The sequence below is a fragment of the Oreochromis aureus genome, linkage group 20 (genome assembly GCF_013358895.1).
Source record: "Oreochromis aureus strain Israel breed Guangdong linkage group 20, ZZ_aureus, whole genome shotgun sequence".
Classification (NCBI taxonomy): domain Eukaryota; kingdom Metazoa; phylum Chordata; class Actinopteri; order Cichliformes; family Cichlidae; genus Oreochromis; species Oreochromis aureus.
In genome coordinates, this window is record NC_052961.1 from 6,105,013 (window position 1) to 6,177,101 (window position 72,089).

General features: G+C 39.4%; 3 protein-coding genes and 1 long non-coding RNA gene across 5 annotated transcripts; 2 read left to right on the forward strand and 2 right to left on the reverse strand.

Moving 5' to 3' along the window:
- Positions 1-4,821: 4,821 nt before the first annotated feature.
- On the reverse strand, positions 4,822-11,903 carry LOC120435205. Its single transcript, XR_005609585.1, has 4 exons — positions 11,775-11,903; positions 5,350-5,491; positions 5,121-5,271; positions 4,822-5,037 (listed from the first exon to the last, which is right to left on the reverse strand). It is a non-coding gene; the product is annotated as an uncharacterized LOC120435205 (long non-coding RNA).
- Positions 11,904-15,914: 4,011 nt separating this feature from the next.
- On the forward strand, positions 15,915-35,477 carry LOC116309318. Of its 2 annotated transcripts, none has more exons than XM_039604300.1 (4): positions 15,915-16,525; positions 16,635-17,006; positions 17,434-17,467; positions 33,948-35,477. In XM_039604300.1, the coding sequence occupies exons 1-4, from the start codon at positions 16,106-16,108 to the stop codon at positions 33,986-33,988; spliced, it is 867 nt and encodes a 288-aa protein (XP_039460234.1). In that variant the 5' UTR covers positions 15,915-16,105; the 3' UTR covers positions 33,989-35,477. The 2 variants fall into 2 exon arrangements, with proteins under 2 accessions (XP_039460234.1, XP_039460233.1); XM_039604299.1 differs by lacking the exon at positions 33,948-35,477 and adding an exon at positions 20,019-20,250.
- A 4,046-nt stretch (positions 35,478-39,523) lies between these two features.
- Positions 39,524-42,752, forward strand: LOC120435204. Its single transcript, XM_039604301.1, has 3 exons — positions 39,524-40,383; positions 40,531-40,902; positions 42,623-42,752. Exons 1-3 carry the CDS (start codon positions 39,889-39,891, stop codon positions 42,656-42,658), a joined length of 903 nt encoding a protein of 300 aa, XP_039460235.1. The 5' UTR covers positions 39,524-39,888; the 3' UTR covers positions 42,659-42,752.
- On the reverse strand, positions 40,918-55,926 carry LOC120435203 (deleted in malignant brain tumors 1 protein-like). The gene is made up of 5 exons (XM_039604298.1): positions 55,795-55,926; positions 44,040-44,117; positions 42,615-43,049; positions 41,984-42,304; positions 40,918-41,145 (listed from the first exon to the last, which is right to left on the reverse strand). Exons 1-5 carry the CDS (start codon positions 55,832-55,834, stop codon positions 40,958-40,960), a joined length of 1,062 nt encoding a protein of 353 aa, XP_039460232.1. The 5' UTR covers positions 55,835-55,926; the 3' UTR covers positions 40,918-40,957.
- Between the last annotated feature and the right edge of the window lie 16,163 nt (positions 55,927-72,089).

Sequence of the window (72,089 nt, forward strand, 5' to 3'; positions counted from 1 at the left end):
TACCTGATGAGAAAATGATAGGTGATGTAGAGATGTAATGTATAAGCTTTGACGGGAGTTAAACTGGATCTTATATATATTTTTAAAGTGTATTGTACGTGGGATAGGCTCCAGCGCACAGCGCGAGCCTGAAAAAAGGATAAGCGGAAGCGAATGGATGGACGGATGGTGTATTGTACGTGTTACAAACCAATGTGATATTTTTAAATGCAAGGATTGAGAGAATGGTAAAAAGGAAAATGCAAAAATGTAGTTAGAGAGGAAGATGAACACTTACCGAGTGATATGCACATAGGGAAAGCGACGCGAGTTGTTGTTGATCCCTGGTTCTCGGTTGTTGCGAGCTCGTTTCCGCAGGCTCTTCTGCACTTCGGGCGTAGCGATGAGGCTCAAAACACCCCAATTAGACAAAGTAAAGGCGATCCGCGGTGTGAGGGGACCAAAACTTTCACCTCCTTTTAGCTGGTAGAAAAGATTTTGCTCTCTCTTAGGCTGAAGGCATAGCCCCAAAATCGGAATCTCTCTTGCATAGGGTTTTTTTTTTTTTCCGGTAGAAAAGAAGAGTTACATTTAGGCCTAAATGTTAAATTATTTAACCTGAGTGAGAGCCAGCTGTCCATGCTTCCGAAGTCAGATGGCTTGTGAGAGACCGAAGAAAGTCTTAACCTGAGCGGGGTCGTGAAAATCCAAGCTGAGCGCGATTGGGTGAGCGGGTGCGAATGGAGCCGCCCTTTTGTTATGTGATTGGCAGCGGGGCACCTGGGAGGCGGAGTGGATCTCCGGCGCAAATTTCAAACGAAAACCAGAATCATTAAGCAGTAGATGGTGGAGCGAACAAGAAGGAAAAGACACTGCTCTGGTTGCGGGCCGGTGCGGCTCGGAGCGAAGGGAGAACTTAGACTCTGAGCGGAATTTGAGAAAAAAAAAAGACTAAGGATTTGGTTTCAGGATTTGCCCTGTTATCGAGTATAAGGTTTTGGGTATACGGGGTTCCCTACAGGTTATTTCTAGGGTTTTTGTTTTGCGTATTTTGGAGAGAAACCGCGGAGGTTTTTTTTTGTTTTGTTTTGTTTTCAGGAGGATTCGCCGGTTATGTGCCTAAGGATCGCGAGTAAGAACTTAGACACGGAGCTAGTGATAGGGCTGTTTTTGAGAAAAAGACTAAGGATTTGGTTTCAGGATTGGGGATAGGAGGGTGCCTACAGGTTATTTCTAGGGGTTTTGGAGAAAAACGCGGAGGGTTTTGAGGAGTTTGTCCCTGCTTATTTGTCTAAGGATCGGGTGGGACCCGCGGAGATCGCGAGTGTTTTTGTGACTCTGAGTTTGATTTTAAATTTCTTTGTTTGGATTAAACAAATGCATATAAATTGAAATAAACTTTTCCCACAAGGCATGCACCCTGTATGTCTGGCCATACTGAACGTTACAAAAGCACAAGTTTAACTAAGCACATTTATACTGGTTTAACACATTTTCACCCATAAACACGGAGCCCCCACAGAAGCACGGTCCCGAGTCAGGCGCGCGCACGAGCGCGCCTGACACACAGGCGCGCTCGTGCGCGCCCTGTGCACTCATGCGCTGTCATGCGCTGACCCACCACCAGATGGCGTTTCTTTAGGGGAAAAGGAAAAAGTTTTATTGGATTAAAAAATAAAAGAGTGCTATTTGATATAAAAACTTTTCTAAAATAAGCAATTAGTTCTTATTTTGGGGGGAAGAAAAGCAATGAACTAGCATATTTTGGATGAATATCATAATTTTATGAAAATCATAATTTTTATGAATATCATAATTTAATTATTATCATAATTTAATTATTATCATAATTTAATTACTTCCTGAGCTCATGAATAATTCATAGAACCTAACACTCAAAAAGCTCATGAATATTTTGACAGAAGGGGTCTAATATCCCTCCTTCTGTTAATTCAAAACAGTCCAACAAGTTTGACTGCAGCTTAAACTCGGTCACATAGTGGCATGTAACAGACATGTAACTTGTTGATGTGCTGGAGGTCCAGCAGTCAGTTGTTAAGCACACAGCAGGTGCTGTCTTGATTTTTTCCTGAACATCAGCTCTTATCTTCTGAAACAAATCGGGCATCAGCTGTCTGGATACTGTACTTCTACTGGGAAGAACATATGAAGGATCAAGTGCCTTGGTGAATTCCCTAAATCCTCTGTCATCAACGATTGAAAAGGGCTGAAAATCTTGGGCAATCATTTTAACCAGAGCCTGGTCAACCTTGCTCTGCTGAAGTGGCATCATGGGCCTTGACACAAATGCTCCCATGTAAGACTGCCTCTGTCTCCTTTTTGCTGATTGTTGTCCTTGCCCTGCTGTGTGTGTGCTTGTATTTTCTTGCTGAGTACTTGTTGAGCTGCTGGAATAAACAGGTGATGTGACTGCTGTTGATAATGCTGCTGTTGAAGATTGTTGCTCCTGCTGCTGGCCGCTAGGTTGTCCAATGGTAGTAGCTGGGTTTTGACTGTGCTGTTGTTGTAGCATGACTGTGGGGTGCTTGCTACTGAGATGTCTTCTCATATTTGATGTGCTTCCCCCTCGAAAAGACAAAACTGCCTTGCAAATGTTGCATTGTGCATGTGTTGCACTTTTCATTTCAAAATGCATCCAAATATCACTTCTTCGACGACTATCCATTTTTCCTCGTATCATTAAGTCGCACTGCCTGCAAACAACACCGTAGTACCGCCCCCTTGCCCCATACACGTGGAAAAAAAACACAAACACCTTTAGAATTTTCTGTTTTTTTATCATTAGTATTTTCCTCAAATGTGTCACATATATATTTTCTTATCTAAATAATTTAGTGAAATAGTGAATTTCTAATTTTTTAACTTACATTATTGCAGCAGCAGAATGCGAGTCTGAGTATTTTTTTTTTTTAATAGCGGTGGAACTGAGTTTATATATTTTTTCCTTTAGTTTGCTTATAATCTTTGCAAAAAAACAATGTGTAGAATGAATGTTATACTGCGTCAGTCAGACTATCGGACTTCATCTTAGGTGAAGGAGCGACTCTTCCACGGTAACACGCTCTGAGTTTCAACAGCTGAGAACCGGGAGGGAGGGGTGAGTATGTCGTATGAAGCACGAGGATCCACTGAGCTGTGTGCCAGGGGGCGCTAATGCACCTTAACGTTGGTTGCTAACCAAGAAGAAGAAGAAGAAGCTGTGAATCGGGAGGGAGGGGGTGAGTGAGTGAGTGATTCCTCTATGCTACGATTCAGCACAGGAAGGGAGGGGGTGAGTGAGTCAGTGATTCGTTCAACTCGTTTGAGCTCTGAGCCAGGAGGGAGGGGGTGAGTGAGTCAGTGAGTGATTCACGTACTCTACGATTCAGCACAGCAAGGGAGGGGGTTAGCGAGTCCTGAGTGATTCACGTACTCTACGATTCAGCACAGGAAGGGAGGGGGTGAGTAACTCAAATGTGCTGTTAGCATGTTAGCTGAGCGATGCTACAGTGAACCGAGGAGCTATTTTCTTGATGTGAGGTTTCTACTCAGGGTTTTTTCTTCCAGTTCAGAGCAGAAATGTTTTTGTTAAGAAACTGGCTGTTGTTTTTTCCCCCCATAATTTTAATTATAAGCTAGATATATTTCTACTAATGGAATTAGTTTGCTAACAGCAACAGGGATGAGTCAGTGAGACAGTTGGGCTTGTGAATCATGATTCACGAGTCAGTAAAGTGATTCTCGAGTATTGAACGATTCGTTCACGAATCGAACATCACTAACTGGTACTTCTGTTGTAAGATTGACAAGAAAAACATCACGCTACCCTGCAAACCTGAGGGAAATCTCACTTATGCAGAAAAAGAACAATTCCACCATCACGCCGGGGTCTTTCTTTGTGGAGTTTGCATGTTCTACCCGGGTTTGTGTGGGTTCTCTCCGGTACTCTGGCTTCCTCCCACAGTCCAAAGACATGCAGTTAGTGGGGTTAGGTTAACTGGTAACTCTAAATTGCCCATAGGTGTGAATCTGAGTGCACGTGGTTGTCTGTCTCTCTGTGTCAGCCATGCGACAGACTGGCAACCTGTCAAGGATGTACGCAGCCTCTCGCTGGGAGACAGCTGGCATAGGCTCCAGCCCCGGCAACCCTGAAAAGGATAAGAGAAGAGAATGGATGGATGATCCATATAAGAGTGTTGAAGATTAAAGATCACCCTTCCACCATGTTTTTAGAATTAGGACACATCGCCCCCTGCAGGTAGCATATATGTATGTATTCACCCTTTAGTAGTACTATGCTTACAGCTTTGAGCAATCCACCCACATCAATACTTGCTCGTTTTGATAACATTTCCACACGGTGTTTCAAATAAGTTTACATTCATAGCAGTGAATGTCACATCTGTATTTGAGAGACTGACTTTTTTTTCTGAGGTAACTATGCTCCAAATTGCAAAATGGTAAATGGTCACAAACCAGCAATCTAAGGAGAGCTCCTCAGACCATCATTTCCTTGGTCACGTTTTCTAGCCACTCCAGTTCCTAAACCTTTTCCAGTTCTACCACTGAGGCATTCCCAAAGCAGTGAAAGATGTAGTCTAGCTTTATATCCACTTTGGTCAAAACTGTGTAACATGTTTCTATTAAGCTTCATATTCTCTGTAGCCTAATGACATTTTGCTTCCATGTTTTGTTAAAAGAGGCGGGACAGAGTCTCCCATGTTTCCACTTGCATCACATCTGAGTCGGGGTAAATGGTCTTGACATTCAACCTTACGTTTTGAGAATAATACAGAGTACTAAAGCAGAGTTGTGAGTATGGTTTTTTTGCTAATAGTAAATTTTTTTATTCTTAATCAAACACATAATGTCATGAAGCGCAGTTCATACACTAAAGCGGGACCCAAAAGCAAACTCAATACCCTTAATGTGAGCAAGTACAGATTTTATTGATTTAACAAAAGGTGACCCAGAACAACCAAGGAAGCAAAATCACGCAACTGAAGGAAACCTGGAAGACAAAATACACAGCGAAGCTGTATTCGGGACCATGGGAGGCTGCAACAGAAAGGGAAGAAAATTACTGGTGAGCAGGGAAATGAAGAGACACAACGAGGCAGGGCTATAGTAATCTGGCTTACGATGAGAGCCGGACCGTGGGACTCGGAGGGGGGGAAGCGTGTCCGTGGGAGGCAAATACGAGGAGGCAGGGATGAGGATAGATGGTGCACTCAGAGATCCGAGCAGGCATGAGGATAGGCCGGTGGCAGGCACAAAACGCCAGATAGTAACCTGGGCACACAGAGGCAGAATTAACACAGTTCATGCAACACTTGGATATACACAAAGCTTTGCAGGGAGCCTAGTTACCACTGATGGGTGACTAACGGACTGGCGTGGAGCATCCGTCAGCGCAGGGTTAAATAGTCCTCCTGGTAATCACCTGGAATGGGACGCAGGTGTGATGGTGATGGCCCAGTCCGGGGGTGTGGCCACCAGGGCATCCCACACACTGCCCAGACACAGAGCCACGGACCATAACACATAAATCAAACTACAAGTCTGATTAATATGTTAAATGATAAATGAGCTTGAGTAGTGAAAATGAATCTTCTAATGTCTGAATTCTGTGTGTGGACTTTTGTGTTTCTGCAGGAATGTGAACAGATAAGAAATGTATCACCAAGCCATCAATATAGATGATACCCTCGTTTGGCTCTTGACCAAGGCGGTCGCACTTTTCTCCCTCTCCCTTGTCTTTCCTGCTTGGCTTCTCATGTCCTTGTCTAGTCTCGTCTACTTGGAAAATGGTGAGAGCGACACGCAGGAGTCACTAGGGAATTTCTGACTTTAAAAATCTATGATTTAGTAAAATATATTGGATAGAGTACAGTGATGTGAAAAAAGTGTTTGCCCTCTTCCTGATTTCCTTTTTTTTGGGGGGGGGGGTGTTTGTCACGCTTAAATTTTTTCAATCATAAATATTGGCCAAAGACAACACAAGTAAACACTAAATACATTTTCTAAATGAAAATGTTTATTATTATTAAAGGCAGAAAAAAATCAAACACTAAATGGCACAATGTTAAAAAGTGATTGCCTCCTAAACCTAATAACTGGTTGGGCCTCCCTGAGCGGCAACAACTGCAATCAAGTGTTTGCAATAACTGGCAATGAGTGTTTTACAGCACTGTGGAGGTATTTTGGCCCACTCATCTTTGCCGAATCGTTACAATTTAGACACATTGGAGAGTTTTCCAGCATGAACCACGTTTTCAGGTTTCATCACAGCATATCAATCGGATTCAAGTCTGGACTTGGACTTCATTTTGTTTTTATGAAGCCATTCAGAGGTGGACTTGCTGGTGTGTTTTGCTCATTGTCCAGAATCCGAGTGTGCTTCAGCTTGAGGTCATGAACAGATGGGTGGACATTCTCCTTTAGGATGTTTTAGTTGACGGCAGAATTCATGGTTCCATTCACCAAAGCAAGTCCTCCAGTTCCTGGGGCAGCAAAACAGACACTCACACTATCACCCATTCATAAAATATGCATCTTGAGAATATATCTACTATCTAATACAATCAAACATACACTGCTTCAAGACTATTCATGTTTCCACTGTTAGTTTGAGTCTTTTGAGTTATTATTGTATGGGGGCCATTCATCAGAGGGAGAAGATTTACAAAAATCAGTACAGATATTCAATAAAAACACATTGCCCAATTTGCACTTCGTGCGTCCGCCCTCCATCACTAACCCAGGTATGGGTTACACGGCAGTAGTCCAGATAGACATCTCCAGATCTGACTCTCAATCCAGCGTTCCGACGCCAGCCACGACATGTAATCTCGTCATTCTGTCCTGGGTTTTCTCAGAGCATCCCCCACAGTGAGAAATGCCCCGAACCCTTCATGTAATCTATTTTTTACATTCTATTTAAGTATTTTTTCTTTATTCATTTTTAAAGAGGTCTGACATTAATAAGGCCTAAGGGTGGTTAGTGACAGTGTTGCCAACTCCTCAGTAAGGAAAATCGCTATTGGCTGTCCTAAAAGTCGCTAGAAGTCGCTGAATGAAGTCATTGCGTAATTTGCATAACTGGTCATGCTAATGTGATTGTAACCTACCTACGTTGTTGAAGAGAGAAATAACAACGTGGAACAAGACATAAAGTGAGTAAAGCACGTCTTAAATGCATTTAGAATTTATTTAGAACTACAAATTAAATTTCTTTTAGCAATTATTGTTTTTTAATGTCACAATTCTAACCCTGCTCCTTTATCCGGGTTTGGACCGGCAAAAGTGACACTCTGGTGGAGTTACTTTGTGTGTGTGTGTGTGTGTGTGAGTGTGTGTGTTTATAAGTAGTTTTAAACCTTGTGATCCACAAAACAGCATAACAGTAAAAGAAGAATTGACTGCGTTACAGTCAGTGCGGGGAGCGGCCGCTTTGCTCGTCGGCGCGATTCATTTGCCGTTTGAACGCATAGATGTGAACATCTCCTGCCCTGATAGCAGCTGGGGGAGGACTATCGTCCGCCTGTGAGCGCTTTGGCACGAGTGAGGTGCACCCGCTGCTTGTTGAGAGTAAGAGCGATACGCGCTTTCACCTCAAAAAGTCGTCATAAATAAGGCTCCAATAACACCAGAAAAAGTCGCCAGATTTGTCGCTAGTCGCTTTATAGAAAAAAAGTCCCTAAGGGGGTCTGAAAACTCACTAAATATAGCGACAAAGTCGCTAAGTTGGCAACACTGGTTAGTGAAATAGAACTTAGTTTTGTTTGTTTCTTTTAATTGGTTAATCAAACATTATTTTAACAGGGGAGGGGGATTAGTTTTTCACAGGTCCAGGTAAGCTTGGCTAGCTTTTTCCTTTAATAAATTAAACAGACATACAAATATAATTTGTTTGATCCCACACTGAGGAGATTAACTTGTTACAGCAGCAGAAGGGGCAGGAAGAAAAGAGAATTAGCGATATACTGGGCAAAAAAGCCCAAATCAATGCTTTATAAAGATGGTTGTTATATACAATAGCATACACCCATGTTATTATTATTATTATTATTATTTGCTTATGTTCATAAAGTGCAGTGAGAGTGACAATAATACACATGTATTTTTTAACCCATATTTCACTAACTGGGCCCACGTCCTCATTTTAGGTTTGACAATGTTTTAGTAGGTAAAGCTGAATGCTTGGACATGAATTGAGCTGAGGTTTGGGGAAGGCCTCGAAGGGGACTGGCGATGGCTCCCGGGCCTGCCTGGCAGATCCCCATGTACTAAAGAGAAGTGAAGAAGTTAAAGAATTGAAAAGGGGAGGGAGGGAGGCTGGGGCATGTAAACGAGAATGAACCTATATAGGTGAGAACCGGAAGGAGCGTGTTAGGAGGCATGGTCCCACTCCTGAAATTCCGATACTTAATCTCCAATTATCCTGTGTGCCTATTGTACAGCCTGACAATAGGACTCAGTTTTACACTATGGCTGTAACAGACACTGCTGAAAGAGCTGCTCAGGGCCTCCACAGTCTCATGCAGGTGGAGAGAGGTGTTGTCCATAATGCACATTAGCTTGGCTAACATCCTCCTCTCACTCAACTCCTCTATGGAGCCTAGGGGACTGTCCAGGAGTCTTTATAGTGCAACAGCACATGTAAGATATTATAATAATGCGTAAAGAATTAATAATATAGAGCTGGACAGAACTGAGAAAGCAACATTAGCAGTGGACATGCTGCTTTGTAAAACCGTTACCCCACCCCAAAGTGGCCTGGTATCCCATACTCTCAGAGCACTCTACACAGGATACCCCAAGGGAAACAGTCAAACGAGCTCTCAAAGTCCACTTCCTTCACAGAGGGTTACCGTAGGTGGTACGTGTGTGTCCACTTCCTTCACAGAGGGTTACTGTAGGTGGTACGTGTGTGTCCACTTCCTTCACAGAGGGTTACCGTAGGTGGTATGTGTGTGTCTACTATTTGTTTCACCATTTGTTTCACCATCCTCTAAAATGGATTCTCGATATTGAGACACAATATCTGTCAGTGCCCCCCAGGGTGGCTGTGGCTACAATGTAGCTTGCTATCACCAGTGTGTGAATGTGTGTGTGAATGGGTGGATGACTGAATGTGTAAAGCGCTATACAAATACAGGCCATTTATCATTTACCATTCCATAGTTTTTTGATGTGTTACTTAACAATACATCTGTTTTCTGTTCCCACAGGAATCTCTTCTTCCTCTTTACTTGTTCCTCTTCACGGTTATTACGGTTATTTCAGCACAACTTGTATGAACCCATTTGTACTCAATTTGAACTATAACCCTAACCTCCAGTATTAGAAATGCTTACAGCATGAGTATCCTGGAAACCTTCAGATACATGTAGAGAATTAAAGTGGTAGGTTTAATCTTTAACTAAAATATCTAACATGACTGTTTTGTATGAATGGGTTAAACTTTGCACTGTCCACCTGCACGGTGCAGATGTAGAACTGAATATCTGGACCAGATCCATTTGATCATGACCAAGGGGAGCATCACTTGATTATCCGGAGAGATAAGCTTGAGTCAGCATGAATCTGAAAATAATGTATGCAGAACACATCAGCTAATATATTTCATTTAGATAAGTGCTCAGTGCCTGCATTTAACATGTTTGCAGGAGTTTTGGGATTGGGCAGTTTAACGAGATCGGTTTTGCTGCTTTTGCAATGTTAATGTTACTGTCAATCAAGAAAGAAGAAGCAGCTGCCGTGGTTTAACCTCCTAGGACCTGCCGTCCACATATGTGGACATCACATTTTTGGTTATTTTGACCAAAATACTCAATTTTGCTCTACATGGGCCTGATATCCACTTACGAGGACATTATACTGCTACTGTTCTATCAAAATTTTAAATGAATATCCTCATTTGTGGCTCTCATTTTTCTTAAAAACAAAAATAAGGTAAAAAAAAAAAAAAATTTCTGGAAATTCTTTGTTTTTACATTCATCTGGCCCCAATATGCCCAAATATCAAAGAGAAATTAAAAATGCATGCCGTGGAAGAGTTCGGGTCTTAGTAGGTTAATGTAGGTGTAACATAATAAAACTCTTAACCAGTCACTTCACCCTCTTTAAATAAGCTTTCTTTAGTCCATACCTCCTACTCTGGACTACAGTATCCCATTTGAGTAGCATTGCACATGGATTTGATTTAAATTAAAAATAAAAAACGTATGTGAAGTAGATTTTGACTCCGTGGGGCAGGAAGTAAGGAGGACCCAAATGCAGGTGCTTAGAGCCGTTTATTTGGCTGAATATCCAGGTACAAGAATGGATCAGGCAATACAAAGGAAACTAAAATGTCAAATTACAGAAACTGAACTGAGCTAAACTAATCACAGACACACAAAAAACTCCAGGGAAGAGCAGACAATCCGACCAATAGAGATGGTAAGCTCGAAATAGATGTTTCAACACTGTCTTGAGCGTCTGAAGTGCAGATTCAAAACACTGCTCCAAAGTGCATTTCAAAACACCCAGATCATGTGAACATGACTAAACGAGGTTTTGGAGCGCGTCACCCCAGTTTCGACAGGTGGCATACCGAGTGCTTCTAGGTGCCGCCAGATACCATACTATTCTCTGTTTTTTTTCTACTTTCACCAGAAAACTTTATTTGGTGTATCAAGTTCAATTCAATTCAATTCAATTTTATTTATATAGTGCCAAATCACAACTTTTCAGGTGATGTCATCCTCACTATGACCCATTACTCACATACTGTGCTGCCATAAGGAATATATTTATACTGTTAAAACATATTAGGAAAACAAATCCATTAATTACAGGTGATCTCTTAACATTTTTAGTGGGAAATCACTTTTCCTTTTTTTTTTAAATTCTCACTTACACTTCTGGTTTGAAGAAAACAGAAACAGGAGGCCTCATGTTCACTTTAACCAAAACGCCAGACTCACAGTAAAACATCATGCCAGTGTTACAGGATGCAGCATTCATTGCACCATAAACTTCAGGAAGGTTCTTCATGGTTCAGAATATTATCAAGCTAGAACAACTATGCCAGGTTCTAGCTTGATAGCATGAAGAACAGACTTGGTGACATGAACATGATCAGCCAAACACATCCAAAGTTGAGGGCTGTGCACAAAAGGTCAACTGACCCCACAAACAGCTGTAAACCTGTGTGGTTACTACAGTAAACACAGCAGTCTTTTCCTAATGTGTTTTTCTTTATAAATTGACTTTTTGTAAGCAACATGAATGTTAACATTATTTTTCTTCAAAATAGGTATTGATCACAATTGCTGGCTGTCTGGTATAATAAGTAGCTTTAATTGGAATTGTGCAGCGCTTTTCTATGTCATTGTTTTACAGATCAGCATCATCAAACCCAGCTGGGTTTCATATTGTTTGGAAGCGTAACCTAGCCTTTATAATGTCTGAATTGGTTAAATTCAATCCAATTCAATTTTATTTGTACAGCACCAAATCACAGCAACAACATTCTCCCCAACTTTCTGTGTAGCAACCCCCCCCCAATGAAGGATGACACTTTAATGATGAAGTTTTGAAGGTTTAATGGCAGTAAACCATCAATCTGACCGTAAGAGCTGGAGATGTATACATAGAAACAGTGTGTAAGCAAAAAAAAAAAAAAAATCCACACTCTTACAATCGTAAACCTTATAACATAAAGTAAGCTTCAACATAAAATTTAACAAATATAGCCTCTGTCACACAAACATCTAAACATGTCCTTATTTATGTTGTAAACATACCTTGTGCCTCTATCAAGGGGGCTGCTAATGACGAAAGAAATCTCCATGGGCTCCGTTAAACCATCACATTTCAAACTCCCGCGACTGCCGCTGAAAAACTGCGCCAAAAACAGTTTTACAGGAAATCGTCCCACCAAAATAAAAGCGTCTACACCCAAACAGGAAGTTGGTAGTAGAAGACAGCGATGAGTGTCAAAATAAGGTGCAAGGAAGTAAATAAAGGCATTTAGGGTTATTTACATTCTGGGAATGGTACTCATGGCCGTTGATCAGTGGTCTTTGGTCAGTAGTTGTTGATCAATGATCATGAGAATTTTCACATTAATGATTAAGGAACTGACCTCCCAGCCCATTGTTCATTTAGTGGGCTGGTTTCAGTCTTTGTGCAAATGTACTGTTTATAAGGTTTGGGAAACCTGCAGTCAGCTGAGACTGAAGAAATCACTTGGATGAGTGACTAAATGTTTCTCCCACTGAAAATGCTACGTCCAGATGAACAGAATAAACTGTTGGGATTTACTTACGTGGATGATTGAGCATGCATCAAATCAAATCACTTTTATTGTCACGTCACATGTGCAGGTACACTGGTACAGTACATGCGAGTGAAATTCTTGTGTGCGAGCTTCACAAGCAACAGAGTTGTGCAAAAATACAATAACGTAAAACAAGCAAAATATAAGAATGGCTAAATCTGAAAGTAATAAATATATGTACAATATATAAGAGTATATGCATTACTGGATGTGTATACTAAATATGTTTTTCTACGTGTGTGTGTGTGTGTGTGTGTGTATACATATTTTACAAATTAAATAGAGTAAGCAATAAAATAAAATATATAAAATATAGAGGTTGGTAGTTGGACGTGCAAAACAGTGGCATTAATGTACAGTGTGGAGTGCATAATGTTGAAGTTCAAGACGCCCTTTGTGGTCACATGGCTTGTGGGCGACACCGACTATGAAGTGGCACAGTCAGACATGGGAGGAGCCACTCAGATTTATCACCTCAACCTCTTAAAAACATGGAGAGATGCTGAAACCGCTTCTCTGGTAGAGACCTCAGACCCCAACAGCTACTGAAATAGGGGGAAAGCATAATTAGTGTGACAGGAGTCAGCTGTTTCTGCTAGCCTCCTCTGGCGCTGCCCCATGAACATTCCGTTGCTCCACCCCTCCCCTGCAGACACACACCCCGGGACATACCACTATCGCCTGACTTAGGCTGATAACAAATGAAACTGTTTTTTTTTTTTTTTTTTAGGGTGGATGAATTACACTATGAAATAAGACATTATCGTTAAGTTTTTAATTAAATTGGCTACGCAGATAAGCTACATCAAAACATCCCCGGGCTGTAGGAAAAGGAAGTTATACTCTACTGCAGAGAGAGCCAATACCAAGTGAGAGCCAATCTAAGTACGTAAATAGTTTTTACAGGTTACTCCATTCTCTCAAAATAAACACCTATCGTCATATTCTTCTTGTTTTGTACAATAAAAATACAAGTAATGTCCATATGCACACTGTAGACTGTGCCACTATTTTACTCCTCCTTGTAACATCCTCAGCAATGAAGTTGTGGCGTAGGCTAAAAGATCTCAAAAAGCAAAACACATCCCACAATCTAAAGAAACAACTAAGAAACAAATTCTTTGCTATCTATAAGTCTGTAAAGGGTTTAAAAACAATTTCTAAGGCTCTGGGATTCCAGTGAACCACAGGGAGCCATTATCCACAGAGAAAATAGGAGCAGTGTTGAAACTTCCCAGTAAAGGCTGTACGACCAAAAATACTCAAAGAGCGCATTGTTGACTCATCAAGGAGGTCACTCAGAACCCAGAACAATATTTAAAGAACTGCAGGCCTCATTTGTCTCATTTATGGTCAGTGTGCAAAAATAGAATCTGTGGGGGAGTTTCAGAATGAAAAGCCACAAAAACAATAGACTTGTTTCACATTTGCTAACACCTAAAACGGGATGGTCATGCTCAAACTCTCCAATGTGGTTAAAATAAAACACTTCTGCAAAGGAGAGTGGGAAGGAAATTCTCCACAGCACCATGAAAGTCTCACTGCAGTTCTTGCTGCCATTGCAGTTATTAGGTTAGGGGTGATTTACTTGTTCACACAGGGACAGGAAGCTTTAGATAACTTTTGTCCCCTTAACAAAAAAAAAACAAAACAAAACAAAAAAACATCATTTAAAAACAAAATTTTATTGTAATCCTTTATAAATCTTCTGCATCTATAAAGCTCAGTAAGTCTATAAAACTTGCAAAGATGTAGCCTAAAAATGTAAACCTGAAAAACAGATGACACAAAAAATTACACTTCTCTGCTTTTCTATACAATTTCCAGGACTTTCTTTAAAAGTTGTTTGTGTAGAAAAATTAGCAAATTCAGATGGTCTCAAAGGATTTTACTGGGCCCTGAGAAACTGCAGCTACTGAAAACTACAGGCATGTTTGTGAGTTAAAATCACATAAGAAAGTATTCATAATGTCCCAAGAGTGTTTGAAAATGTATTTTCCATCCCCTTTCTTAATCTGAACCACTGAACTCGATGATGCATTCCAAAGATGCAGAAAAGAAATTGGCATAGTATGAAGAAAAACACTGGCCTGCAGATTTCTCTCCAGTGGTATCATGTCTTGTAGTTTTGCACTCATAAAACCGTTTAGGAGATATTTTAATAATGCTGTTTAAAGAAACAGAAATGTATTCAAGCCTTTTCAGTAAAGAATAGAGTAAATACATAACTGTAGGGTTTATGCTACTGTTTGGTAAAGGTACTGATAAACTATGGGTAGGGAACCATACTATCATTGTTAGGTGGGACTATACTCACATATGACAGTATTGGACAAATAAGAATGCTATAAATTTTCATAATGTGGAATAAAATTAAGTCATTTTCAGACAGGACAATTTTTCTGTTCATCTGACATGAACATGTCAGAGAAAAGAGAGACAAAGGGAGAAAAGAAGTCTGATGTGAGATACCTGCTTTTGGCCTGTATCTCACTGTTTCACTTGGCTCAAACTAATTTTACAGAAGCCAATCCTTTTTGAAAAAAAAGGGTTGTGAGTGAAGAAGAAATGCTCAGTGCACCATGGGTAGGTCCCCCCAGCCTAGACCTATGAGCATATCTAAGGTTCAGGGTTACCTGATCCAGGCCTAACTATAAGCTTTATCAAAAGGTAAAGTTTTAAAACTAATCTTTAAAAAAAGTGTTAAAAGACAGGCCTTAAAGATGAAGGTTCTCTCTCTCCACTCCACTCTCCCTTGAAATTCTGTTTCATTCTGTCTTATTTTAGCATTATTGTACAGATTAAATGTTTTTTAATCTTGTTTTTTTTTTTAAAAAACTACTTTTTCGGTAAATGCAAGAAAGCACTTTTATATAATTGTTTAATAGGCACACTGAAGAACACATCCTGGTCATAAGTTATTCCGAGTATCATCATAGTGTTACTGGAGGCCAAAGTAAGTATCTAGTTAGAGACCATGTTTCTGTCCTACACCATTAGGGTCTTTATCTTTTAATATAAAGGGCCTGAAGGCAACTGTTGACCTGAAAGATTTTTAGGACAATAACTTCAGTCTTTCCTAATAAGAAGCAGGAAATTAGAGATCATCCGGTGATAGCTGGTATGAAAGACAGGAAACATTTGTCTTCCTGTGGTGTTGGGGTTACAAAACGCTGACAAACCAAACAGCACCTATAGATCGACTTGCTGCTGTTCTTAGCCAAATGTCCAAGCATTTCAAATGAATGAAGTCTTTCTTGCATATGTACTTAAAGTCAGTGCAAACATTACACTGCAGCTCTGCCTCCTGCCCTAAACCATGCATCATAACATGTCTCTCTTCCATCTGTTAACTCTGTCACACTTCTGTCTTCTGGGATTTTTCGTTATTAATAAAAAGTTCGCTGTGACACGTGATTTCTTCACAGTATAAAATTTACGTGGTTTAAATCACCTTAGATGCTAAACGAAAAGCGTGACATTCGTTGACACGACAGTTTAAATGGTTTTGAACTGAATGCTGTTTAAACGCCTTCTCATGACGTCACGTTGCCTTAGCGTCCTGCTGCCAGTGGGAGCACCATTCATGTGAGGGTGGGAGAAGAGGGCTCTTATCGTCAGTTGGACTGAAGGACTTTCTCATTTCACATTTCACAGCTGCTATAGGACTGAGATATTAAGTTGAATTTCAAAGAATTTCAAAGTGATACTTGGTGTGAAAAACAGGAAATATTTCCGTGGCTGTAATTTTACAGGACAGAAGCTGCAGCCTCTGCAGGCTCCTAACTGCTCAAGATGTTTAAAAAAATCCTGCAATATGTTCGTACTGAAAAAATCGGTACCCCTGCGACAGTCATCGGGATGGTCAGCATGACTTTATTTATGCGGAGTATGATGTGCGCTTGCAAAGGGCGCACTTTTGAATGCAATGAAATTATCATCGTGCCTGTTTTTTTAATATTTTTCCTGATGCTCCTGATGGACCAGACATTTCGGAGCACAGCAAAACATGCATCCACGTTTTTATGCCTTGTAGTCAAGCGCGTAATCAGAGCGTTTCTAATCAGTCTGCTGTGGATTGTAGCATTGTTGATTTTCACAGACTGGTATGGTTGCTGTAACACTGATGAAAACACGAACAAGCTGTTCTGCAAACCTTGGGGCGTCACAACTGAAGAAGAAGCTCAAAAAACTGAAGTGCAAATCAAGTCCAAGGTGAGGATTTCTTGTTGTATATATGTGCTCTTATTCTACTTTTCTAATGAAATTATGGTAAACACACATTAATGCTGGTAATGTTGTATGTTTGTTGCTTCCTTTTCAGCTTACTGGTTACTCTCTGCTCCTGGGCATGACTGTTGTCGCTTTCTTCATGACTTGGAGTGGGTGGAGAAAATGGTTTGTAAAAAAATTCAGTTGTTGCAACAAGAAAACGTTTTACTACAAACTGATTTTGGAAGAAGAGAAAAAAGTTCTGGAGGAGCTTTTGAGGAAAGAAGCAAATGAGACTTTGACTAAAGAAATCATGAGCAACATAAAAAGGAAAGACTGGGACGGCTGTTTTAATGTTGCTCAACAAATGATCAATAAAGCAAAACATCAAAAACCAGAAGCAACCAACCAGCAGGTCAACTGGATCAGTGAGGGGAGCTCCAACAGAGGGGGACAGCATCATCAAGCAGCAGCACATCAGCAGGTAAAGTGCTGTGTTATTTACATACCAGATGTTACAGCTGCAAGACTCTGTCAGTCTAAATAAATGGAACTATTTTTTGTTGCATTCAGAACTGCACAGTCATCCAGGTCACCATCATATGAATGCAACTCATGATTAATAATGTTAACATATGTTGTTGTTGTTTAGTTAACTATGAAACCAAAAAGACACAGATTGCTATGCTGAATGTTCTTCCTGATGTAACGCTCTGATTTATCTGGGCTTGAGACCATCATTAGGGCTCTCTGTGTTTCCCCTCGGTTGCAAATATGATCTATGTTACCTCTAACTACTAACACTGTGAAGAAATGCAATGAAAAGTGAATAATTAGTGCATATAGATTCTGTCTTTTTCTTTTTTCTATCAGAGTTAACTTTTTTAGTAATTGATAAAAATCTTTTGCAGGCACAAAACTATGAACTTGATGCTGTGGCACAAGGTAAACGCACCAACACTCCTTAATTCACTGTACAGCTCTCTTAACAACAGCTAACTTCACTTTTACTGTGATAATACTAAAAACTGTCACTGGTGTGACAGTAGCGGTTTTTGATATGGGCGACATGGGCGGTTGCCCAGGGCGGCATCGTGGTGGGGGCGGCAAAAAAAAAAAGTTGCTCGTCACGCTGCCCCGACATCAGTCAGCGCATAGTGGGAATGGCATAGGCACCGATCGGTTTTCTATCGCCCATTTGCTGGGAGTAAGGGCGCCCTCCGTTTGCGAGGTGCGCCTGCTTCTTGCGGCACAGGGAGGAGAGGGCGGGGCGGCAGGGGATTCTCTGGCTGGTTGGAGCAGCATCTAATAACCAACTCGCAAAATAAAATAAAATAAAAACAAATCAACAAAAAAAAACAAAAAAAAACAAACACCAGACATCATGATACAGACTTATAATTTGCGCCGATGTTTTTTCGAAATTCTGTACGCGAAAAGTGAGCGTGAGAGCCCTCGGTGCGCCTGCTCGCTGCGGAAGTCAAAGTAACCTTTATTGTCATCTCCGCTACATACAGTCCAGTATATAGAGAGACGAGACGACGAGGCTCCAGTTACAGCAGTGCAACTAAACAAACAATAAATATAAGAAGAGTAAGAAAATAAATATACACTTTAGGTCTCGGGGTAAAGGGATCAATAACAATTTAAAATTTATAGTTTACAGTTTGATGATTTAAAGTCTCACACACAACCCGTCGAAAGGGGAGAGCACATTTCATTCATAATGATGTAAATCCAAGCCCATTATGTATTCATGATTTGAATCCTGGGTTGTGCGAAATCCCAGAAATAAACCCTAGACGAAGCATATCTGTGAACTAAGGTGTAGGTCTATTAGGTTATGTTGTGGTGATCCTCGGGTTGGGGGATTTGTGTTCATACTGGAGTGCAAAATTTAAACCAGTGAAAGATGGACAATAAAAGTTCACAACCATCAGGTGCTCAGTTTAGAAAAAAGAAAAGAAGACGAGGAGAAACGAGCAAAAGATACAGGTAAGTAGATGACTCATTGGATAATGGCAGGTCATCCTGAAACAATCAGAATCAGAATACTTTATTAATCCCTAAGGAAATAATGTGGGTTACAGTTGCTCCAAGAAGAAATTGTAAAAATAGTAACAGTAACAGACTAAACTCCAAACAATACATTATGATACAGATTTTACACATTTAAGAAATAGCACTAATATATACAGATCATTCAGTTCTAAATATCAAGGATTAACAGAGGGGATTATAAATAAATATCAAGAAAATTGACAAGAACATTCCAGAGTAGCAAAGAGTGTGTGTAAAAAGGATGTAACTATTGTAGTGTTTACAGTGTGTTAGCTGGAGGAGTTGTACAGGGAGATGGCCACAGGCAGGAATGATTTCCTGTGTCATTCAGTGATGCTTTTTAGTAATCTCAGTCTCTCACTGAACGTGCTTCTGTGACTAGCCAGCATGTCATGGAGAGGGTGGGAGGTATTATCCATGATTGTCCTTATCTTAGACAACATCTGCCTCTCAGACGCCAACCTAACAGAGTCCAGCTCCATCCCCACAACATTGCCGGCCTTGTGGATCAGTTTATTTAGTCCGTTGGCATCTGTGACCCTGCCACAGCATGCAAGAGTATAGAGGATAGCACTGGCCACAACAGAGATACAACAAGATAACATTAATTAGTAGGGATAGTGTTTGCCCAAGGCACCAAACAGGCTAGGACATAGTTACCACTAGAGGTCTCTGAGTTTTCTTGTTTGCAATGAGACAGTCTCACATTGAGGGCTTGCTTTGGCCCAGCTCCATGCAAAGCCTCTTTTGCATCTACAAAGCGAGCATAAAGACACGACAGACTCTAAACGTCTAAATTTTATCAGCAGCTGTAACTCAGTTTAGACATTTACTTTAAAAACTAAGTCACTCAGAAAACAGCAGACAGTGACAGAGGACAGTTACAGTTACTTACAGTTTACTCAATTAAAGTAATAAAGATAATTGTAATAACAACAATAATAATCTCTTTCACAGGGTTGAAATATCTTATACGTCATAGCTCATAATGAGATTTTTAATATTGCACTGTTGAGGGTTGGAGTTAATTTTAATCACTTTAGAGATTGGCCACAATGTGTTACTGTATAAAATTTTCCCACATGTTGTTTGTCTCCTGCTCTCCTGGTGCACCAGAACAGCAGTTTTATTTCCTCATTTATAAAGTTATCAAAGCTCAAAGTGTAGCAAACTAAGCAGGTTAATTTTCAGCACCTCCCAGTCCTCTTATTTCCCCTTTTGTTTTACTTATGACGACTGATGTTATGATCAGTCTGTTGGAATCAGAATAAAATTTATAAAATAAAATCTATGGTCTCCATCTTTTTAACTCTGTGACTCTGTGGACAGTAATGCAGCCGTCAGACTGTGAGGCAGTTTCACTGCACTGAAAACATTTACTGTTTATCACTGCAGCAGTCTCTGTTTTACCCTTCCTTACTCTTCATACTTACAGGATTCAGGACAGCTTGGACCCAGGCAAAGAATTCCCTCATAATGAGTGTCTACAATAGTGATGTGTCAGTCGCCAATGAAACGGCTCCTAGAGCCGGATCATTGACGTGGACGACGGGAGCCGGCTCCTTATAGGGCTTTGGAGTTGACGTCACGCCGCAATGCATTGTGGGAGCGCGGCACCATTTTCGGGGTCTACGAATCAAAACAAACACACTGGCCGTTTATCAGTGCCCAAGTACGCGAGTACGTACTCGCGTTCTCGGTGAGTACGTACCCGCCGAGAACGCGAGCACGGACTCGCGATATGTGTACAATTGGAACACCTGCGTGCGTGATGATGTCACAGGTCCGGAGTTTTACTGCCGTCCCCTCCTAATTTAACTGTGAGTAACATGTTATGAAGCTTAACTGTAATCACAGCCAAACCGGTTTACTCAGGAACAAATAAAACACTGAAATAAACCAAACATTAACATTTAGAAGTGATCTAAGTGACTTATATATATCATTTTTAACCTCAGTAGTGAAACCTCTATTAATAAAAATAGTGTACATGTACATACGTGTACATACCTTAATAAAACAAGCAGGCGAGATGTTAGAACGCTTTTATTTCTATTTTAGTGGACACTCAATACTATAGACAGCTGCTGGGGTTTCTTTAACCTGAGTAGTGAGAAGTCCGCGAGCGGGGGGGTTGAAAACGATGTGCCGGGAGTCCGCTGTTGAGTTTTGGACGAAATGCATTCTGGGATATATAGCTGTCCCAAGTCCACACCGACGGGCGGATCGAGAACACATCCGGGACTTTTTCGCGTTCTCGGCTTGATGCGTACTTCGAATTGGAACAGTACTTGGTCTCCGACTGATGACGTATCACGAGTACACAAGAACGCAAGTACGCACAAGTACGCATATTGAGAAACGCCCACTGTGTTGGAACGACGATTACAAGATGCTTAAAAGCAGCTCAAAAGAGAATGGACTGTATAGAGACCGATTGCGTCCAGAGGCGAAGCAGCGGTACTTGCAGAAAATAGCGTGCATTGGAAATGTGGACCCGTATGAGGCTGTGGAGTAGAAACCCTGAAGACCAACCGCTATTGACGTAGCCTGACGTAGACCTTATCTGTGGAGTCAGCGCTACAAGTCGTCATTCAAACAAAGGTAAGTCAGCTCGAGTACTGCGAGTGAAATGCGTTTGATTTCCCTGCGAACATTCAGATTAGTGCAGCATAAATTCATTCATGAGGGTGAAATTACAGTGAGAACATGTGGAGGCTCTGTTAGGTGGATAAAATAGTGAGTTCAGTGCATTGATGTCATATTGTCCTGAAGGATTTAGTTATTCTTTATGGTTAAAGAAATTGCACTGATTTATTCATATTTATTATAAATAATTCTAATTATACATCTTGCTTCAATATTTGTATCTTGTGTCACTAAAAATACATTTTATTTTAATTTTATACATTGATTAATGACCTGCAGAATCTCCTTATCATATTAAGTGATTCATAATTGTCACTTTATGCTTTCTCCATCTCTAAAGGGATTACATCCTTGCATTACATACTTTAGGTTCATTTTCTGCAGGCAGGTTTCAGACAGAGAACAGGCAGATTTAGAATATAACATGCAGTGTTCTATAGATGGATGCATAAAAAAATGAAAAATTACATGTATGTGCTAACTTTCTAAACACTTTGTTACATTTATGATAAAGTAGATAAAACACATTAATGTCGGCCTTGGCTCATAGTTCTTGTCTTTAAATGAACTTTGTCTGTGTGTGTTTCAGGTACTGCACTCTCAAAGACTGAATGAACCAGCATTGCAGCCATGGGTCACTGTGAGCATCACAGGGAAGGTTGAAGCCGCCCACTGCACCTGTGTGGCCGGAGTCGTGGAGACCTGCAGCCATGTCGCTGCTCTTCTGTTTAATGTAGAAGCAACAGTGCGGATCTGTGGCACAAGGACTGTTACAGATGAACCTGCATACTGGGTTTTGCCTGGTAATGTGACCAAGATACAGCCAGAGGTTGGCAATAAGATAGACTTCTCCTCTTCAGCTGCCCAAAAAAAGGCTCTTGATCAAAACATAAATAGACCATCCGTATTGAAAGGTAAAAGGAGCCGTCCTCAAAAAAGAAAAATCCCACCTGCTACTGTGGAGGAGTTGTCACTGCTATAATGCCATAATGTTTTATCTAGGGGTCTAGATTTATGCCTGTAGTGCACTGCCATGTAAATAATTTGCATTTACTGAATATGTACTGACTGAGTACCACTGTTCAAAAATTGAATAAAGAAACAAACTAATTTTTGCCTCTTTTTTTTTTTTAAATTAAAAACACTTTATAGAAAATCACATCAGTTACAATGTAGAATCCATGTCATTTATAGTTTACAAATGACAAAATGTTTACATAAAATCATGACAGTGTTTACATGATATCACCCACCACTAACATTACTTTATTTACTGTATCTTTTGAAAAAAAAAAAAAACACCACTATTTATACAGCAAAAGACTTAAGAATATTTAACAGGAGCGAGTTTTATTTTCCCTGGTTTTACTACAACACTGTTCAACAAACGCAGCAAACCTTCACCATCTTATCCAGAAGGGTCACCTCTTCACCCTCACATGGAAGAAGTAATCTGATTGGCATGGTGATATGTTTGAAGCAGGTCCCTTATGTAGCGCTGGAACCCAGTCATGATGTGTTTCATCCATTTCATAGGCTGGTTTGCTGCAATAATGCCAAATAACTAGCAACTCTATAGAAGGTAGTTCTGCAAAATCACTCAGTAGGATGTTTGTTCTAATTTGCTATGACCTCAGAGCGCATCGAAAACAAAACCAATAGGCTATAAAGAGTGATATGAACATATTTAGAATTTACCGGAATGAAACTGTCTGGAGCACCAACAGATATTTGGAGATGGAAGAGAGCTGGATATCAGCTCGTCTCACAGCTGCTATCCAGGCTAGACGCCTTCGTTTGGTAACATCGATACACGAGCTGCCTCATGTTGCTTCTAGGTTGGGAAAGAATGAAAACATAAACCATTTTAAAGCTTATTCTCTTGCCGGTCGTGCGATCGAACATTGCAGCGGACCACACAGCAAGTACGAACCATGGCTGTTGTGTGTGCCTTCGCTCCCTTTTCACTTGCGCTAGACCCCCAAAATGGCGGATCGGGCCAAAATCCTTTCCACGCCCACCCCCGTGACATCACGCTCCAAAGCTCTTTTTTTTTTCGCTTCACGCTGGACGTGAGCCTTATGTTTGCCGAGCAGAAGCGGGAGGGGCGCTAATTACACTTACAGTAGCGCAGGAAGGAGAGGGAGAAAGAGAGCCAGGGGCAACAACAAGAGAAAACATCATCACACTAGAAAGGTATAGTAATGAAAATGAGTGACACCAAGAAAAGAAGTTAAATCCGGAATCATTTCAATTTTATTGACAATACATAGGCAGAGTGTAGAGTCTGCGAGAAAAGGATATCATATAGAGCCGGCTCCACAAACAACCTGCACAGGCACCTGAGAACTGTCCCATCAGAGAACGTGCATCTCCTTTTTGTTTTGCATATTAATTTATATTTTATTGTGTTGTGGTTTGCAGTGTATTGTGTTGTTTCACTTTAAATTTGTTTAAAAGGAAAAAAGCTGAAAATTTAAATAGTTAAAAGTAGAATTGTAAATAGTTGGTTTTTGTATTTTATAATTTATTTTTTAAATTTTATGTGGAGTGAATAAATAAAAGAATATTTATATAATAAATATATATAAATAAAAAACACATTTTTTACATTAGTAATTCATTTTGTGCATAATTTTATATTGTTGTTGATAATAAATTAATTAAAGCAACAAAACAACCTGAAGAGCCGGATGGAAGCCGAAAGAGACGGTTCTCTAAAAAGAGCCGGAATTCCCATCACTACATCACTACTAATCTACAGATCAATTTAGAATGCATTAATAGCCTCTCTGACGTTATAATAAATTAATGATTCATCCTAAATGAATCTTTCAGAGAGCAGAGAGAATTCTGTGGCCTTTGCAACACTTGATTTTGGAGAATTGACAGCATAACAACCATACTAATTTAAATATATAAAAGGTTAAATGGCAAGAACATTTTGGAACTGTTGGGTTTTTTTTTAACTGTGTAAAAAATTTCCAGTTGTTAACACTGACCTCACTTCTATGTCATAAAAATAATAATAATTAAAATATTTTTAATTCATGCTTATAAAAAGTGCACAAAACTCTTTTACTGCAAACTAGGCTGTGCATTGAAAACAGTGGTAAGAAACCTTATATGTGCAGGAGTTGCTCATGTGACATTCCCTGAAATGGCAGCTCAGGTGCTCTTACATTCCAGGTCAGAGTCCACTTGCACCGCAGGATGGATCCAAAATTGATAAAAATCTCAGATTCAGACAAAATGTCTCATCCTTCTAAAATTATACTGAAATATCTCAGATTGAGCTGACTGACATGTAGATAGTTCTATAAAAGCTCAGACACCTCTCATCACATGTGCGCTCTAACTCATTAAACTTTACATCCTTTAAAAACTTTTTGCATTTTTCTTCAGCTACACCCGAAACAGTTACTACAGTTGAAGTCTGACCATTAACAGTAACTCAGTAAAACATCTCTATAGCAGAGATGTTGTAAGACAGTGTGGAATTATAGGGATTATTCTACATAACCATCATCTTATCATTGCAGTAATTATCATTTCATCAAAGTGTTTATTGAAGTTGCTGGCATTATGTTATAATTTGTATTACAGGAATCAAATATTAACATGTTTATTATAGGTGCAGTTAGAACCACTTAAATCGTTGAGTTAAATCTATAATCTTAAAAGCTTATATGCTGAGTATATTGTTACAGCTGAGCAAAGGCCTGAATGTATTCAGCTTCTTGTGGTATTTGAGTTTGCTTAGTTACAGGTGACGGAAAGATGTCCAGTTCATGGTGACCTCAAAGGCCTTAGATCATCACCATATTCGGAAAAGGATGCCAGAAAGAGGAACCTCTGTGTTTGCATTTAATTCTTAAAATACATGAATGTTCTGTACATGCAAATTATGTGCTTGTAAACGCAAGAAGGGGCGTTACAATACCCTGATGTTATAAAAGCAATCTGAAGTGTATTTTTGGGTGGGGATTTACAACTGATGGTTTGCAGTTTACATCTCCCCACGCTGCGTGTATTCATTAAAATCAATTGTTTGATTGATCTCTTGTGGACCATGATTGTTTTACTCTCGTCCTCAATTTCGAACCCTTAACATTTGGTGCATTGGCCTGGGTTGAGGGGAGAGACTTGGAGATTGAGACCGAGAGGGTCCGAGGCGCTCGAACAAGCAGACACGAGTCAGTGGTCGAAGTGAGTGGACATAAGCCGGCTTATTCAAAGGTAAGGCACTACCTGTTGAATTATTTCCAAAATGTGCCAGATTGGACATGAGAAATTAAAGTCTACTCACTGAAATTACTGGTAAAGGTCTGCTGTGATTTTGGTGAAAATCTCATGAGAATTGAAGTTGAAGTAATGGTAATGTAAGGTTAAGTGACAGTACTGATTAAAGGAAAAGCAGTTGGACTGCTAAACAAAGAATAAAGAGGATTTAGAATAAAGAGAATTTAGAATAATAGATTGGTGAAGTTTGTGACATTAAAGTCTCAATTGATTATAAAGCCGGGCTTGGACACCGATATGGTGGGTTTGTGATTTTCGGGGTGTCTTCAAAATAATTAAATTGTATAGAACGGGACTCTGGGAGTCTAACAAGTGCATTTCTCGGAGGTGACGCTCCAAATTTCCTGGGGACGCTTAGGATTTTCCGTTGGACGGGATAGTTCGATTGGCAATCGTGGAAAACTTGGGAATCTCCAAAATAGCTAGTGGTTGGACCACTTTACCGTCCGGGATGGTGGTTTGCACTTTTTTGGCCAGTAGAAACCGGGTTTCGGGCGTGTGACTTTAACTTAAAATTTCGGGGAAGCCTGGGATGTGAAATGTCCCAAGGTAGAGCTTTCCGGCAGGGATTTAGTTAGTTGACGCTTTTAAATTGTGTAGGGTCTTAGATATGTGACCACGGCCCGGGGCCGAGACTGGTTAATTGATGACAAAAAACTCAGGGAGTTTATCGGTTGGACCGTTAATTTAAATTTGTCGAAATTGTGTAGGTTTTAAAATGTCAGGCCTAATACTGCAGTTGTAATTATAAAGACGTCTGTGTAAATATATTAAGAGACTTGTCTGAGTCTGTGAGTCAGGCGGGTATTATTTTTAGACTGTGTGTGTGTGTGTGAAGATGCAAATAAGGAAGCTGAGAGGTGCATAGAGTATGAGGAAGTTTATAGAGACTGCTAGACATTGCTGAGGGCTGTATTTAAGACACTGGTTTTGTTTATTACAATATTGTAAGTAAAGTTTTTATTTCTTGCCATGACTGTATGACTGTTTGCTGGGTTTTAAGATGGGATATATAAACTGTTGATACTTATGACCGTTATTTGGGGTCTGAAAACTGAAATTGACTTTGAAATAATTTCATTAATAAATATGTCTGTAAGTGATGTCCCTTTTGGTGTGTTCAAGTAAGATGTTTTAGGATTTTTAGATGGGTTTCGTTTCAGTTTGAGATAATATACACAGTTACATTTGGGGTTCCTAATGCATTGTTGAGTTTGAGTGATACATATAGGTGTAAGTCGTTTGATGTTTGTTGGGCAAAGGAGGACTTTAGAAGATTGTAAGTGGTTTTTCTTTTAGTCCGATAATATATAAGGAGTTAGATTTGACAGACTTATTTACACTTTGGGTTTATGTTAATATAGGTTGCAACGGGCACAGAGGAAACACAGTACAACATCTTAAGGGTTTAAAATAATAATAAATAAATGAATGAAGTTTCTTAAGGGTTCTTGTGTGTGTTTTTAGGGATAGTTTTTTGTGGGTTTTTAGGGGGAGTGTGTGTTGGTGGTGTTTGTGTGTGTCAAACAGAGATAACATGAAAAGAGAGGAAATAGAGACTAGAATGTCCTAGAAGGCAATAAAATGCAAATTAAGAAGCTGTGAACTGCTTAAACCACAGTTGGTTTCACAAGTACTGCTGCAAACATTGTTGTATGCGTGTGTTTAAGACGCCATTTATGTTTATTAGAGGGTTATAAATAAAGTTCTGAGTTGCTGTAGTGGATGTATAGTAAGTGACTGAATTTTGATAGATGTATATATTTTGAGCCATAAAGGCTGGTGTGTTTTATTTTTCAGTTATGTGTGTCTGGTGAGAAGTTGTGTGTGAGACGATGAGAGGTTTCAGTTTTTCTTTTTCTTTTTTTCTTTTTGACTTGCTCTTTCTGATTATGGAAGGCATGTCCAAGATACTCGTATGAAAGCGTATTTTGAGTGATTTTAATTGCGTGAATGCTGTCAGTATTTGATTTGAGTGACTGTGTGATTTGTCTGAGTAAGTGAAAAGGGGGAGTTTGAAAGAAAAGGCAGTGTGTGAGACGATTACTGAATGACTAAAGAGGTTAGAACCTTTAAACGTGTGTATGGAATAAAGGAGTGTGAAATATATTTCTTGTGTGATGAAAAGTAGGATGTGCTAAAGTTTGAAAGTGTTTTTAATTCAAGAAAACAAAAAACAAAGGAGTTAGATTAGTTTGAGGAACAGGAAATATTGCTCTGTGTACCGGGGCTGCAGCGACAGGAAATAGTGAACAGGAACTGTGCATGCCCATATATGGGAACTGGGTGTGTACAGAAAGAACACAGAGAGACAGACGAGGCCCATGGAGCAAATGAAGCCTTTAAGAAAAATGAATATATTACTAATTGTATGCTTTAAGTGTGTCAATACAGGTGGACTCTCTCAACATTGGAACCTTGAGTTCAGCAGCAGAAAAGTAGATTAAAAGAATTGGGAGAATAAGCCAGTCTTTGGCTCGAAATTGTGCGGCTGGATCTCTCACTTTGTCCCTGAAGCGGAGAAGAAGTTCAAAGGACAGTCAATCGCCTGATGAAGACCGACAGAACATCGTGGACTTGAATACAGCAGGCAAACGGCAGTGCCACTGATCCATTAACACTGATGACGACTGATGACCAGCAGCAGCATGTAAGAGTACTGCAACATGTACTGTGAAAATACAGGCTGGGCAGTTGAACAGTGGGATAAAGAATTGTGGAAGAGCACTGGACATTGAGTGATATTTTGCCATGCTGGGACTTAACCTAAAAGAAAGACTGTAAAGAAACAGAGAAGAAGACAACAGCTGAGTTGAGACTGTGTTTGCTGGAGCTTTGAAGCCCGAACAGGACACTGTGAATGAAAAAGGACCAGTGAGAGGTGAAGCTGGACGAGTTTGACTGCGAGAATATAGGATATAATTGGATTGAAAATTGAAGCCTGAACTCATGAATTGTTTAGGGATGTCCACTACAGCATAACAAAGAGGTAAACATTAGAAAAGGTAAGAATAATGAACGAAAATAATTGTCATTACCTTAATGAGTAGAAAACACACATACAAATTGTTACAAGTGAGATTATTTTTGAAATGAATCAGAAGTGAGATAGTTTGAATCTAAGGCTCAGTGGTGAAATGCATAAATTAAATATGAATATATAGGATGCAATGAAGAAACAGCTGACACGTAGAGTACATTAACATGAATACATAGAAATGCAATGAGAAACTCAATGAATTAATTCAATGAAGAAGCAGTTTACACTCAATTAACATAAAATGCAAGGAAGAACACGCTTACATGCATGGCATAATTGGTATTTCTGACTAGAGACAGAGAAATGGGTCATTTAAGCACTTGTGGTAATAATGAAAATGTCTTAGTTTTGTTATTTTCAGGGGTAAAGCAGAACTGTACCAACTCTCCACAGCAGCAGTCGGAAGAAAGTTAGAAGTTAACATCACTGGATAAGTTAAGGCAAGTTTCTGGTTGAATTGTTCACAGAATCATGTGTCCATGAACCTGGAAAACAGGCCCTAGCTCCTGGCTGAAGACTAGGAGTGCTTTATTTAAGGTGGGAAATCAAAACAGAGGGTTAGTAATTCGGGGAAAAGAAAACTGACTGCTTAACTGGAGAATTGGGAAGGAGTCTGGGAGACTGTGAAGCCATAGATGCAAAATAACACATACCCATACACACACAAACAGAAAATGCATTAACCTTATAAAGACAAGCTCCTGAAGCTTAATGCATAGAGACATTGATTAAAACCTGGCTAAGAACATAAGCATATGCAATGAAGATCGGCTTGCTACTTGTATGAGTGATAGAATGGTGTGAATGTTGAATAAACTGATTAAACTAGTTTAAAAGGGTGACTTAGCAGTGCTTTTGCACTGAGTGATCAAAACAAGTGATTAGTATAGAAAGAAAATGAAAATAATTCAATAATGTGATAAAGTTTAAACATGTATTTCTTTTGCCAAGTTAAATTGTTGAGATATGGCTGAGTATGGAAAAAGTTTGAGAGCTTGTGTGAAGGTGGACAGAGGAGCTTGCTGTGTGTGTGTGATTGAGGCCTTAAAGGAGGGGTAGATTGTTCAGAGGTGCAAATTTGATTAGGAGGTTTATAAATTAGGGTTGACACATTGTTGTAAGGTGTTAGGCTGAATCTGAGTATGGTAAAGTGCTTAACCGGGGTTATTGTTGTGTACGAAATGGTGTAGCTTTTGGCGAGGTTTTCGGTGTGTTGAACGGGTGAAATTTAAGATGGTTTAAGATTTTTGGGGCTGTTGTTTTCATTTTAATAGAGGAGTTTTGATAAACATGGACATGTCTAAAAGGGCCCATAGTTTTTATAACAGTGCACTTAGAAAAAACCTGTCAGGTGATTTTGTTTTGTACTTTGATGAGCTAACAATCAGCTCTCTTTTTTCTTATTTTTGCTCTAAGCAGGCCTGGAAGAGAGTGAACTGACGGTGCGGACAAATTACCAAGTAAGGATTGCAGTGAGTCAATCCAGTCAAAAGTATAGAGAACTATTTTCCTAAAAAGGAAAACGAAATAAAACAAATGATTGAGCTCATTTTGCTGATGTGGAGCATCTGATGACGTGCGCGGAAGGCTGCAGATCAGCAAAAAATATCATGTGTGAATGCATGTGAGTGAATGTGAATGACTGGACTAAGGTGGGAACGAGTAAATGTGGACAGACAATTTACCATGTGGGGAAAAGAAAGGGGATGCTTTGTTTTGCTTTTGCCATGAGCAGGACAAGTGGAAGACTTAATTCTGGGGATGCTGATGTTTGCTTGGAGGGAATTTTTGTTTTATTTACTGGGGTTGGATTATGTTATTACATTATAAAATGCTAAATGCTAAAAGGGAAACATTGTTTGATATAACTCATGCTACCATTAACTGAAGAAACACATGATTGATAACTGTTCTGTTTTAAGTTTTTTGTTATGACACAAATTGGATCATAAATGGGGAGAGTTGAGTATAAAATGTAAAGTACAGGTTTTGTTTCCAGGAAGTTCCAAGGATCCAGACTCTTGCATGGAGCAAGGAGTTTGAGAAGATTTGACATGATGATTAAATTGATTTTATTCCTTAAGCACAGGTTTTCAGGGCCGGAGCAGAAAGGAGGATTGCTGAGCTGTTCGGAGAGATGATATGACTAACCTTTTTCCTTTAATTTCTTAAGCCCGGGTGATGCATTTTGAGTTTTTTGAGTTTTTATTTATTTGGACACATCTGGTGTGTCCAAATATAAAGGGGGAATTTAAGAGGTAATTTGAGATGGGTTCTAGGATCATTTTATGACTTTTGGGGTTGTTGATAATTTAGATATGGTAAAACTGAGGCAGAAATTGTTATTTTTAAATAGAGTTACTTTTAAAGTAAAATGAAACTCCCCTGCTTGATTTAAAATAGGCGAGGCCAAAGGCCTGTAGCTTTTAACTGTATAGCTCTTAACTTGCAGGGATGGCGTGGAGTGTAATGAATGAATGCAAAACATGCTTACAGACACAAACATGACATAGATTTATTTTATAGGACAAAGGTGGAACACATGGTGCTTTGTTTCTGCTTAGCAACTAGTGAGGCAGACGGTGTTAAAGATAAGTATGTAATAAGTGAACAGGAAACATGTGAGGGTGAGACGGGTGAAACAAAATGTTGTAAATAATGGAAACTTGTGTAACTGGCATTAACAGTAACTTTTGCATGTTAGGTATATGCTTGAAGCAAAAAGAGGTGTAAATCCTGATAGAAATTTTGAAGCGTGCTTTCTAGAGGAGAGGTAGGCTGACATGGGGATGGTGTATATTTTACCCGGGGTGTGTTTAATAAAACTAAAAGCGTTGCTCACACATATAAAGAGTATTGAGATTAAGTAAAGTTAATAAAAAGGATAAAGCCCAGAACATGATATGGTGAAACAACTTTGAATAATTAAAGGAACATTGGATGAACACAGTAGATTAGTGAGGTGTAGCAGAGAGAGGTTTTTGTTTTCTATCTTTTACAGGAGAAGATTTCAGGACCACAGCGAGAATCCTGGAAGCCCCAGACCGAACGGAACCAACCAGAGAAAGGAGAAAAACAGAGCACAAATACACCTAGTTGTTTATGTTACAAAGAAGATCAAAAGCTTGTTAGACACAGGTTATAATGGAAGCATAAAAGGGATGAGAGGAAATTTACATAACATAGAAATCCTGCAACAATTCGTAAATTGCCCAAACACAGTGTTCAGACCGGATATGCGCTACCCGTTAAAGGGGGCGAAGAAATCAGGCCTAAGTTTGAAAAATGAAACGGGTTAACTCGATAGAGGAGGTTTCCAAAGGTTGAGAAAATAATGTGGGACCTTTTACCAGGAGAAAGCTAATTGTATCTTCTACACTTTACAGTGGGCACTGAGGGAATGTGGGGATTCAGAAATTCTTTTATCCCTACTATATAATCTGCATTATTATGATTGCATTAAGAACATGTTTTACAGCATTGTTTATCAGTAATATTGTTTACAGGGTTCATATTGCATTGAATATGTTTGGCATCACATTCATTCTATTCACAGGTTTAGTTCATTGTATACACATTGCATATCTGTGCTTGTTTAGAGTTGATGTTCTATCCAAGAGGGTTTTAAGCTTCACTGGTGAGAGTGTCCAGGTGATACATGTTGAGGGAAGATGAGAACATAGCAGGTTAATTGCATGCATGCTTACAATACACATAAATCTAGTAGCAGGCCTGAGCGAAGGCCCAAGTGTCTTCTACTTCTTATTTGAGACCTGCGCCAATTCAGTTTACTTAGTGATTGATGACGAGGGTCCATTCCACTAGATTTCCACTAGAGAGGGACCCAGGAAAGGAGCAGAGATCACTTAAGCATGAAGTGTTTTCAAGTGGGAGCTGGCGTTTTTTATTATTGGACCACCTAGATGACGTGAGGTTATTGTCTGGTTTGCTGAGTCAGGGGACGGCTAGAGAGGGTCAGAGCGAAGGTAGTGGACCTGGGAATGGTGTAGTGACGTCTTTGGAAGACGTCAAGAGAGGGAATTGTGGAATTATAGGGATTATTCTACATAACCATCATCTTATCATTGCAGTAATTATCATTTCATCAAAGTGTTTATTGAAGTTGCTGGCATTATGTTATAATTTGTATTACAGGAATCAAATATTAACATGTTTATTATAGGTGCAGTTAGAACCACTTAAATCGTTGAGTTAAATCTATAATCTTAAAAGCTTATATGCTGAGTATATTGTTACAGCTGAGCAAAGGCCTGAATGTATTCAGCTTCTTGTGGTATTTGAGTTTGCTTAGTTACAGGTGACGGAAAGATGTCCAGTTCATGGTGACCTCAAAGGCCTTAGATCATCACCATATTCGGAAAAGGATGCCAGAAAGAGGAACCTCTGTGTTTGCATTTAATTCTTAAAATACATGAATGTTCTGTACATGCAAATTATGTGCTTGTAAACGCATGAGGGGGCGTCATAATACCCTGATGTTATAAAAGCAATCTGAAGTGTATTTTTGGGTGGGGATTTACAACTGATGGTTTGCAGTTTACATCTCCCCACGCTGCGTGTATTCATTAAAATCAATTGTTTGATTGATCTCTTGTGGACCATGATTGTTTTACTCTCGTCCTCAATTTCGAACCCTTAACAACAGCCGTCATATATCAGTGAGGCAGAGATGAGATCAAATTATAAATGGACGAAGCATTTTAATCCAGTAATGACAGAAATATTAAAATGCTCTTAAAAAAAAGGAGGTGTTATGTTTAAGTTTTTACTGAATAATTATTACAAAAATGAAATCAATAGTTTTTTATTTAATAAAAAAATCACTTGAGGTTGGATATTGATAACTCATGACTATGATGATGACACTGTGCAAAATGATTAAAAAGACTCTTTTGTTCCCTCTAAATGACACACAGTGTCACATGTTCACATTCCTCAGTCTATTAAAATGGAGGCTCTGTTCTTTTTTACATGTTGCCATGGTGAATCATGATATCAGAGCTCCTCTGATGAATCTTTTCCTTTTCTAGTCATCCATGTACTTAACTCAGCATGCTTCCTGTAACAGGGTCCAGAAGCACACAGTTCACAGTACAACTTTAGAAGATCACAAAACACCCACTGTCCTGTAGACAGCTCAGTAAATGGCTCCTCAGGCTTAAGTTAAACAGTCAAACCATTTCCAGTATATCTTTGTTTTATGTTCATTTCTTGGATTTTCATTTTTCAAGTCTCATTTTTTATTCAGTTAAACAGTTCATTTTAGTTTTCACTCCAGTTTAAATATAATAATTTTGCTCTGTACAGACACAATTCTTTGTTTTCTGACAAAAATATTTTTCTGCCCTGTAGAAAACAAAGACACCATGCCGTTATTTGACGAATCCGCCTAAAAGAACATCAAGTGATGCAGCTCCAGAAACAACGCAAGTGACCACAGACAAGTTATATACCTTGTCAGGCGACGTGAGGTCTAGAGAGAGAGAGGTCGGATAAAAGGTCTTACAGATTCATCCATATCCATTTGTAATCACATAAGGCTGGATATTAAGAGTTTTTGGAAAGGGAAGCAGGAGACTGTTGTTGTAGAGTGGATTGAGGAGAAAGGAGACTGAAGCTGTTCAGTTGCAAACAGAGAGTTCAGTTCCTTGCAAAACAAACAAGTTTAAAACAAGACAAAAAAAAGAAGAAAAAAGTTTAAATGTTCTGTTCTAAATCTGTTGTGTTCTACAAATTAATTTGAGAATTGTAGGAAAAGACACGGTGAACTCTTTTTTTTGTTTTGTTTTTTTGTTTTTTTTAAATCCTATGCCAACTCTATTTAGCTTTGTAAATATTGGCTATATTGTATGGAGACGTCTTACTTTACTATTACTTTATTTTGCAAATCTATTTGAATTAGGCTATCCAATTAAGATTAATTTTATGTTGTTTGTTGTAAAGATCTGGATGGATGTTTTACTTTATTCTTCATTTTAATTGTTTTTATTCTGTTTTTCAGTTTTATTTTTCAAGACTTGGTGAATTGACTTTTATTTATATAGCTTGGCCTACACTTTTTAGTATGTTGGCAACAATCAGAAGTGTTATTGTTAGGATCGAATATAGGCCATCTAATTTAGGTAAATAAATTTTTTTTAGTTGTTATAATCTAATGAGGAATATTTTATTTTATTTTTTGTTGTGTTGTTTTTCAGTTTCCCCCCTGAGGGATTGCCCCCTTGACATGGTCAGGGGAGTTTGCGTGCCTCAGTGACCCTAAGAGCTAGACCAGCAGAAGCTTAGTCTTCAGGTGGGACACCAACGTTGATCAGGTCTTAGGGTAGAGGCCTGACAAAGTGCAATCCAATTACATGACAAAAACAGTTATCCTGTGTGTGTGTGTGTGTGTGTGTGTGTGTGTGTGTGTGTGTGTGTGTGTGTGTGTGTGTGATTTGAGTGTATATGATTTTACTCAGTCAGTATCCAGTTCAGTCAGCTCCTGGGCATTTTTGTGAGGGTAATTTCATGTCATTATTAAAATGTGAAGTAAAGGAAAAGCATCAGGAAAGTTATTTAAATAACACATTAAAAAGCATCAGCTGCTGACCAAAGAGTTGTATTTATAAAATCATGAAAACAGAACAAAGTAAAATTACCATATGTGACAGGATTGTGATGCAGCAGCGACCTCGAGTGGCCTCTGTCTGAAAACAGGTTCCCCAAGTTCCTCCTTCCTCACTTACAGCAGCTTTTAAAGTGCACTAACAACCTTTCACTTTTTCTTAACACATTTGATTGTATTGAAGGTTTAAATGCCATGAATAAGAATTTTCCTAAACATTTTATTTTTGCCACAATATTTTTTCCATTTGATATCACAAAATGCTAAATGCAAAAAAGGGAAGCAAAACATCAAAATAAGCTACAAATTTGTACAAAAAAGAAAACGGATGCAGATGGAAAAATTCCACTGTGCAAATTAAAAAATATATATATTGTTCAAGAAAAATAAAATTTTGAAAAATGTGCACAACAAAGAAAAATAAATGAATAAAAATGAAAGTGATGGCGATGGCTTTGCATGTGCACATCAAGAAAAATAAACTGAAGGCAAACATCCTGGTAATTGTGCTTAAGGTCCCTAAAAAAATCAGGCAAGCAGTAGGACACATATGTACCTGTAATAAATGAGCAAAATCTGAACTGTTTCTTTTTCAATTTATTTTCACAGCATTATTTACAATACTTCTGCTTAACAAGATGACCGACGGTAGAAGTGACAGTTTTGGATGGGAGGGTGGAATACTAAGTTAGCTAGGTTAGCAAAGTGAATCCACAGACTGTGGTTGTTTCACAGAAAGGACAGATACCTGCTAAATATTAGATAGTGTTGTTGTTTGTAGCAAGAACCCAAACCAAAATCCAAAAGGGTGTCTCAGGGAGGAGAGCTACGCCACAGCTGAGATCTGAGGGGTTTTATAGAGCACTGCATACTGGGCCCAGTGTCACTGACTGGAAAACAAACCACACCAGCCTGCAAATGCCTGCAAATACCATCTGCTACACAAACAGGCCAAAAAGAAGTCAATTGGAGTGGGTTGTCACAGTATAAAGAATGTCACGAAGTGGGTGAGTGCCTGGTGTTTTTCCACTGCCTGCTTGTGTTTACCTGTGTCCTGCTTCTGGGCGGAGCCTTGGTTCCCCACCTGTTGCTAATCACCTGGCATCCATCAACGGCAGTCCAAGAGGCTGTATATAAAGACCCGCGCTGCCATCATTTCTCTGCCATTTGTCAGCTACCTCGTGTTTCTCTGCCATGACACCACCTCACTCACCTGCAGCTCAAGTTTCTGAACAAGTTCTGGAAAGAAAAGGTTGGAACCTCACTCGATCTCTCACCACTTGATGCTCACCGGGCTACCCTCCCCAGGCCACAGATTCAGTATTCACCTTTCCCCAGTATAGCCCCTTCCCCACTTCACATCTAATCTCACTCTCCCTCCATTTCGGTGATTTCCTGGCACAGAGTATGTTCTGCTATCTCCAATCCCTGTGCACTCAGTACAGCTTGTTAAAACATATCGCTGTCTCGATTGTCTCTGCTTTTGGGTCCACTCACACGTACTGGCCCTCAGGCCCTTTGACAAAACACATGGATTGATAGCTGTTCTTTAAACATGTCTGTGGTATAGTGCTTTCTACTTCTACTCCACATTTTTGGGGTGATGATATTGTATTCCATACCTTTGTATTTGAATACTTTCTTTTTATTATGTAGATACATACAGTATATGAATAATTAAGCAATCAACTCCATCTTTAAAGTGAATTAATTAATAATTACTTATCATGAATGATAATGAGTCTGGGTATGTTATATTTTGATAAAGATTTTGCACTATTATAGAAGAATTCTAACATGTACTTAGAGTTAAAGAGGTTAAATATTTTTTTGCCACTTTGCGAAACACATTTAATGTACTGTTTTGAAAATATTGTGCAACCACTTTCAGATTATGAAGCATGTTGCACAATATGTTAAGTATCAGTATCTGTATGAAGATTGAGGGATGCAGATTAGAGGAAAAAAATATTTGGGGCTCTACTAGTGTACTACTTTTGCTGTACTATTGTAATTTCTTATTATCAAGCTGGTTCTTTTTATGTAAACGCTACCTGAAAAGCCTGGATCAGTTGATTTGAAATGCTGCAGTGAGAGTGCTAACATGGAATACAAAGATACATCATATTCATCCCATATTAGCTTTGCTTCATTTGCTCCTTGATTAATCCAGAATTGAATTTAAAACCTTTCTCCTTACATAAGTTCCGAATGATTGGGCCCCATCATATCTGAACTCTTTTCTCCTTGGATGCTGATTAGAGTTCTTGTCTGTTGTCTTTATGGGTGAAACACTCCTCCCCCAGACTGCAGACCTACTTGTTGTTCCTAGAGTAATTAAAAGTAGAATGGGAGGAAGAGCATTCAGCTTTCAGGCCCTCTTCTGTGGAACCAGCTTCCAGTTTGGATTCAGGAGACAGACGCCCTTTTTTTTTTTTTTTTTTTTTTTTCCGCCTGTCCCGTTTGGCTCTTTTGCCATCAGAATTATTGTCTAAAGGCAAAGAAAGATGCCCAACGGATTTACTTTACCAAATGGACCATCCCGGCCTTGTCGTATTGGTCCATTTGATTCACCTTTTATTGTTTATTTTATTTTATTTTCGCTTGCTACACACGGGACAGACATGACTGGGGGAAAGAAAAGGGAGAAAGAAAGACAGGTAGTGAAAGAAAGTCAGCGGGGAAGAGGAACGGTGATAAAGGGCAAAAAACAAAAACAAACAAAACAAACAGACAAAAAATACATATATCAATCACCTGGATCACCTGTTCAGAAAGAAAAAAGAGAAAACAAGCAAAAAAAGAGAGCAATATAATAAACAACATCATCGCGATAATCTATGTGAATATAACAGTAAATACTAAATATTGAATATTATTGTGCAGCACGTAAGATTTACAGCACACAGTGTGCTTTGAGGTAGGAGCCAAAAAGGGTGTAGTTTGTGTCTGTGAGCACCTGTTTGTACACCTGTGAGCATGAGCGCGCTTGTATTTAAAAGGTTCCTTCATGTAATGATCTGCTAGAGGGTGTGGGGGGCCACAGCCCCGTCCTCCAGGGCATGAAGCAGGTATGGAGGAGATCCAGGCTCCGGACATCCAGAGACCCCCGGAGCACAAGAGACCAAGGAAGACCAACAGAGGGGCAACCGTGCCACTATCCCGGAAAGAGCTGAGGAGAGCCCCAGATGAGGGGACACTCAGCAGCCGCGGAGCAGAAGCCAGGGAGGGTTGCAGTGACGTGCCCGTGAGCTCCGCCGGCAGCCAGCTGTGCCAGAGTGACCGAGCCCCAGGCCAAGAGGCCGAGGGCACCCCACCACCCGAAGGGGCCTGAGCGAGCTCCAGGCTCCAGGCCCCGACAAGCAGCCACCAGGAGTGAGCCGGTGCGTACCTGGACGCCCATCCCCGGACACAAAGAACCACCAATGCACCGATGTCTGAGGGCGTCTGCCACTGGCAGGGGGAGTGGTGGGGGGAGATAGGCCTCCATACCTTGGAGGGCCTGAGATGTCCCTAGAGAGGTGACAGACAGATGCCCTTTTTAAGATTGAGGTTCATACTTTCCTTTTTTAAAAAGTTTATAGTTAGGACTGGATCAGGTGATCCTGAACCAGCCCTCAGTTACGCTGCTATAGGGACTCACTCACCACTTTTCACTCTCCATTTGTTTCATGGAGGACTGCATGGAAGCACATTGGTATAGGCTGTATACTCATAATACTTTTCTTTGTGTAATCAAATACCTGAGCAAATGGCCACAAACGCAATACAGTGAATTCCAATATAGTAAGGAGAGTTATATGCTGTCACACCCATTATCGCAACCATTTTGATTGCGATAATTTCTACATTCGATTTTCATTTCCTGACACAAATGGTAACTGTTCCTTATCTGGAGGTTTGTGAGGCAACAAGTTCTTATCTGTAGATACATTTTTTTCCTGCGATTGTTGCTTCCTGTTTATATATCTGTCTTGTGCAATAAGTTTTAAAATGGCTCAAACAAATCAATAAATAAAATGTTTCAGTTATTGCTACCTCTGACATGTAGTGAAGAGTAGAAGGGAACTTGTTTCATTTACTGGATCAAACACACTGTGTTACTGTAAAGCCATAACTTTAAAAAAAAAAAAAGAAGAACTAAACTTAATCTTTAGAATTAATAATAAATCATCTCTCCACTCTGTGACAGTAACGTGACAAATTGCAGTGAAGCTTGCAAAGTAAATGTAAATGACTCAGCATTTAATTGTAATTAATATTTATATTAAAATAACTTTTGCTAACATGAGCAGGATCTGTCTCAGCGGTAAATGCATTATAAATGTTAATGAGCCACATTCAAAAACACCAATAAGATACAAGAACTCAAATTTGGTGCGCAGACTCACACACTCAATACAGGAAACCTTAAATCACACACGGGATCCTGAAGAATGAAATCAAGTTGAAAATCTTTCTGCACATATGTTGTGTAATTTCTTAAGAACAAAATTAGGTTAGTGGAAACGAAAATCATCGAACCTTTGAGTGCTGGATTCAGATTCAAAGACAAAATTAAACAAAGTTAAAATTGTTCAAGTGTGAACTTTTTTTTTAAGCAGTGTTTATATAGAGAGAGAGATACAGAAGCTGAATTTAAAAAATATAACCACCTCAACAGAAGTTGTCCTACAAAAAACAGGAAATATGTGTTTTCCTGTGTGGTATCATTTTAAAGGACAGAGGCTGCAGCTCTCAGCAGATGACACCAAAACACTCGAGATGGATCTCCTGAGTCATTTTCGTTGTCAAGAACTTGGCACTTATGCCACAGTGATCGGGATTTTTACTTACATTGTTTTGCTTCATAGGGACATGCCATGCACTTGCAAAGACCAAACGAAACAATGCAATGAATACATGGCTCTGCCATTTGTTTTAGTGTTTTTTATTATGCTCTTCATCGACAAGACATTTCGGAGAACAACAAAAAACGGTGCTACTTTTTTATGCATTGTAATCAAGCGCACTATCAAAGCTTCTTTAATTGGTCTGCTGTGGGTTGTAACTGTGTTCATTGATGGAGACTGGTATGTTTGCTGTAAGATTGATGAAGTAAAGAAAATGTTACCCTGCAAAACAGAAGAAAACCTCACATCTGAAGAAGTTGCTGAAATCACTGATCTAAAAAACACGTCACAGGTGAGTTTTTTGGTTCTTGCACAGTAGGTCCGATTGCACTAACCCTTTAAATTACTATGATCTTTACAGTAAATGCACATCAATACTACAACATTACTGTGTATGTACTGGATACATATTACCATATTTGCTGCTTCTTTTTTTCAGATTATTGGTTACTCTTTGCTCCTGGCTGTAATTGTTGCAGCTTTTTTAACGTCATGCGGATGTGGATGGAGAAAATGCTGTGAAAAAAAGTTCAGCTGTTGCAGCAGGAAAACATTATATTACAGATTAATTTTGGAAGAAGAGAAAAAAGCTCTGGATGTGCTTTTGAGGAAAGCAGCAAAAGAGAATTTAACTAAACAAATAATGACCAAAATAAAAAAGAACGACTGGGACGGCTGTTTTAACGTTGCTCAGGAAATGATCAATAAAGCAAAACAACAAAAGATGGCAGCAAGAAACGAGGACATCAGCAAGGAGAGCACAAAAACAGGGGAACCTGCTCAACAAGGGACGAGATCAGCACATCACGAGGTAAAGAGCTTTGTGTTATTTACATGCAGAATGTTACTGCTGTCTGTCTGAGTTATTAGCTTCTTCTGGCAGGGTGGAAGATCTCCACCCTGCCAGAGCAGGAACCGTAACTGTTGTTTACCAGGCGGACCTCCCCCTCAACTCCTGTGCTGTTGTCCACTGCTGTTGAACCAGTGACATTAACCTGAAAAGCTGGAGAGGTCTGTGTTCTTGAAGCAGGTGTGGAATAAGGAAATCCAGGGTCTGTTTACAATTAACAAAGAAAATGATAATAGTGCAGTTGTGCTAATGGAATTTTGCGATAAAGAATTTGATAACAAGATTTAAAAAATTAATTTGTTAGCTTGTCTTCATATTTGAAATTTAACAATATTGAGACAAATTTGACATCACACATTTGAGTTTTAACAGCTTTATGTGCTATTGACACACAAAGACATTTGACGTACTGCCACAGAGAAACTCTACCAGCAAATCTCAAATAAAAAGTCTGTAGATGAAATGAATGAAAGATTATCTTATCTTATTTAATGTTTAGCAGGAATTTGTTATTGCAATGGGCAATAATGGAAACATCAGTATATTATCAACTTGGAGTGCTACTTGACTGTAACTAAAATGCAGAGATTGGGTTGTTTTAATGAAATATTTCAACAGAATCATGGAAGTTTCAACCAAGTTTTAAGAATATTAAAGTTTTCCTCCTCCCTTAACAATTACTTCATGTTTCGTGGTGACTTGTCGGCCACCAGAGGGCATCATTATATGAAAACCGACAATTTTTGCATTCAGAGGAAATCAAGGTCATTTTTCTGACCATATTTGAGATGGATGTAGTCAGCTTCTGAGCAGGAGTATGCTAAAGTATATAACATAATATGTTCTCTTACATCTAATTGGCGCTCTAACAATTGATAAATATTGATGTTTAATGAGAAAAAATATTTAATATAACAACACATGTGGGCAGACTTTAATGTAAATAAAACATATAATATTTCTATTATTGTATATTAAACTTTGCAGCATAGACACAGAGTAAAAAAATGGGACCTCAGTGTCTCCACCTTCTCAAATTTACCTTCACATATGACACCAGCATCTTCACTGTGGCTGCAGTCGTGAGATCCAAACCCTGAGTGGCGACACTCAAACAGGTTGGATTCCCAGCCTGTGCATGTCACCTGGTCCATCCAGATGGATCCTCTGCCCGCTCCAAATTTTGCATTAGTTGGTGCAGAGAGGACCCTACCACAGCCCAGTTGCCTACATACCACCTGAGCATCCTCCAGGCCCCAAGAATCATCACACACTGTCCCCCACTGGCCTCTGTGGAAGATCTCCACCCTGCCAGAGCAGGAGCCATGTCCTCCATTAACCAAGCGGACATTCCCTTGAGATTCTGTGATAAAGGGGAATACATACAAAAAACTAAAGAAATGCAAGAAAACAATAATAATTTTGGAATTAGCCCCTATAAACAGGTAGATTAACATTGCAAATTACCCAATTCAAACTCCACTTTCCTTCAACTTTAAATATTTAACAAAACTGAAGCATTCAATGTCAAAGAGCCTGTAGGTAAAATATTTTAGTGTAAAGTGAATATAAATGTGTGATAGTTGGTCACTGAAAACCTCTCACTAAAAATGTTATCAGGGACAAAAGTCAAATAGGTAGAAACTTGAGTCCACCCACCTTCTCAAATTTACCTTCACAGATGACAGCAGCATCTTCACTGTGGCCGCAGTTGTGAGATCCAAACCCTGAGTGGCGACACTCGAACAGGTTGGATTCCCAGCCTGTGCATGCCACATCATCCATCCAGATGGGCCCTCTGCCTGCACCAAATTGTGTATTAGTTGGTATGGAGAGGACCCTACCACAGCCCAGTTGCCTACATACCACCTGAGCATCCTCCAGGCCCCAAGAATCATCACACACTGTCCCCCACTGGCCTCTGTGGAAGATCTCCACCCTGCCAGAGCAGGAGCCGTAACTGTTGTTTACCAGGCGGACCTCCCCCTCAACTCCTGTGCTGTTGTCCACTGCTGTTGTACCAGTGACATTAACCGGAACGGATGGAGAGGTCTGCGGTCTTGAAGTAGGTGTGGATAAGCCAAAGCCCAGATCTGTTGAGTTCACTTCTGTTTGACATTGAAAAAGAAATACAAATAAATAATAGTAGTGCAGCAATGATGCTTAAACCATATTTTTTTATAGACAGTTTATTTTAAGAACAACATAACAAAAATAAGTGATTTGCTTCAGTGCACCCACATGAAAAGTGTTGCAGTTCCAACACAGTATGCATGCTTTCATATGACAGGCTACATAAGGTTGTAGATGCAATAGTTTCCGTAGCAGGTTTGACCAGTATTCCTCAGTAATAGACACGCTGGTCCACAGTGTTTATGTCATGCTTTGCCTCTTGCAAGCATGATATTGGTTGTATGGATTATCAAATTACACACTGAATATCACCAAAATAGCAATTGCAGCAATTGCCTTTCCAAGGACTGCACATTTTGCAAGTTACTGGAGCATGGGATCCACACCTGTATGAGTTTATACATCTCACTTTTATTCTTTGCTTTAAGCACATTTCTGACTATCACGCACTTTCACATTATGATGGTGCATTGGTGGCAATTTAGAGTACAAGACTGTGAGTGTGTGAAGCCTGGGACAGATTTAACAACATAGATTCCAAGGTTTTCTGGCAAAAAAAAATCATAAGATGAACAATTTAAAATTTCCAAGGTGTTGAACTGACCACAGATCATTTTGAGCTTATAAAATCTCAAGTAGAAATCTGTAAAAGTAAAGTACCACAAAATGGCTAAAATTCAGCCAAAATATAATACTAATAATAATAATAATAATAATAATAATAATAAAACAAGAAGAAGTGAATTTTCCTCATTCTCCCCTTATAAATTAAATGTGATATATGAACCGTTCAATACTGGCTACCTGAATGACTGCTACAGTTTGTTGTGTACAGTTGTCAGCTCAATTATTTGTTTCCAAAATAACAAAAAAACAGAAGAAAGATATCAATAAAGAAAGGAATGGGCACTCAGAGAATGCTTGTATATAGGGCCCTGAGTTCTGTGCTACAGCCCAACATCCACCTGTGGTGTTTCGTCCTTCCATTTCTGTATAGTTGGGAGTTTCTGGATTGGCAAGACAAGTGATTCCATTCTGAAGATCTGTTAAAAAGATAAGCAATCAGTAGTTACTATTGTCCTGTTAAATACTACAGTAAAATATAATATTTATAATTTAATTGAACACAGATTATTTACTTTATTTTATTGTGATAAAGTTTTAAAATTAGTAGTTAAACTTGCTATATTTTCACTTAATTATTTGAATTTGCAAAAATCAAAACTTTGTTATCCTTCCCTACACAAACGATCTACTGATAAAGATTATGTTAAAAGGCTGTGAAGAAGAAATTAGAATTTGAGCTTGTTTGTGATGACATCTTCAGCTTTTTGTACTTTTGTTAAATCAGGCTTTTAAAATTGTTTCAGCATGTGAACTTGGATAATTATTTATTTATTTTTGTTGTGTTGCAGTTTTGGAATGGGAGTCATGGGTTACTGTATCCAGTATGCGTTCTTAGGCCTGACACCTGATCACCCCAGGGAAGGGGCTACATGAATAGGATAAGGAGCCAATTGGAATCTTCGATATCCAGTATCAGGATTGACGGCGAAACAACTAGTAGCTCTGTGTTCCAAAATTTGGAAGCAGGAACTGCTGTCACGGCTAGAGATTGATGAGGTACAACACAAATGCTACGGCAAGGGGGCGCCAGGATGGCAGGTCAGAGAGGTGATATCATCATCAACCCCACCAAGATTGGATACGAAACGCCCAAGTGCAATGGAAGATGGAGCGTTGAGTGAGAGAATAACTGACCTGAAAGATGGCATCATGACGAAGCTTAAAACCTGCAACCTCCGTAGCCAATTAATAAGATTATGTAAAGTGCCCTCTGAGGATCTACTAGATGATGTGAATGCAGCACTGCGATGATTACCAAGACTAACCAGCTGACCATAGCAGCAGTGATCAGTGAGTGATCAGCCACAAGGAGCAGTACCCTATATGGAGAATGAGACTAGACTACAGAAAGGTGCAATGAAGAAGGTGCCTAAGAAGTACAAGAAGCTGTGAAACTGCCGAGCAAAGAGGTATACCAGAAAAATAGAAGGCAGGAGAATAAACCAGTTGTTCTCCACAGAACATCCAAGGTGTAGTCGTAGTGGCATGGGAATATGAGAACAACACCACCAAGGCTGGAGACATAGCAATACTGGAAGAGCGTATGTGATAAGTGCTCAACACATAACTGCAATGCTCATGAGCACTGCTGTTACTGGACCCGAGCATGGTCCAGTACACTGTAAAATGTAATTCTAGATGTTTGTTATTTCAACATATTATTCTATATCAGTTTGACGATAGATGACTGAAGTTGTTGTTATAACATAGAATTACAAGTTAAAAACGTCCCAATTACACCAAAAAAAGCTAACTTGAAAACTCATGTCCAGCTAAATCAGCAACTTATGTGAACTTGACAATGTGGGTAAGTTGAACACAGCAGGATTCAAAACTGCCTCACGTGACTGCTACCGAGGTGCATCATGGGGAATTGGCGGTTAACGACATGCTCACTTTACTTGGACGTTTTCTAATCGTCTTCTTTGGAATATGCTTTCAAGGTGAGTAACATTGGTTATAACTATAAGGAAAGAGAGCTACAAAAGTTGGAACATGTTTTGAATTTATGGCATGATGTGTGTTTTGCTTTAGCTAATGTAACTTTAGCCGACAAGGTCCAGCTTGTGTGTCATGAACAAACTTGACCTAATAAACTGACATATGGCCTTTTTTATGGGTTTAATGTGGCACTGACCAAATCACAAGTATTGTGCCGCTAGCTTTAAGGTTGTGCACTCAACCACTGTTGCGATATTAGCAAGCTAACTCAGCTAATTAATAAAGCTTATTTCATATTGTCTCTGTACTTGTAAATTTCTTTCAAGTTCACAGGCTGTTGTATTTTGGTGGAAGTTCATTTTGGCAATATTTCCAATAACTGACTGGGTTCAAAAGAACTTTTGGCAGGACTCCGATGCTTGTTGTCATCTGTTTACCCCTATGTAATCACTTAAGTTGTTATTAACTGCTGCATGCTAAGCTGCAAGAGTGCACTGAGGACTGAGACAAAATATGGTCTTCAAACCAGCATTATATTAGTTTTATCAGATAGTCCTCCAGTGTGTTTATTTTTTGCTTTAATTCTATTGTGCAGTTATTTGTTACCCTGAAATGCTTTATGCTTAACAACAGCTCACTATTTTGACTTTTTTGAACTCTTGTGATCAGTATGACTAGATTGTGTGAGTTTCCATACTAAAAGAGCTGTAGTGATAAAATAATTGGCATCAGAGACACTGATTTTTGGCATGGTATACTGCAGGAGTTTTTTTTTTTGTGCATAATTTACCTTTTAATTAAACTGCATTCTCTGTATTGTAACAAAACTAACATTGTTTATATGTCAGAAAATTAGCAAACATGAATAAATGGCGAAAACAATATAATTATAACATATATTTTTATTTTACTTATTTTAGGTCTGTGAAGCCAAACTTGATGCTGGGGATTTATTTTTGTCAGTGGAGTCAAATGGTAAGTTACAATTTGTGCATTTTGTCATACTGGAAACACCACAGATTATATTGTAATTTAATAGCTCTGTAGAACAAATGATATAAAGATTGTAGTGTCAGGGTACTTCTTAAGAAGTAATATGGCACTATTGATGATCACATGCAGGTGCATAAACTAAATATTCAGACGTGTTACCAACAAGTGATTCATTAACAAAAGCAATGGAGCAGACTGTTTAGGTTCTTGTGGTTGTAATAACATCCATAACTGCAAGTTTGTCATTAATTTATTTTCACAGGTCTAGATGATCACATCTGTCTTTGTCATTTAAATGAGGTGGACTTGCAAACTTTGCGCTCTTTTGGGTAAATTGCTGTCCACTACATATACACAGAATGTGCACAGTATTTCAGATCTAAAAGGGAGTATGTAATGGACTTGCTGGCTTTAATGTAAAAAGCCTGTTGTGTAACTTTAATGAGGCAGTTGGACTAAAACAGTATTGCTCATCAAGGTAAACATCTGAGGAATAAGGAAACTGTTACTTGTCCTTATACTCAGTGTTCTTTTAATCGCACGTTTACTAAAGTTTTACATCACATAAGTCATTTTCACAATCATTCTACTTTAAAAGATTTCAAGACAGAGCTTATTGTTCTCTGAACTTCCTTGTTTGCTGAACGGCAGGTAAAGTGCATCTTTTTGTTTGTTTGCTTTTGTGTGTTTGTTTTCTCTAATGGGCCTCAGATGACTGTTTGCTTAAATTTGGGTCTCAAAGAATCTTTTTTTTTATTCTGCCTGTACTCTCCACCCCTCTTCCTCTGTTGCTCAGGTTAAAGCAGAATTTGCCCGTCTTACATCTGTTGACCTGAAAGGGTTCCTTTTTGCTGTGCTTGACCATTATGGAGAGGTTCGTGGAGCTGTACAAAATCAAGAGCGGCATAGGAGGGCTAACTAGGCTCATAAGATGCTTCGGTGATGATGTAAGTGTTCAACTGCGAAATCTAATCCTTTGTTTAAGTTTTAGGTTATCCAGTTCAACTGATGAACTCATTGAAAGAAAGCTGATAAGTAAAGTCTGTCATCATATTTCACAACTGGACATTTAGTGTGGTAACTTTTACAGAATCTGTGTATATTGGTGGTAGGTTGGATATCATATTCTACTTGAATGTCCTGATAAGCCTGATTCAAAATCTCCAATGATAATCATATATTGATGGAATTATGTATCAAAAAGCTGTGAATTTGGAGCTGTCTACATGCTTCATAAACACTGTTTAAAAAGTGTTTTTGTTTTCTTTTTGACTTCTTTGACCAGAGCCCTACACAAAGGAAGAGCACAGAGGACCTCATTTTCTAAAGGAAGATCCCTCACACACTTTCAAGACTGTGAAGGTTAGCATTGTTTCTTTTAGTAAATTTAATAATGACAGCACCACAATGGATTTTAAATGAAACATGTGGCATCTATGAAACAACAGATGCCACATGATAACATGTGTACTTTTTCCTCACCAAATGTATTATTACAAGATCTTTGACACTGGATTTGGTCTGGGTTTCAGAGAAACTAACTGGCAAGCTAGCATTGATATTATTAGTGTCTTGTGTTTATTCATGTCTTCACCAGGGTCTTTGACATTTCGCTGCTGTACTGTTCACTTCAGCTTTATGTTTGATTTCTCACATTGTATATTGTAATGGCAGAGATATTAGGATATTTAAGGGGCTGCAGTGGCTGCTACAGCTGTGGGGGCAATACTTTGGTGAAATGTCCTGGACCCTGGAAAAGAGACTGTGTAGACTGGGTAAGCAATTAAAGGTTACTGGCCGAGAGTCATTGGGCAGCTGGGTAAAGGTGGATGTTGATATTCAGTGCCAATTATGCAACCTGTTCAGCCATGTCTATATGCTCTTTTTCATGCTGTTAATATAGGGGAAAAATAAACTTTAATCAATAAACTGATTAAAGAAGCATTGTCTATGGAGCCACAATCTGATCCTGTAGTGTAGCTTCAGTTTGCACATTTCATGTATTCTCAGCCAGATTTGGTTTAGAGCACAGCCAATATTTAGCATAACTAGATTTAAATTCACACACTGGTGATGGCAAGCTACATTGTAGCCACAGCCGCCCTGGGGCTCACTGACAGAGGCGAGGCTGCCGGACACTGGCACCACCGGGCCCTCTGGCCACCACCAGTAGGCAACAGGTGAAGTGTCTTGCCCAAGGACACAACGACTGAAACTGTCGGAGCTGGGGCTCGAACCGCAACCTTCCAATTATAAGACGAACTGTCAACTCTTGAGTCACGATTCAGTCATCCACCCATGTGTGTGAATGACTGAATGTGTAAAGCACTTTGGAGTCCTTAGAGGACTAGTAAAGCGCTATACAAATACAGGCCATTTACCATTTAAATTGAAAATTTTGTTTGAATTCTGCAATTGAAGACATGCTCAGTTATTTATGAACATGGTCTTTGTTTAAAGCAAGAAATGGATTTGTAACATGGGGTGCATATCTCATTCTGAAAAAACTTTAACAACTAATAAGTGTTACCCAAAGCCAATCACCATCATCCAAAGCATCAGTATGGCTCTTCTTTGGAAAGACATGAATTCTTAAGCACAAGGGATATTGTGTAATTGTAATTGTGTAATTTTTTTTTTTTTTTTTTTGTCTTTGAACCCTTTTATAGCCAACAGGTGTTGAAGACACATTTTCTAAGAGGATGAAAGTTGGCATTGCGATGGTGAAAGAAGAAGACATCATCGATGTGTTGGTTGTCCTTGAGGCGGCAGTAATCCTGTCTAATCTGAGGGATGTCTCAAGTGCCATTTCCATGCTGATGGGCCTTCTTTTGCCCTCAACATAGACTATCCAAAGGAACTTAAGGACATCTTTGAAGTCATTCAGAACATCCTAATGAACATTGGTGGAAGGCAGTGCATCTCACTAGTGCATGGTTTAAGAAACAGACTCTTGCAGAAAGCCATGCAGAACTGTAATTGTATGCTCACAGCATATAATTGCTTTAGTGTTAAGGACAGTTTTATTTTTACTGTTTGCTTTTTATTCTTGCAAGTTCTCATTCTCACTTTTGTATGTCACTAAATGACTACACTTTACATTCCAGATTAGACAATTACTCATTTGTTCATGGTTTAAGAAACTTATGTGAACAACAATATAATGGTGGACTCTGCAGATGCTTATCTCATGCAAGTCAGTAGTTTTTCCTTTGTTTTGCAATTGAGCAGACTCAAACTGATGTTTCTGAAATATTCATATTATCAAATGTTTCAGAAGCATGCACTCATTTTCAGAGATATTGGTTCTGTGGAATTTGTTGCAATTGTAAACGAAGACAAATACAAGAGTTTGATGTCTTAGTTGTTATAAACTGATCTTTACTGTCACTTATCAAAGGTTTTGTACTATTTTAATATTTCAAGTTTTATGCTAACAGGTGTGACTGAGCACAATGAAGTTTGAACATTTTGTAAATGTAAAGAATAACTTTTCTAAAATAGCAAGTGTGTGTTACATTACATTAATGCAGACTTTATGTTGTTACTTCACAAGAATCACTACTGCTCCTAGAGTATTGGTCAGAATTTAATCTTCACCCAAACTGGGCTCAAGACCAAGTTCAAATTTATTGTTTCACAGGGAGCAGCCTTTGAGTTTTGATGGATTGTGAGCCTGATGAGCTACGTCACTGATTTTTCTGTTTCTCAGATGACTAAGATGGCACAATAAATGGTGAATGTTGGGTGCTCATGAGTAAATGTCTTGTCATGTTCTTAAAACAAACTTTCTGTATGAAATGATCAGATAGACTTTAATGGAATCTGTGGGTTTTATTTTTTTTCTGTAAACAACAGAAAATTAATTTAAAGGAATGTAGATATTTAAACCTGAGATCTAAGATAAACCTAACAGGTAGTTTTGCTGAAATGGATGTTAGAAAGCTAAAAAAAAAAACAAAACTTAAGATGTTTAATACACATTTTTCTTTACATCCAGTCAATCAACTCTGATAATTAAAATGAAACTGATTTACAAGTTCACTCAGCTACCTTAAGGAGCTCAGTTAATTAATAAACTTAAATCAACTTAGCTAACAGATTATGTTAGTTAAGCTAAAATAGATTCCTAAGTTAAAAGAACTACTAAAGTATTTGAATTGACTAAAAAACCCAAGTCAACTGAACTAGGACAAGAGTTTAAACAATAGATTATTTTAATTTAGCTGAAAGGGTTTTCCCAAGTAAAGATGACAATTAAAGGAGTTGAACTGACTAACAAATCTCAGTCAACTAAACTAAGATGAAAGTTTAGACAACATGTGATTTTTCATTAAGATAACAATTGGTTGTGTTATAAGAACAAACTCTATTTCTTGACTTAACTTAAAATTTTAAGGCAGCCCTTTACCTCATATTTTTAAGTTGAAACAACAAGTTATATTTTACAGTGTAACCATCACATTGGTAGACATCCAAGAAAGGTTCTGCAGCATAAAGAACTGGACATCACCAGGCCCCAACATGATTCACAATTACTGGCTGAAGAATCTGCTTGCACTCCATGAGCGTCTGGCAGTACAAATGAACCAGCTGCTAGTCAATGAGAGCCGACAAGAATGGCTAACTGAAGGCCTGACAGTCTTGATCCCCAAGGGTTCTCCAGAACCTGCCTCAGAACCACATGGAAGCTCCTGTCACGCATCACAGCGGCTAAGATGAACAGGCACATTCCTCAAAAAGACACATAAAGGAATTGGGAAGAATACCAGAGGAGCAAAGCACCACCAGCTACTGGTAGACAGAGCACCACCAGGATACACAGCAACAACATTGGAATGCAATTCGGATTGGAGAAGTGTAGTTGTAAGGTAGTCAGAACTGAGGGGATTGTACTACTAGATGGTAACATTGGCAACAAGTATCTAGGAATCTCCACAGGAAAATGGGAACCACAAAGAGGCCGCAGGTAAGCTGCAACCACCAAATACCTGCAGAGGGTCAGGCAAGTCCTGAGAAGTCAGCTGTAATAGAAAGAACAAGATTCGGGCAATCAATACCTATGTCCTGCCCGTGATCACATACCCTGCTAGGATAATAAGCTGGCCAAAGGAGGAGATAGAAGCCACTGACATCAAGATAAGAAAGGTTCTAGATCATGGATGAAGGGTTTCACCCCAAGACGGAAGGAAGGAGGCCAAGGACTGGTGAGTGTCAGAACCGCTGTTCAGGATAAGACAAATATCCATGAGTATATCAGGAAGATGGCCATAACCAACCTTGTGCTTAATGAATACCTCAGCAGTGTTGGGAAGGTTACTTTTAAAATGTATTCCACTACAGATTACAGATTACATGCCCCAAAATGTATTTTGTAACGTATTCCATTACGTTACTCAATGAGAGTAACGTATTCTGAATACTTTGGATTACTTCATATATTATCATGCTTTTTACAATTACACAAATGTACTACTGCAGTGTGATTTATTACTATTACTTAAGGTTATTCGCCATATCAATACCAACTAATGTCACGGTACTGGGTCATGTGACCCAGTATGTGGGTTGTTAATGTGTCATTTTGTATTCATTTGTGTTCTAGTTTCAGCTTAGCTCATCCAGTCAATTTCTAGGTTGCTGTTAGTCCTTTGCTTCTTAATTTCTTTGTGTCATCTTCTCCTGTGTTAAAGTTCCCCTTGCTGTTTATTAGGTGTTATTGGTTATGTTTCTTGCCTGCCTGGTTAATGTTGTCAAATTTGTGTAAGCCTGCATCTTGTCATGTTTTCCTGTTTATTTTGAAAGTCCAGTTTTCATGTCTTTGTGTTTTGGTTTACATTTCCTGTGGATTATTATGTTCATCCTAGTCAGCTGTTTCCTCAATGTCTCCACTTTCCCTGATCATCTCATGTGTATATTTAAGTCCTTTGTCTCTAACTGTTCTTTGTCAGGTCGTCTGTTATCCTTGCCACAGACTTCATAGTTTTCCCTCGTTGTTTCACTGTGTTTCATAGCATTCCTAGTTACTCTGTGCTCATAGTTTTTCATAGTTCTTTCACAGAGTGTCATAGTCTTTTAGTTTACACAGTGTTCTTGGTCTCCTTAGTTTTCCCAGTTTCAGTGTGTCTCTAGTGTTGTTCTCATGCCATCAGCCACAATAAAGGCTCGCTTTATATTTGGAAACTTAGTGATGCTGAAAAACTAGTTCACGCATTTATTACTTCCAGGCTGGACTACTTTAATTTATTATTATCAGGATGTCCTAAAAACTCCCTGAAAAGCCTCCAGTTAATCCAACATGCTGCAGCAAGAGTCCTGACAGGGACTAGAAAGAGAGAGCAGATCTCTCCTGTTTTGGCTTCCCTTCATTGGCTTCCTGTTAAATCCAGAATTGAATTCAAAATCCTGCTCCTCACATACAAGGTCTTAAATAATCAGGCCCCATCTTATCTTAATGACCTTGTAGTACCATATCACCCTATTAGAGCACTTCGCTCTCGCTCTGCAGGCCTACTTGTTGTTCCAAGAGTATTTAAAAGTAGAATGGGAGGGAGAGCCTTCAGTTTTCAGGCCCCTCTTCTGTGGAACCATCTTCCAGTTTGGATTTGGGAGACAGACACTATCTCTACTTTCAAGATTAGGCTTCAAACTTTCCTTTTTGCGAAAGCATATAGTTAGGGCTGGACCAGGTGACCCTGAATCCTCCCTTAGTTATGCTGCAATAGACGTAGGCTGCCGGGGGATTGAGTATTTCCTTTCCAGTCACCTTTCTCACTCACTATGTGTTAATAGACCTCTCTGCATTGAATCATATCTGTTATTAATCTCTCTCTCTCCTCCACAGCATGTCTTTATCCTGTTTCCTTCTCTCACCCCAACCGGTCGCAGCAGATGGCCGCCCCTCCCTGAGCCTGGTTCTGCCGGAGGTTTCTTCCTGTTAAAAGGGAGTTTTTCCTTCCCACTGTCGCCAAAGTGCTTGCTCATAGGGGTCATCTGATTGTTGGGTTTTTCTCTGTATCTATTATTGTACAATCTACTGTACAATATAAAGCGCCTTGAGGTGACTGTTGTTGTGATTTGGCGCTATATAAATAAAATTGAATTGAATTGAATACTTCTGTCTCCACCGTGTCTGCTTTTGAGTCTACCTCATCTTCACACTGGCGCACCCCGCCGTGACAACTAAATTTTTAAATCTTAATATAAAATGAGTAACAGTAGGGTGGACATTAGGCAAGTGTGATCCACACAGATATGTGGTCACAATTGTGAGTTAAGTGTCGTGATATATGGAGATTATTATGCATGTTTTATTTTGCTGGTTTATTGGTGTAATTTAAATCCACAATGTCATGTAAGTTCCCTGTTGCCAGGAGAGTGTATAACACTTTGGACAGTAGGGGGCAGCAGCGTGCTTTGGGAACTGAGTCGGGTGCATAGCTGCCTTAAGTTTTCCATTCTGGCAAGACTGACCAGGCGAACAGCAGCGTGTCTCCTGTGTTCACTTTCTCTCCTGTTTTACAGGTCAGTAATGTGGTCAAAAACATAAAGAAATACACAGCTGGACACTGTGATATTTAGACTTTCATGACATAAGACGGGTCTGTGATATGTGATGTATTATACTGTCGCTATGTGAGCTACTTTGGCTCTGTAGGATGTTATAGCTAGGCTGTATGCCTGGGTAACGCTAGCAAGCTGTTGCAACTGCGTATAATACTCCATATAATAATAAGAAGCACCAACCCGGTTGGGTTTACAGTTCCTGATAAACTTGTAGCTTTGTGTTCATGGCAAATGTTTTGTATAACGTGTCTGTAAAGTGTTCTGAGCCCACCTGAAGTCATGTGTAAACTTGCTGTTTCAGTGTTAGAATCTAACTGGTCTGAAAAAGACATATGAAGCGAGAGAGAGCTAATAAGAGTACGGCCAACAAAAATGCTGGCAAGGACAATAGTGCAGTAATGTTGAAAGTAGAGATTCCTTTCTATGATAAGACACTACCATGATCATGTGAATTATTTTGTTTATCTGTTTTATGGGAAAAGAGGTGTAGTTTTCATTTGTTTCATTCATTTAAACCCTTTGTTGTTTTATGCCAGTGGTGTGGATTAATTGAAATGTACACAGCAAAATCTCCAGTGTTAAATTAACACTACAGAGTGTTTATATGTGTCCACACTGTTGAGTGTTAAATATAACACTGTTGAGTGTTAAATGAACACTTTTGACAGTGTTGTATTTTTAAAAGTAACCTAGTCAGTTTTCAAAATTTACAATGACTAACACAGAGCAGTGCTGATTTTCTAACACTGGAATATTTCTAACATTTTGAGTTATTTTCCAGTGTTCAGAAAATCAGCACTGCTCAGTTTTGGAATTACCAAAAATAGAGAGGGCATAGCCTAATATATGAAACAGGAAAAGACCGCCGTGTAATCCATTTATTACAACAAAGTAACTGTATTCTGAATACCACCTTTCTAAATGGTAACTGTAACGGAATACAGTTACTCATATTTTGTATTTTAAATACGTAATTGCGGTACATGTATTCCGTTACTCCCCAACACTGTACCTCAGGCAGCAGAAACACAAGAAAGAAGAGGAGCAAGGAGAAGAACCATCATGAAAGGACAGACCCCTGCATGGTATGTAACGCCAGCAGATAGGAGAAGTCAAAGCAGCTTAAACTGATTAATATACCCCACTGCTTCTTAACTAACCAGATTAATAAGCCAGAGGTTTAATTAACTTGATGCTATACTCTAATTAAAAGTTTTTTGAGCAGTGTAGGTTATTCTGAGTTTATCTTTTTGAACTGGAGGAAAAACAACAGCAATCCGAAAAATAATTTCTGGGGATGAAACAGGGATGAAATGAATACACCATAACTAGCACATAACAGTTGTGAAACTCATTTCTGACAGGTTTATATTTATTTATATTATGTTATCTTGTACTTTCAATGCACTGCATGCTCATTGGAAGTGGTGTATGCCGTGGTTCACTGTTGACCTATTTTCAACCTTGAACAAATAAAATGAAGAAAGACTGAAGCAGTTAGTGTTTAAAAATGAACAAAGCTTAAGGATTAATTCCTAAGAAAAGAAAAGAAAGACAAGTAACACTAAATATTAGAGATGAGAATTTACTCACTCAGGAGGATGAAGCAGATCAAAAGGTGATAGACCTTCATCTTGAGCCACTGATGGGTTAATGTTGCTTCTTTTCTTTTTTACTTGCAAACCAGGAACTTCTCACTTCTCGTTCTTATGTCCCCTCCTCCTGACTCCTCCCTCTCCTTAGGGTTTTATCAACTGCACAGTCAAAGAATAACTGTGTATGAATTCATGGTTTTCTATTCAAGTTAGTTATCAAAACTTAAATATTCTTTGGTTTTCTTCATTTAGTCTCTACTGAAAACAGGCTGTTTGGGTTTTTATTACATTACAAAATATTAATTTATCATCTGGCAGTACTGTAGATTCAACATATCAAACAGTGAAAACACTTCTTGTACATTTTCTGGCAAAAACAGCAGTGATTAAAAGATATAAGCTGTAGACAGGCACAAAAAGAAATATGAAAATGAAAATGATATGAAAAGTGGCAGGTTAGCTTTCTTAGACTGTGAGATTTCCATCAGTAATGGAGGACATCTAAAAGATGATGTGTACCGTAAACCTACGCATACGGATCAGTATGTAAGGTTTGACTCTCATCAACCACTAAAGCATTAACTGAGTGTTATCAGGAGGCTACAACATAGAGCGAACACCATCCCCACAGACACAGTGCCCAGGGAAGCAGAAGAATATCACATCAAGAAGGCCCTGAGTAAATGTGGTTATCCCAGCTGGACATTTGTCAAAGCTGGGAAGGCCCCAAAAGAAAGCTCCAGCCGATACAGGAGAGAAGGACAACCGCTGCCTAAGCGAAAACCTGTAGTGATCCCATATGTGTAAGGAGTATCGGAAAAGTTGAGACACATTTTTTCGAAACATTGCGTGTCTGTGGCTTTTAAACCCCAAAACACGCTGCGCCAAAAATTGGTCCCCCCCAAGGATCGGGTCTCCCGACACAAACAGAGTAACATAGTGTACGCTGTTAAGTGCCAGGAGGGTTGCCAGGATTTATACATCGGGGAAACCAACCAACCTCTGGCAAAGTGGATGGCACAACACAGAAAAGCAACCTCGGCAGGCTAGGACGCTGCAGTCTATTTACACCTACAGGCCAGTGGACACTCTTTCAAGGATGAGGATGTACACATCCTGGACAGGGAGGAACGCTGGTTTGAGCGCGGAGTCAAGGAGGCCATTTACATGAAAAGAGAAAGGCCATCTCTGAATCGAGGAGGGGGCCTAAGGGTACATCTGTCACCATCTTACAATGCTGTGATTGCAGCCATTCCCCAACTCTCTGTGAATGGTACTCATGGCCATTGATCAGTGGCGTTTGATCAATGAGCCTTGAACAGTGTTTGTTGATCATTGGTCATGAGAATTTGCATATTAATGATCAAGAAACTGACCTCCCAGCCCATTGTTCCTTCAGTGGTGCTAGTTTTAGTCATTATGGAAATTAACTGTTTATAAGATTGGGGAAACCTGCAGTCACCTGAGACTGATGAAGTCACTTGGATGAGTGACGAAATGTTTCTCCCACTGAAAACGCCACGTCCAGATGAACAGAATCAACTTTTGTGGATCTACTTACCTTGATGATTGAGCATGTATCAAGAAATGTTTTGCTCCATTGTTTCAAGCTTATAATAAGCCATGTTTTACATGTTACTGTAAATCAGAGGTTCCCAAAGTGGGGGGCGCTTGGACACTGCTAGCATAATGGACAGGTTTTTTGACGGGGCTTCCACACAAACACGAAGCAGAAGATGAAGCATCAACAGATATGTTTCCAAACCAATTTCCTGCCAAGCCAAATACTAGAAAATATGATGAAGCATATCTTGCCTTTGGCTTCACCTGCACAAGTGCCAAGGTCTGCCCGACAGAATTATGGTCCCCTGCATCAGGAGCACTCACTGGGCTCTCCAAATCAAGGACAAACAGTATCCCTCATTCTTGATTTTTAGTTCACAAACACTTCTTATAATGACTAACTACTCCTGAAATGTTGGAGATGTTACCTCTTCATAAAGTAAACTTACAGTGGGATACAAATAATATCAGGCTGATCCTGCCACAATTTGTTACCACTGTCCAAATCACGGACAAACAGTATCCCACAGTAGTTATGCTTTTGAACCCATTTTGCACAGAGAGGGATTTTTTGAAAAATGTATTGATAACAATGCTGAATGTTATTATACAGGAAAAAAAAACAACTATGCGTAAAACAATTACACCATGACGCCTCTGCCTTTCTAAATGGAGGGACAGTAGCTGCGTGTATATATGTAAGCGTGTAAAAATTGCAGATAGTAAGATTAACAGTAACAGTATTTTGTCTCTGTCTGCCATTGTAGAAATTCATCTCATTTAACATGTAATGTGGCGCACAGTGTGAAGTGAAAAAAGGCACATACCTTTGACGTTTCGTGACGAACTCCGTATTCCTCGCCCACACGGAAACGCAAAAACTGAGTTTTCGGAAATCTCCAACCTGACAGGAGTTTTTAAAAATCTCAGTTTTTGGTGATACATGTAGACAAAAGCTCAAAACGCTTTGAGTGCTCAGAAGAGTAGAAAAGCGCTATATAAGAACCAGTCCATTTACCATTTACCAAAAGTAGTCTATAAATGTTAATGTAATTAACGCTTTGTTTGAAAACATAATTCCCAGCCCCTCTCCTGCTCTGTGACCAATGAGCTGACAGCACACTTATGACAATTCGAGTATGACAATTCAGATTACTGCTTATCTCATTGGTCGAGGAAAGGTCGCTTACGGAGAAGAAGACAAGAGATGACCACAACAAGAAGCATGGCCAACAGGGAAACAAACGCCGACACTGCGGTGCAAGTCTCGGACCACAGTACACCTAAAGAGCTGGGCATACACTGTGCGATTTTTTCAGTCACGTTATTCAGCTCCTGCTCAAACTGTACGATTGACTCGCAGAGGTTATAAGTTCGTAGGTCACGATGCAGGTCTCACACTATACAGCCCGATGCTCTGATGCGACCTGAGTGCTCACACTGTGCGTCCATACAATGAAGGTTATAACAGAAATTCTGTCACTTGCTCTCCCTCTCTGTCTTTCACTCACACAGACACGCACACCACCACCATCAACTTTGCTGAATTGCTAATGAAAAACATTGATCAGGCAGCTGTGATTGAGCAACTATTTTCACAGTTGTTGTGGTCGTGATAATTTTGTGAGGCCACATCGAAAAGGCTCGGATGAGCTTTCCAAAGTTCTACTAGTTGTGCCTCCATCGCTTGTGTCCAGATCACACGCTGCACAGCCGTGCTGCTCCGTCTTTTTCACCAACGTTTATGTGTTTGCGCGTGCGCAGTGTGAGCAACTGTGGTGACACCCTGGGTTGCCCGGTCCTGGCCACGAGGTGTCCCTTATTTATTTTTCAGGGAGTTGGCAACCCTATCTGGGTCTATTGTGTAACTGACACCACCAACATTAACAGGACACTTATATTAGAGCCTCTTTTTGCGTGTTTTGTTTGGGTTTCCAGCAATCAGAATCAGAGAAACTGTATTAATCCCAGATGGAAAAAAAAGGCCACAGGTCAGACTCAAATCCAGCCCAGCCACTCTCAGCGCAATATGATTCCATGCTCATCCGTGCTAAACCTGCAATGGCTGCATTTAATCACCAAAATTGGAGAAGGTATAGAGAGGGGATAGCTTATCGTATGAAACAGGAAATTTTATTTCAACAAAGTAACTGTATTCTGAATATCATCTATTTAAATGGTAACTGTAACGGAATACAGTTACTCATATTTTGCATTTTAAATACGTAACGCTGGTACATGTATTCCATTACTCCCCAACACTGCTGGTCAGAAAACTCAGTTGCAGTAGTGAGGAAGGCCCAACAGCAACTCCACTTCCTGAGAGTTCTCAGGAAGAACAAACTGGAGCACTGTAGGAAGTAATCTATAGAATTTACCCAATAAATCTGAGGTAACAATTTGCATTGACTTTTTTGGGGTAGATTTAATTCCGTATATTGTGTATAAAATAGCTTCAATAAAAAGCTATGAAATACTTAATTAAATTGGGTACAATTTACCCCATATTAATGTATCTATTCAACAGCTACTTACTCATTGAAATTAGGTAAAATTATCTCTTTTTTGCTAGTTGGTAATAACTGATAATTACTAATAAAATTTTATTATTATTAATTGATAAACATTACCTATTGGGGGCACTAGCGAGCGCGATGGAGTGAACACCCTTTCTTCAGAGCTGCTGCACATTCCAGCTTAATTGCATCAAAAATAGGCACCTAAGTTACCAATCTGCTCTGAAAGACAATTTTAAACTTTTAAACACGGATACAAATCCAAGAAAGTCGCTTTTATGGCTGCAAATCTGCGGAGATACAAATACGAAGCTTCGTCGACAGCTAAGACCAGTGCAGCCAGGTAAAAGTTGTGACAACACCGCTAGCCAAACACCAAAGTCGGCACCGATAGCTAAAATGGATGTGGCAGACCTCAAGACAGATATTCTTACCTTCTTGCGACAAGATATCGCTGCCATCATCCAGCAGGAAGTCAAGACTGCTCTGGCTGACAGCTCTGACTCGTTGAAAAGGGATATCCAAGACGTGAAGGCAGAAATCAATAGCAACACTACCGCCATTCGAGCCAAGCTGGACCAGGTGAAAGCTAACGTGAAATCTGTCGAAGCGGGTCTGTTGAATTGGTCTGACGAAATGGTGGCTGTACAAGAGACAATGGAGTCCCTCACAAAAGAGGTGAAAGCCCTAAAACACAAATGTGAAGACCTTGAGGGACGGATGAGAAGGGGAAATATCCGGATTATTGGTGTGACTGACACCCAGGGATCCAGCTCTCCGGCGGCGGTCTCTGCGCTTCTCAAAGAGGTGTTTCAGCTTGACAGAGAAGTCCGCGTGGAAAGATCTCATTGTAGCCTGACTCAGCGGAGACCCGGGGATACTCCACATGCTATCATTGCTAAATTAAACAGCGAAGGAGATGCGGTGGACATCCTCAGGAGAGCACACAGAGTAAAACTACACTTCAAAGGAAACCCAATCGCCATATTCCCCAACTACACGGCCAGCGTAGCGAAAGCCAGGGGGGCTTTCACTGACGTGAGGAAGAAACTCCACGATAGACCGGGAGTCCGCTTTGGCATCCTTTACCCTGCCAGATTCCGTGTCACTTACAACAACGTTGAAAAGGAGTTTGTGGATGCTGCCAAAGCCATGGATTATGTCAAGGAAAACATACTTTCTCCAGCAGATGGTGAACTATGACTGTCTTATCCTCTGATCCAAGGTGGAAGGTAACTCGGAGTTCTCTATGTCAGTAAGCTTCATCACTGTGCCTGGTTGTAATTAAGTCGTGCAGCGCCTGAGGTCCAATATTGTTTTAGCAGACAGCACTGAGATTTGTTGGTTGCACTGAGACTGCTCGCCCAGCAATTTTTACCCGAACTTCAGTTCATCATTCCATATGAAGACATCTAAACTTGAGTTAGCTGTACTCGGGGTCCTTTTGACTTTCTGTCCTGCTGTTGCTATCCCTGTTCAGGTCCCTTGTTCTCCCAGGGATCATTTGATGGGTAAAAAAGTTGTACGAAGTGGTTTATATGTTAGTTTCTGGTTTGTTGGTTTGATGGTTCTTTTTGTATTACCCTACGCTAAGCAAAACCTTGGGTCATTGTGGAGTTCAGAATTATTTGTGCCTCTCAGATATCTCTCAAACTTAACCCTAAACAGTCAAGATAGATTTGCTTAAAGTCACAAGTTATAATGTCAAAGGCCTCCACAGCCCTAGCAAAAGGAAAAAAATACTAGGCTAGCTAAAAAGTCTCAATTGTCATATAGCTTTTTTGCAGGAGACGCATTTATCTGATGCTGAGCATGACAAGCTAAAAAGGTTGTGGGCACAACAGGTGTTTTATTCATCCCACAAATCTGGCAGGAAAAGAGGTGTGGCTATCCTAGTACACAAACAGATAAATTTCACCCTACTCACTACATATAGAGACCCAGATGGCAACAGTGTTGCCAACTTAGCGACTTTGTCGCTATATTTAGCGAGTTTTCAGACCCCCTAGCGACTTTTTTTCTTAAAAAAGTCGCTAAAAAAAGACATGAAAGCGCGTATCGCTTTTACTCTCAACAAGCAGCGGGTGCTGTAACACAGTCAGTTCTTCTTTTACTCTTTTACTCTTATGCTGTTTTGTAGATCACAAGGTTTAAAACTACTTATAAACACACACACACACACAAAGTAACTCCACCAGAGTGCCTATTTCGGATCACTTTTGCCAGTCCAAGCCCGGGTGAAGGAGCAGGGTTGGAATTGTGACATTAAAAAAAACAATAATTGCTAAAAGAAATTTAATTTGTAGTTCTAAATAAACTCTAAATGCATTTAGGACGTTTTTACTCACTTTATGTCTCTTCCACGATGTTATTTCTCTCTCAACAACATAGGTTACAATTATATTAGCATGACCAATTATGCAAATTAGGTGATGACGTCATTTAGCGACTTCTAGCGCCTTTTAGGACAACCAATAGCGATTTTCCTTACTGAGGAGTTGGCAACACTGGATGGCAAGGCATACATTAGAGGTCACATAATATCATTTGCAAATGCCAGGAAAAAAAAAAGAGAGGCCAGGCGGTGTGAATTGGAGGCCAAAATAAAACACCTAGAGCAACAACACAAAAAAGCACAAACAACCAATTTGCTTTCCGATCTTAAAGTGTTGCGTAGTGAGCTTAATAGTTTAATAAACAAAAAAATTAAGGGCAATTTAAGATTCATTAAACAAAAATACTATGAACAGGGTAGTAGGGCTAGCAGATTGCTGGCAATAAGACTCAGAAAACAGCAATCTTGTAATATGGTTCAAAAGTTGAAGTTGGATCAAACCCTAATTACTAAACCAAATCAAATTACAAATTGCTTTGCCAGTTTTTTCGAGTCATTATATAAAAATTCAGATACACGTAAAGATGACAATACACTATCTGATTTCTTCGAAAAGATCAATTTAAAAACACTGCCGGAATCTGTAGCAAAGGAGTTGGACGAACCAATTCGAGAACAAGAAATTTTACAGGTGATTTCAAACCTTAAAACAAAAAAAAGTCCTGGCCCTGATGGTTTTATTAACGAATTCTTTTTTAAAAACTTAAGGACAAAGTCGCCCCCTTATTACTAAAAGCTTACCACTGCGCTCTGCAGACTGGGACTATGGCGCCCTCCTGGAATGATGCTACAATTGTCGTAATCCATAAGAGGACAAGGACCCCACAAATTGTCAATCATACAGGCCAATCTCATTACTCAATACTGATTTGCGCATTCTCACCACGATCTTAGCCAAAAGAGTTAGTAAAATTATTACACAAGTTATAAATCCAGATCAAACGGGATTCATTGCAGGAAGGCACTATGGGGACAATGTTCGTAGACTATTGAACTTAATGTCTTTGTACAAGACCAAACAAAAAGAAACAATGATTCTGTCTCTTGATGCGCAAAAAGCATTCGACAGAGTTTCCTGGCAGTACTTGGGCCATACACTTGAAAGATTTAAATTTGGGCCAAACTTAATTAAATGGATACAGATTCTTTACTCTAACCCAGGGGTCGGCAACTGCATGCGGCTCTTTAGTCCTTATACTGCGGCTCCGCCTGGTTTGGGCAAATAAAGTATTTAGCTGAAGTGTATTTTATTTATGTTAGTTCTTTTTAACTCGTAGTTCTAAATTGGAAGATTATTGTGATACTGAAATATAAAAATAAAATTATATTCTATTATTTTTTCATCGCTCAAAATAAGAGTCACACTCGCGGAAGCCGGTATACCCGCCTAAACGCCGCGCATTTATCGAGACTTTCAACCCCCGGTAGGCCAATTATGAATCTTCGGATCCACATTATGTCAGCAGCTGTTCTCCACCGTGAACTATGTTAAAGACAAACACCGTTCACGCCTGACAGATGACAGCTTACAGTCCTGCGTAAACTGACTTCGTACAGCCCCGATTTGCGGACTCTGTGCGCACAGGTTCAGGAGCAGAAGTCCCATTGTAAACAAATCACGGCAGACCCGACGATGTTTCCATGAGCATGCTTTTGAGCATCTCTTTATTGAGCACTTTTCTAGTGATGGTAAATTTGATTCTTTTTACTGAATCGAGTTTTAATGAGTCACTCACCAAAGTGAATCGGGTTTTTTGAGTCATTTGATTCACTGAGTCAGTTGACCAGAGAGTGCAAAAAATGTACATTTTCACTCAAACTTAATTTCTTTTCTCTTTTCATGTATATCCTACTGCCTACTGCTAAGATGAGTGATTCTAAAAGAAAACAACTATTTTATAGAGCAAAAAAATTTCTAAAGGGAACATTTATTTTGTTTATTTTTATTTTATTAGTATTTTCCTTAAATGTGTCAAATATATATTTTCTCATCTAAATGTCCACTGAGCTGTGAGCCAGGGGCGGTAATGCACCTGTAACATTGGTTGCCAACAAGAAGAAGAAGAAGCTGTGAGCCAGGAGGGAGGGGGTGAGTGAGTGAGTGAGTGATTCGTTCGCTCTATGATTCAGCACAGGAGGGAGGGGGTTAGCGAGTCCTGAGTGATTCGCTGGCTCTATGATTCAGCACAGGAGGGAGGGGGTTAGTGAGTCCTGAGTGATTCCCTTACGCTTACGATTCAGCACAGGAGGGAGGGGGTGAGTGAGTGAGTGAGTGATTCGTTCACTCTACGATTCAGCACAGGAGGGAGGGGGTTAGTGAGTCCTGAGTGATTCGCTGGCTCTATGATTCAGCACAGGAGGGAGGGGGTGAGCGAGTCCTGAGTGATTTGCTTACCCTACGATTCAGCACAGGAAAGGAGGGGGTGAGTAGCTCAAATGTGCTGTTAGCATGTTAGCAGAGCGATGCTACTGTGAACCGAGGAGCTATTGTCTTGATGTGAGCTTCTACTCAGGGTTTTTTCTTCCAGTTCAGAGCAGAAATGTTTTTGTTAAGATACTGGATGTTGTGTTTTTCTCCACAATTTTAATTATAAGCTAGATATGTTGCTGCTAACAGCAACAGGGATGAGTCAGTGAGTCAGTTGGGCTTGTGAATCATGATTCACGAGTCAGTAAAGTGATTCTCGAGTATTGAACGATTCGTTCATGATTCGCGCATCACTACACTTTTCACACACGGTTGCTGTACGCATACAGCCGGCTGTAGCTTTTCAGCTCACAGCCCGACATACACCACCAACAATACAACAGCACAGATAGCGCAGACGTAAAGGCAGCGAGGCGTGATTGTGGGTGTCGCTCAGGTGCGTCCGCCTCCCCTGCAGCGGCGCTGCAAACCACGCCCCGCCGCACGCATTAAAGAGGTAAAATACATATTTAGGCAGAATTTTGCAAATATCTGTTTTTCATTTTTCAGCAGCATAGTGCTTTTTTCCAATTATTTTTTAAGAGTCAGGTCAAGGCTCCAACAGCCCAAAGGCGATATAAGGGTGGCGGCTGACAACAGTTTTTGTTTGCTACATGGATCATTTTAGTTCAGGTTGGTGTCTTTCCTTTTGTTATATTTCTTTAAGAGTTCAAAATGTGTTGATTACATAAATATAATTTAATTTTCTCTGTAGCACTTCATGGATTTCATAAGCAGCACACCTTAGTTGTTCACACAAAGCATAAAGATAAAAAACAATATATACAGTGTTATCTTCATTTTAGATGTCAAAAAGTATTTGCGGCTCCCAGTGTTTTCTTTTGCGTGGAAACCGGGTCCAAATGGCTCTTTGGGTGTAAAAGGTTGCAGACCCCTGCTCTAACCCAATGGTGGCTGTACAGGTAAATGGAACAATGTCAGCCAGATTCTCACTAGAACGTGGGTGTAGACAGAGATGCCCACTGTCTTCAGCCAGATTCTCACTAGAACGTGGGTGTAGACAGAGATGCCCACTGTCGCCCCTGCTGTTCGATATAAGTATTGAGCCTCTGGCATAGTTGATTAGAGATGAACATGAAATTAAGGGCCTTAATTAATGGAGAACAGCATAAATTGTCCATCTATGCAGATGACGTACTTATATACATTTCAAATGCTGCAGTTAGTGTACCTCATTTAAAAGAAATTATTACCAAATACGGTTACCTCTCTGGTTACAAAGTTAATATTGACAAAACACTGGCAATGGATATAGGAGGAAACATTTCACAAACATTCAAGGAGCAGTGTGGTTTTAAATGGCCAAACAAAGGTATCAAGTATTTAGGAATTCAAATTCCTCACTCATTATCAGACTTGTTTAAAGTAAGTTATGAAGTCAAGAGTATACGTATGAATGTGTTACCAAGTCTTCTATACCTTTTTCAAATGCTGCCTATAAACGTTCCCAACTCTACATTTGATAATTTAGATAAACTTTTTTCCAAATTTATATAGCAAGGCAAATGCCCAAGGATCAAGTTTCAAACATTAATATTGTCAAAACTGCAGGGGGGATTGGCTGTTCCAAATTTGAAATATATTTCTGGGCAGCTCAGATGAGACCCCTGACTCTATGGATGCGGGATCTGTCTGAAACTCAGTGGTTAAACATTGAGAAGACAATATGCGAAAGATCATTGGAATCCCTGCTTTTTTCTAACATTTCAATTAAAAATGTGCATATGGGGGAATGGACAATGGTCACACTAAAGATTTGGCGTAGAATCAAACAGTCATTTGGTCTTCCAAAAGAAATTTCAATTTTATCAAGCTTCTCCTCCCTGCAGGGTTTTTCTCCTATTGTGGAAGACTCTGGATTCAAAACATGGTCAAATAATGGGCTTCATAAACTTTGTCATGTTGTGAGGAATGGGCACCTGAGTTCATTTGAACAGTTGAGAGGTCAGTTTCAGCTTCCTTCTTCTGACTTTTTTAGATTTCTGCAGCTAAGAAGTTTTTTGACAAAACATAAAGAATGGAGGCAAGTTTTGGAGCCCTCACCCATTGAGGAAATATTTCTAAAAATATGTCAAAGTAATTCCTCCCCAAAATTGATCAGCAATTTTGAATATTAAGGCAAGGTGGGAAGCTGAGACTGGCACTCAAATCTCAGAGGACACTTGGGTTAGGGTGTTGTGTTCCCTGAAGCCCATCTTGTGACTAATTCTGGGCTGTGGAGAGAATTTAAATGGAAGATGGTAATGAGATATTTTAGAACCCCAGAGATAATTGCTAAAATGAACCCTACAAATCCTGACACTTGCTGGCGAAATTGTGGTACTTACTTAGGAACCCACACACATATTCTGGTCATGCCCAAAAATTTGCTCATTTTGGAATGGCATATTTAAAGCTCTCAATACAGTTTTCCAACAACCATTAACAAAAGACCAACAGTTAGCCATTTTAGGAGTACTACCAAATGGTTTTACGGGAAACAATAAAAAGTATCTCTTAAGAATCTTGCTTACAGCAGCACTAAAGTGTATCACTATTAAATGGTTGAATCATGACCCACCTTCATACAATATGTGGATTGATAAAGTAAGAGAGATTTACCAGATGGAGGAAATAACATATGCGCTGCGGATTCAGAGAGAATTGTTCAATGAGCGTTGGCGACCCATACATGCTTTACTGTTTCAATAATTTAGCATAGGTTTTGTTTGTTTTGTTCATTTATGGCTACTAAGATTGTCACATCTTATTTAAAATTACATGAAGCTTTTGTGTGTGTGTGTGTGTGTGTGTGTGTGTGTGTGTGTGTGTGTGTGTGTGTTTGTTTTGTTTTGCTTCGTAGTATTGTTTTGTGTTTCCTTATTGCAGTTTTTATTTTAATCTGTACTTCTGCATTGCTGCTCCTGTAACTGTCCTACTTGTGAACATTGACAAGTACAAGTTGCAATGTTGTAAATTATAATAAAAACTGAGTTTAAAAAAAAAAACATTACCTATTCATATAAGGTAAAACATATAAGGTACCCCCCAAAAAAGACATTCAGATGGTTCACCATCTCAATGTTTTTATTCCATTAAAACAGAATAAAGTGCAACACAACAGCTTCAAGCAAGATTTCAAATAATGAACCTGTTTTATAACTTCTAAACTAACAACTTTAAAAGTTGTTTCAATAATGTTGGACAATAACACATCCCTTTTTTTTCAAGATGGGCTTTGAGATCAGTGTAATCAAAGCAGAACTGGAAGACATCAAATGTGAAAATCAGTCTTTATATGATCAGCTGGAACAGATTAGGAAGCAAATGGAACAGAGAAGCAAAAGAGGAGTTTCTCCTAATGTAGACAACACTTTCAAAGGCCACTTACTCTATTTTAAAAGCCAAAAGCACATATAGAAACTCTACAAGGTTGTTTCTGTGCATGTATTTTATCAAACATCTGGATAGGTAGAACAGAACACTAACACCAACATTCTATAGTTTCTGTGCTTGCTGTCAGGAGAAAAATTACAGCTTCATCAAGCTATGTCTGGACAAAAGATCCTCTTGGAACAAGAGGGGAAATATGTGTACATTGCATAAGCTTATTTTTGAGGCCATGGACCTTTTTCAGTAGTTTCACCCCGTCAAGTTCCAAAAAAAAGTTTTTGAAAAGTATCAAATGTGTTCTTCAGCTCCTTCGGATATTCGAGGTTGAGGGCATATATCAGTCCCATCAGCAGTACACATGCCTTTGTTCAGCGTCCACATCCTTCCATCACTTGGTTTCCCTCAATCACAATGAACAGATCTGATGGATCCTCCTCAGCCATGATGTTGTGGATCACGTTCTCCTTCATCATATTGTCTCAGTAATCCTCACATTCCTACGTGTTTAAAAGAAAGAAAATAAAAAGCATACACACGTTTTATTTTATTTAAGATGCTTTTTCAATACATTTCAGTTTATCTAAAGAGGGGAGTGGACAGAAGATGACAGCCCGTTCTCACTCCCGGGGCACAGCATACCGACATTTTGTCACATCCCGCGGCGTTCATGAGGAACGCGTTCTGATGGTACGCGGCGGGTTATGGATGAATTCCAGTGGAATGACGGTCCCGTGGTAATAGACATTCCAGCCATGTATTCCAGCCCTAAACCTAACCTAACCTAACCTTATCCCTAACCATAACCCTATTCCTAACCTTAACCATCACAGAAATGACGTCAAATAGTGTTTTTGAAAGCAATTTGAAGAAAATGAACGTAAATGTGTAGATTGAGTCCAAACGGTTCTCATGTTTTGTCATTTTTCCGATCTCGTCATTTAGGAACGTGTTGGGTACCCGAAAGCGTAAAATGTTGACGATTTGTCACCTAGCGTAAAATATTACGCTTAGGGAGTGAGAACGTGTTGAAGATGAATGGAGAAGGGGAGAACAGGGGATAGGAGAGGACAGGAGAGAAGAACATTAGGATCCCTTGAGTTAATAAGTAATCTGTTATCAATATGACATACAGTGGCTTGCAAAAGCATTTGTGACCTTTTCCACATTTTGTCACATTACAGCCACAAACATGAATCAATTTTATTGGAATTCCAGGTGAAAGACCAATACAAAGTGGTGTACACGTGAGAAGTGGAACGAAAATCATACATGATTCCAAACTTTTTTTTACAAATAAATAACTGCAAAGTGGGGTGTGCCTAATTATTCAGCCCCCTGAGTCAATACTTTGTAGAACCACCTTTTGCTGCAATTACAGCTGCCAGTCTTTTAGGGTATGTCTCTACCAGCTTTGCACATCTACAGACTGAAATCTTTGCCCATTCTTCTTTGCAAAACAGCTCCAGTTCAGTCAGATTAGATGGACAGCGTTTGTGAACAGCAGTTTTCAGATCTTGCCACAGATTCACGATTGGATTTAGATCTGGACTTTGACTGGGCCATTCTAACACATGGATATGTTTTAAACCATTCCATTGTTGCCCTGGCTTTATCTTTAGGGTCGTTGTCCTGCTGGAAGGTGAACCTCCGCCCCAGTCTCAAGTCTTTTGCAGACTCCAAGAGGTTTTCTTCCAAGATTGCCCTGTATTTGGCTCCATCCATCTTCCCATCAACTCTGACCAGCTTCCCTGTCCCTGCTGAAGAGAAGCATCCCCAGAGCATGATGCTGCCACCACCATATTTGACAGTGGGGATGGTGTGTTCAGAGTGATGTGCAGTGTTAGTTTTCCGCCACATATAGCGTTTTGCATTTTGGCCAAAAAGTTCCATTTTGGTCTCATCTGACCAGAGCACCTTCTTCCACATGTTTGCTGTGTCCCCCACATGGCTTGTGGCAAACTGCAAACGAGACTTATGGTTTTCTGTTAACAATGGCTTTCTTCTTGCCACTCTTCCATAAAGGCCAACTTTGTGCAGTGCACGACTAATAGTTGTCCTATGGACAGATTCCCCCACCAGAGCTGTAGATCTCTGCAGCTCATCAAGAGTCACCATGGGCCTCTTGGCTGCATTTCTGATCAGCCTTGTTCGGCCTGTGAGTTTAGGTGGACGGCCTTGTCTTGGTAGGTTTTGTTATGGGTCCGAAATTGAGGATGAGAGTAAAACAATGATAGTCCAGAAAAGGCCGTTCAAACAATTGATTTTAATGAATGCACGCAGCGTGGAGAGGTGCAAACTGCAAAGCAGTTGTACATCTCTACCCAAAATACACTCTAGATTGCTTTTATAACATCAGGGTATTGTAACGCCCCTTCTTGCGCTTACAAACACATAATTTGCATGTACAGAACATTCATGTATTTTAAGAATTAAATGCAACATAGAGGTTCCTCCTTGTGGCATACTCTTAAGAATATGGTGATGATCTAAGGCCTTTGAGGTCACCATGGGCTGGACATCCTTCCGTCACCTGTAACTAAGCAAACTCAAATACCACAAGAAGCTGAATACATTCAGGCCTTTGCTCAGCTACTATTTTACTATACCAATATACTCAGCATATGAGTTATGATATATATATATTTAACTCAATCATTTTAAAGTAGTTATAACTGCACCTGTAATAAACATGTTAATATTTGATTATGATAACCCCTATAATATAAATTATAACATAATGCCAGCAGCTTCAATAAACACTTTGATGAAATGATAATTAATGCAATGATAAAATGATGGTTATGTAAAATAATCCCTGTAATTCCACAATTCCCCCTTTTGACGTCTTCCAAAGACGTCACTACACCATTCCCAGGTCCACTACCTTCGCTCTGACCCTCTCTAGCCGCCCCCTGACTCAGCAAATCCGACAACAACCTCATGTCCTCTAGGTGGTCCAACAATAAAACACCAGCTCCCACTTGAAAACACTTCGTGCTTAAGTGGTCTCTGCTCCTTTTCTGGGTCCCTCTCTAGTGGAAATCTTCTCCTGTAAGGGATAGAAAACAAACAACCTTTCTCTGCTACACCTTACTAACTTACTGTGTTCATCTCAGGTTCCTGTCATTATTCAAAGTTGGTTCCCAATATCATATCAGGCAAAATCACAAACCCTACTGCCACATCTACTTTGTTAAGCTCTTCAGTTAGACTCTGTACCGGTTTGCCAATCTGTGTGTACATGTCTCTACACTATTAATGTCTAAATGCACATCTGGATGTATGTGCACTTGTATGTCTATCTGCATCTATGAGTCAGTGGTTTTTCAGAAAAAAGGCGTTAAAGTGAAAAATATTTCCTGACTATTAACTCCTGATACTCAAGGAACTTTCCTGTTTGCCGAACTTCCTAGGTTTGGCCTTTTACACTTTTACTAAAGAAATTTTAACAAAGCCCGAAAAGATTTTTATTTTGCTCCTGTGCTTGACAGGTTAAGCGAAGTTGTTTTTTGTTTTGTTTTGAAATTTTTCCCTTCTGTGTGTGTGTGTGTGTGTACATAAGTAAGAATATGATAATCAACATACGATCCCTGGTTTGCAAATGATTTTCTGCCCCCGCTGCAGGGCAACATCATGTGGTGGTAAGTCTATGTTGGCTAATTTAATACAGATATATAACAGTTGCTTGATTGCATTGCCCACTCAGAGTTGCACAGTTTTTATGTATGTGGAGAGTGTTTTCACAGTTTAAACATAGGTTACTCACATTTCTAGCCTGATTGTCTCCCAATAAAAGTGAAATCAAACATTACATTTGATTTTACTTATGTATTATCCTGTTCTGGGCTCTATCCATTATATTAACTTTATTTAATCTCAATACTCTTTATGTGTGTGAGCAACGCTTTTAGTCTTATTAAACACAACCCAAGTAAAATGCACACCATCCCCATGTCAGC

Bases quoted from the DNA above. Each gene is read 5' to 3' on its own strand.
- LOC116309318 (XM_039604299.1), top strand. From the start codon at position 16,106: ATGTTTAAAAAAATCCTGCAATATGTTCGTACTGAAAAAATCGGTACC. The intron at 17,007-17,433 runs GTAAAGTGCTGT...AATCTTTTGCAG, and splicing joins AAGCAGCAGCACATCAGCAG to GCACAAAACTATGAACTTGA. The intron at 17,468-20,018 runs GTAAACGCACCA...TCATACTTACAG, and splicing joins ACTTGATGCTGTGGCACAAG to GATTCAGGACAGCTTGGACC.
- LOC120435204 (XM_039604301.1), top strand. From the start codon at position 39,889: ATGTGTTTTCCTGTGTGGTATCATTTTAAAGGACAGAGGCTGCAGCTC. The intron at 40,384-40,530 runs GTGAGTTTTTTG...TCTTTTTTTCAG, and splicing joins ATCTAAAAAACACGTCACAG to ATTATTGGTTACTCTTTGCT. The intron at 40,903-42,622 runs GTAAAGAGCTTT...TTACCTTCACAG, and splicing joins CGAGATCAGCACATCACGAG to ATGACAGCAGCATCTTCACT.
- LOC120435203 (XM_039604298.1), bottom strand. From the start codon at position 55,834: ATGAAGGTCTATCACCTTTTGATCTGCTTCATCCTCCTGA. The intron at 43,050-44,039 runs GTGGATGTTGGG...AATGTCAAACAG, and splicing joins GGAAGGACGAAACACCACAG to AAGTGAACTCAACAGATCTG. The intron at 41,146-41,983 runs GTAAATTTGAGA...AATTGTAAACAG, and splicing joins TGCTGGTGTCATATGTGAAG to ACCCTGGATTTCCTTATTCC.